The sequence below is a fragment of the Chenopodium quinoa genome, unplaced genomic scaffold (assembly GCF_001683475.1).
Source record: "Chenopodium quinoa cultivar QQ74 unplaced genomic scaffold, ASM168347v1, whole genome shotgun sequence".
NCBI classification, from domain to species: Eukaryota; Viridiplantae; Streptophyta; class Magnoliopsida; order Caryophyllales; family Amaranthaceae; genus Chenopodium; species Chenopodium quinoa.
Genome location: NW_018744301.1, coordinates 452,884 through 524,972, shown reverse-complemented (window position 1 = coordinate 524,972; position 72,089 = coordinate 452,884). Strand labels below are relative to the sequence as shown.

At 38.7% G+C, this 72,089-nt stretch overlaps 2 protein-coding genes and 1 long non-coding RNA gene across 3 annotated transcripts; 1 reads left to right on the top strand and 2 right to left on the bottom strand.

The window, feature by feature from the left end:
* Window positions 1-1,348: 1,348 nt before the first annotated feature.
* LOC110695491 lies at window positions 1,349-2,407 on the bottom strand. Its single transcript, XM_021872717.1, has one exon. The coding sequence runs from the start codon at window positions 2,083-2,085 to the stop codon at window positions 1,534-1,536; it is 552 nt and encodes a 183-aa protein (XP_021728409.1). The 5' UTR covers window positions 2,086-2,407; the 3' UTR covers window positions 1,349-1,533.
* A 32,216-nt stretch (window positions 2,408-34,623) lies between these two features.
* On the bottom strand, window positions 34,624-35,119 carry LOC110695569. The gene is made up of 2 exons (XM_021872784.1): window positions 35,071-35,119; window positions 34,624-34,967 (listed from the first exon to the last, which is right to left on the bottom strand). Exons 1-2 carry the CDS (start codon window positions 35,117-35,119, stop codon window positions 34,624-34,626), a joined length of 393 nt encoding a protein of 130 aa, XP_021728476.1.
* An 18,689-nt stretch (window positions 35,120-53,808) lies between these two features.
* LOC110695490 lies at window positions 53,809-57,089 on the top strand. The gene is made up of 2 exons (XR_002506073.1): window positions 53,809-54,050; window positions 55,209-57,089. It is a non-coding gene; the product is annotated as an uncharacterized LOC110695490 (long non-coding RNA).
* The last annotated feature ends 15,000 nt before the right edge of the window (window positions 57,090-72,089 follow it).

Below are 72,089 nucleotides of genomic sequence, written 5' to 3'. Positions count from 1 at the left end.
CATTATATTAAAAATTTCATTAAAAAAAAACTTCTTATAGCTTTTCTAATGTGACACTAACTTTTATTTCAACATAATAACCTTTTATTTTAATATAGTAATTTTTTTTTTATTAATAAAACAATCATATTGAGTCTAATATTGATGGTCCATAATAAATGAATGTTGAACCAGGTCCATTTAAGAATTTGTAGTTACTAAAAAAGTAATTTTTATTTTTATTTATTAACGCTACTATAAGGTAATAACTTATATTGATGTTATAAAAAAAACTAGAAATCATTTCTAACTCTTGTCGCAATAAAATATAGGAAATTTTGACTTTTGCTACCTGTCAAACAGGTCGAATCCACTTTTGCTACCCATCAAAACTTTTATTTTATTTTACTACCTAACATATGCCCTTTTTTTAAATTTTGCTACCATTGAACGGAATCCGTTTATAATTTCGTTACCACCTTCATTACCACTTTCCGACCACCACTCCCTCCTTTGCCACCGTACAAGCCTCCCTGTCAGCCACCAAAATTAAATCAACCACCCAAGAAACCAACCTTGCCCCCTCCCGTTAGCCACCCAGCTCCCTCCCCCGACCGGCGACCGGAAAACCCATCCCACCCCTTTCCCCCCACAAACGCAACCCAACCCCCTCCCTTTTCCCCTGCTGCCCCGACCCTAGCCACCACACCGAAACCACAATCAAAGATCCGAATCGCCGCAACCACCACCACTACCACCACTCTTCTGCAACACTTTGCTCCAAACCCTAACGAATCGACCCGCCTTAACCTTTTCGGCCACCCTAACCCCTAAACCACCACACCGCAACTTTTTCGGCAAACCTAAATTGATTTCTAGACGAGGTTCGATGGATCTGCGATTTGCTCTGATTTCGGGAATTGATATGGGTGGCAGCGATTGGTGGTTTGAGTATCGGTGGTTGGGAATTGATTTTGTGCGGGTTGAGTGAGGAGGTGGCTGCAGGGGTTGCGGTTGTGGGCTGGTATTTGGAGAGGAGCTGCGCGTGGTGGCTGATTTTGTTGCGAGAACGGGGAAAGGGAAGGGGGGTGGGTTCGGTTGGCAGCGTAGGGGTGGGGGAAAAGGAGGGGGGTGGGTTCGCGCCGGCGCCGGCCGAATCTCTAGGCACCGGCCACCGGCAGGGGGGAGGGAAGGGGTGGTAGTTGAGGGGAGGGGTGGGTGGTTTATTTTTTATTTTTAATTTATAATTATTTAAAAAAAAAAACTTAACGGAATTATTAACGGATTCGTTAAGTGGTAGCAAAATTTTTAAAAAGAGCATATGTTAGGTAGTAAAATAAAATAAAAGTTTTGATGGGTAGCAAAAGTAGATTCGACCTGTTTGACAGGTAGCAAAAGTCAAAATTTCCTAAAATATAAAACACTCTTCAGATCATAACATTAAGCTATTTACAGAGAAACAGGACCACATTTTCCATGATCCGAAAAAATATTAATTCTTAAAAACAAAGCTAAATAAAACAAAAACTTCAAGAAAATTACACATTAATCTTCTCAAAACACAGCAGAAGACCCCGTCGTAGAACCAACAGCGTAACTCCTACTCCTAGGAAAAATTCCAAATTTGTTATTTTTCTTATTACCACCTTTATTTACACCAACATTATTACCACCATCAAATCTATCATCAAATTCAATAGGCTTATCTTCTTCGATTTTCGCCATACCAACGCTTGCACTCCTTGGAACACCCTTCAAATTGTTGAAATTATCTCTAGCCTTAAATCTATTATTGTCCGTGTTTGTAGCGTGATTAGACGACGAAAGTGTACGTGTTGATGTAGTGTTTAGATTAATCCTATTCCCTAGCCTACTTGTTGATGCGGCACGTACAAGCTCTATGAAGTCATCGTTATCTCGTGATCGAGTCGAGTTCGAGCTAAAACTTCTCGGTAATGGATCGGCAAATGTTGAAGCTCCACCATAGCATGCTCTATCCGCGTAGTTGTTCATGCTTCGGACGTAAAAGTCTCTAGCTTTTGCTAGAGCTCTAATAGGGATTGTTATAATTTTCATGAACTTATTTTGAGGAGTTTTGCTCTTCATTATTGAATTTGTTAAACTTTGATTTTGTTTGGATCTTTGTTTTTGGTGATTTAATTTAAATTTTTGAGTGGGTTTTAAAGGAGAAGAAAACAAAAATAAAAAGTGGGTTTAGTTGAAGAAATAAAAACAAGAGTTGGTTTAAAGTTGGATGCTAAGAAATAAAAAGGCGGTATGATTTAGGTGTTGGATGAAGATGTATGAACAAATTTAAGGAAATGAGGTAATATAAAAGGAAGGTTAGTGTGTAAAAGTAAAGACTTTTTCCTGTATTAGCATAAAATTATAAGAAAATGCAAAAGTAAAGACTTTTTCAAAGCACACCGGATTAGAATTAAATTGGATAAGAAAAACAAGTGGTGGGCTTGCCAGGGAAATGATGATGATTATTATAAATTATAATCGGAATGTAGGATAAGAATAAAGAATTTGAGAGATTAAAGTGTGGCGGGCACAGTCATTATTACGTGGTCAAATATTGATCACAATGGGCTTTTATTAATTTTTATAACATAATGATGATCACAAAAATGGTGTCATATATAGATAATTTTTTAGGTGTGAAAGAAGGTAATCAAAATCCTACTTACTCCCAAGTCCCAAGTATAAGTGTCAACTAGCTGAGCATCCTCGTGAACCGTTCGAGACTCAACTCGATCAAAGCTTGGTACAGGCTCGACTTGAGTGAACTCGACTCAAACTCGAATTCGCTTTGAGATCTTAACGAGCCAAGCTTGAGCTTTCCTTGGCTCGGCTAGAAAACTCGTGAACAAGCTCGATTTATTTTATTTTGGATTATTAATAATATTATTTATGGTAATAAATTTATTATTAGCATAAACTTTTCTTCATATTTAAAGCTAATGGACTAAATTAAAATTAATTAGCATGAGTCTAGTGCCCTCGCTAAGTTTGGAGCTTTGTTGATAATTTTAGTTGTTGTTTATAAAGAATAGCTAAAAAGAAATTTTAGAAAATAACATCACAAAAAAGAAAAACCCAAATTTTGATTATAACACCACATAAATAAAGTTTTTATTATAACACCATAAAAAAACTTAAAAATTTGATTTCACTACTACTTAACTTTTCCATCCAAAAAACCGTTAAGTGGGGCCCATAATTGACACGTGTCAATAATCAACTAGTTTAAAAAATTAAATAAAAAAAAAGAAAAAAAAATTAAAACACAATCTATCCCCTAATCCAGCCAGCCCCACTGCTTGAGCCACCTGCTCCATCGCCGGATTCACCTGCCCCATCCGTCGACACTCTAGCCTAGGTCGTCAGCCGTTGGCACCCCCAGCCCCCAACCAAAACCGAAAAAAACCAACCCCACCACCCATTCTTGCCTTCCCACTCCCCGAAAACCACCCCTCGGCGCAACACAAGGAGTCAGAACTCTCCTACCACCGCAACATCACGCCACCATCACCTACCTCACAACATCGTCGAAGTCCCCTCCTTTACCCAAATCCATCGCCAACACTCCACCCACATCCAAATACCGCTTTACATCTCTCACCCTCCCTCACTGTCACCGTGATAGGAACCCTAACCCATACCCAAACAAAATCGAATCAGGACTGAGGCTGAGGCTGGTTGTTCAGGTGATCGACTAGGAGCCTAGCTTCGTTGGTCAACTAAGAGGAGCGGGCAGGATGGGTTGGGTTGACGACGCTGGGCCAAGGCGAATCGGCACCGGTGGTGAAGGTGGTGGCCGAGTTAAGATTTAAGGCTTTTCTTTTTTATTTTTCATTTTTTTCTTTTTTAATCCAGTAAATAACTGATATGAGTACAATGTGGGACCTAGTAATGATTTTTTGGATGGCGCTGATGTAGAGAATATTTCAAGCATTACCCCTAGCTTGAACCCCACTGTGATCATACAATAAAGTACGGTGGCGTCCAAAGGGAAAGAAGATAGAGAAAAAGAGTCGCCAACAAGTTTTAGGAACTTGTAAACCGTTCACGAGGCGAAGGTTACACCCCTTAACGATCCTGAAGATCGTCAACTCCAATAGGGGTGGAACCATGACTGGTAGTTCGGGGATGAAGGTACAAATCCAACCTAAAAGAGATTGAACCTGCCCTAATAATAGGCCTCTACTTTATTCTGATCGTATTCATTTGCGCTTTCTGACTAACATGCAATCAATAGGATTAACGACCCTAAACCTGTTTATCTATGTTGGTTGAATATTAATGCACAAACAAACCTATTATTGGCGATCACTTGAATTATAATCAAATTAACCCTAAACAAGATTATTAATTATCTTATTAAGCGTGATTACAAGTACAAATTCCCTTTAAACATTCATAAAAGGTGTGATCAAGCAATAAAAATAAAAATCAAGCAACATAATAATAATCATCATAACTAATAATCATAATCATAATCATAATTAAAATAATCTTGTTAAAGCTTAATAATAGCAAGATCCTAGGCATGATACTAATAAGATTAATAACAAACCCTAGCATGTCACTAAACATCAAAAATCAAAGCTTTAGCCCTAACATGATACTAACATGAATATTAGGAAAGAATATAGAAGGCATCATACTTTTAATCATACTTGATATTAAAGTTACCCTAGACATGATACTAGGAAGATCAAAACGCCCTAACATAACAGGTCACTGCTACTTGGCTAGAGACCACTGAACTTAGGAATCATAATAACAACCTAAGCATGATTTCTAACATCAATAAAAACCACTAAAATACTTACTTGGATGCCTCGTACCTCTTTCTAATAACAAAATACACGCGTTAGTAACTTCAAGGAAAATACTAATCAAAGAATTAAATTAAATAATTGAAAAAGGGATTTGGGACCAAACCCTCAGAAATTAAAACCTTTCACGTCTAGGGCGAAGGCAATTTCGAATAAGGCTAGGTGTGTCTAGGTCCTGGGAACGCGGAATTTTGTATTTTGAGAAAAGGTTAGTTTAGAAAAGAGAGAGAGAATAATCAAGAATTTCTTGATGAGAGTTGGTTAATGAAAATGGAGTATTTAGAAGGCTATTTATAGAGAAAATAAGCCAAAAAGATCGAAAATCGAAACAGAGTTCTGACGCGCAAAAACGAGGTTAGCGCTAGACGCTGACATTAGCGCTAGGCGCCAAGCTTAGCGTCAGTCGCTAATGCTGGTGTTTGGCGCTGATTAAATAATTGACGCGCTTTCTAAAATCAGATAGAAATTAGCTGTACAGGAGGATAAAAGCGTATTTTCCTCAAAAACATTCTTTTAATCTGATTAAAACTCTAAAAAGTCAACAAAAGTCAATTTATCAATGCTAATCAAATTAGGAATGAAAAGAACCTTCTAGAAGAATCTAGAAGACTAAAATCATTCCTAATTGCATTAGGAATGATAAATCCATATTCGGCCCTCCTCTAGATCATTGGGCCGCAAATAAGGCTCAAACCAGGCTCAGTTTAGTAATTTGGCCATAACTTCCTCAATATTCATCGGAGTTGGGCTTATAATATATCGTTGGAAAGCTCTTTTCAAGCCCTATCCAACTAAACTACTATTGGACCCATATCATGGACCAACCAAACTGGATTGACTGTTTTCTTAAAATAGGTTTTCAAAAACAGAGAGAGGAGAAAAGAAATTAAAATTATCCACAACACTAGACTCTCCACACTTTCACTTTATTCGATTACAATTCGACGCGAAAGGTACACATTACCGGGTTTGATTTTGGGGAGACACAAATGGGTGTCTACAGAAGCTCCCACTTTGACTGAGTTTGGAGAAACGCAAGTTTCGAAAACAAAAGTCAAAGTATTGATAGGGACGGAGAATGACTCAGAACGTTTTGCGATCCTAAATCATTCTTGTAACGCCGATACCTGCAAACTAGCGTTAGTTAAACAGATAAAAGAGTTAAGAAACGCGTATCTTGCACCGTCAAACACACGTCTCTGAAGGTAACCGATTTGTTGCTGCTTTTTTATATCTTTGTACTCTTGTATTTTTGATGACCTTCCACAAGCTATAGAACGCCATCCCGCTTGAAGACTGCTACACTTGTAACTGCCTCCAATTTCCGCCTTAATAATCTTCCGCAAGCCTGCTACAGATTGCTTCGCTTGAAACGATCCTCTTCCGCTTTGTGACCATCTTCCACATCTTAGGGAACACGATCGAAGAAAACTTTGCTTGAAATCACCTCTGGTTGTTTGTGACAACTCTCCGCAAGCTAGGGAACACTGCCGAAGATATCCTCGCTTGAAGCTACCTTCATTTATTGTGATAATATTCCAAAGAAAATTACCAACGACCCATACTTGTTGATCTTTAAAAGCTCGCTTGAACTTTGCTTTCGTTATGCCTGTATGTTGGTGCTTCTGCTGCTTTTGAACCTGTATGTCGGTGCCTTTTGCTGAATGAACCAGTATGTTGTTTTCTTTCTGAATGAACCAGTATGTCGGTGCCTTTTGCGATGAGCCAATGCTTAGGCACTTTAAGCTAAGTGAGATAATCTTTCATCAGGTCGATCACTTTATGTAATTGTAATCAAGCCGATTACTAAAACCGTGTCAAATGTCTTAGAGGGGCTAACTGGCGTACCAAGGAGCCTAAAATATATTGCAAAAGGTTGGAATAACCGTACTGAGTGGCTGAACAGTCTGGCGCCGCTAAAATAACATTAGCGCCGCTTATCTGGCTGTAGCGCCAGACGCTGGAACTAGCGCCAGGCGCTAAGCCTTATCGATTGACGCCAAGGTTTGACTCTTGGCGCTAGAGTCGGGTTTTCCTTAAATACCCTTCTCTTCTTCATTTCTACTGCTGTTGTTCGCGTTTCTTGCTCGAGAATTCTCAGAACTTCAATTCACTCGTTCTTGCTCGTTTCTCAACCAAATTAACTCAAATTTGTGCAAATCAAAGCTTATTCCTTCTATTTTCCCGATCTATGTAAGTTTTCTCCAAACTCACGTCGGTTTTAATGAATTTCGCATGCATTTGTTCACGAATTTCTTGAAAATTCAAAATTAGAATTGCTTAATTCTCTTTGTTTATCAAATTTTATGCCATGAAATTGCTTGATTATGTTTATATATTGCCTTAGGAGTAATTTGAGACTTGTTTGACTCAATTTGGTGAAGAAACAAACAAATCACCATTGTTGAACCTCTTAAGGTCGGGAAAACAATGTGGCTTACTCTTGATGTTTTTGATAGCAATTCTTGTCCAATTTGTCAAAATAATTACTATAGTATTGCAAGAAATTTTTTGATCGCTTGAAAATGCCGTGTATGCTCAATTTGAATGTGTGCTCTGTTTTAGTACTACATACTCTGTTTTTTGCGAACATAGTATCATACGGCTAGGCCAACCTTAGATACTAAAGAACCTTAATTTATAATGATTCTGCACAATGTAGCATGGCCGACAGCGAGGCTCTGGTTCACGGTCCCGAGACGTTCGACGGGAGCATGAGCCTGTAGAGGACGACGCTGATCCGTCCACTTCGCTCGGCCGACTCCCCGAGTGGGATGAGCGGACCTTGTACTTCTCTCCCGTCCACCATATCTCTGAGAGGGTGAGATGGGGCGTCACATTTGGGAGGACACGTTGTCACGGTTCCGGTTGCGAAGGTTTGGGCGACCTGTACAAGATGTACATCGCCAATGACGACGAGAAGAGACTTCTATGGGAGTCTTGCGAACTGACAGCGCTATTCGAGACCTCAAAGGCCATGATTGCCTCTAGCGGGGGTCACCATGTAGTCCGTGCTCTGGTGGAGTTCTTTTGGGACACCACCAACACTTTCCACTTCCCTTGGGGTGAGATGATGAACACACCGACCGACTTCAGTCTCATTACGGGACTGGAGTTTAGCTCTGTGGCGCTGCCGTTCGACAGCGAGATTACCGTCTTTTCTCCCGAGGTCGAGGAGTTGTTGGGTTCGATTGCTATTTGGGCTCGAGCTGAGGTAGATTCGACTCAGTTCAGTGCTAGGGGAACTCCCCACTCGACTCTAGCAGTGGCTTTTGACGATGGTGCGACTACCTGAGAGCAGCGGGTGCGCATCTTTGCACTTATCTTTATGTCAAAGACGTTCTCCCCTGACAAGGGTAGTAGGGCGTTGCTTTACTACCTTCCCGCTGTCCGTGATCTACACCGGATCAGGACTTACGACTGGGCCAGCTTGGCCTATGCTAATTTCATTCGAGCGTTGCGGGACTCGTGTCGACATCGGTCCTTCGCGGGGAACGTTGCTTTATCCGACTTTTGGAGGGTCGTAGAGGTATACTTTATTCCCTATAAAGTTTAGCTCTACATTTTAGTTAGCACTTGCTGATAAATTTTGCTCCTTGTAGATCTGGTTCTACGAGTACTTCCCCTCAGCTGCGCCGGCGAGACTGTCGCCGCGCAGGTTTCCATTTAGTGCTTCCTGGGGCAGCCGCCGTGTGGGGATGTCCACTGTCTATGTCCGAGATTGGATCATCTCGGTATGATTCTTATTTGAACATTTCGTGATGCCTTAGATAGATTCTTCTCTGATAGGCGCTCTTTGCAGGAGTCCGATGTGCTGTACCGACTGTGGGTTGACTTGGCAGTCCTTGGGCTAGCCGCGTAGTATTCTGCTGAGCATCACTTTTTCTTAGGGATCTATGGAGCGGCTGCGTATCTTGGAGAGAGGGTTGCTATTCAGCATTCCTCAGATAGCTTTGTCGTTCCTGCTCCTCCACCACGTCACATGTTTAACGCCGCGAGGTTGGTGAGCATGTCAGAGGGAGCTGGTACCCCTTGGCGATCTTATACGATCCCTGGGCGATGCTATGAGGAGGAGCTACTGCCGTTGTTAGCTCCAGTTCCTGTACATGCTGAGGATGTGGCGGTATGATTTTCAACTTTTACCTTTCGTTAATTAAGTAGCCCCCAAGTGATGCTTCACTGATTTTCTTTTGCTTTGTCCGGGAGATCCTACTAAGTTCGTGCCACCTCGTGTGTCCATCCACTATCAGGGGACATATGGGCCGATTGAGGAGATGATTCCTCCGGTCCTGAGGGCGAGCGCTTTGTGGAGCGGTCGAATCCTCGTCACCAGACTCGGGTACGCTTATTCATTTGCAACTTTTGTCCATATATGTTATGTATGTTTACTGACTTATTTCTTTGACAGTTCTCACGCGAGGTGGTTTCGGCGATGGCACGATGCGTAGATGCCTTTCGTAGCCAGCTCGTCCGGATGAGGAACGTGGCTATATGTCGTCGAGACGACGTCGTTCAGGAGGTAGCTTCCCTTCTTATGTTTTTGCATTACCACTTCTACTTTGCATGTTTCTAATCTTAGTTTCTTTTGCAGGGTTAGCCCATTCCTTCTCGTACCCGCACGAGACCTGAGGTGCGGAGGGATCCGGCGAGGTCTAGCTCGAGAAGTTGTCGCAATGGTTCGGGAGGCTGGGGTGGTCGTTCTGAGGCTGCCCGTACCGAGGCGGTAGAGGGCTCAGGCTCTTCATCTGACGGTGCACAGGCTGCGCCGGTAAGCCAGGAAGAGGCTACCTCGGCTCTTAGAGGTGGTGGGATGCATGAGGTCGGTTCTTCATCGCAGCAGCCTCTGCAGCCTCAGCCTCAGGTTGATCTTGGGTGGACGGGTGCTGTTCTGAGTTTTGCTCCTCCCGAGGAGACCGAAGCTGGCGCTGGAGCTGGTGGAGAGGTTGCTCCTCGTACGACGCAATTTTATGAGATGATGGGTGTACGTCCCCCGGTGCCGTAGTTTGTTCCTCTGCTTTTTATTATTTTATTTTGACTTTGTATAGAACTTTGCCTTTAATTAGACTCACTATTTAGATATATTTGTATATACATACCATTATGAGTTTATTAATCATTTATCGTGTTTTTTTATTTTATTATTTTTATGTGCATGTTTGTGTGTGCAAAGAAATTGTGAAAAATAATTTTGCGCAAAAACTCCGTCATTTTTATTATTGATGGAGGGTATCCGACTTTCTCCCCCAAAAAAGAAAAAATGAAAAATAAAAGTAAAAAAATATTGGATTTATAAAGACTTGGAAGTTAGTCTAAATAAAAATCCGAAAATTAATATAATAGTTATATTAATTAAGAGGAAGGAATAAATGAATTTTTAGAAAAAGATATAAAAGAAGAATAAAGAAACCGTAACGTCATTGGCAGACTCAAATCAGGTTAAAAACACGGTTTTTATGGAAAGCTCGTACAATAGGATACATTAGCGCCAGCTGGCGCCACGCGTTTTGGTGTAGCGTCAGGCGCTACACTTAGCGTTTTTCCCAGGCTCCTGGATTAAAACTGCGCCGATTTTGTGTATAAATAGCCCCCTGCCCAGTCGATTCTCTTCATAATTTTAGCAAATAAACTTTTTTCTTAGCATTAAAAAAAAATAACAACATGTCTCTAGTCTCCAAAAGTTTTACCAACTATACTCATGAATGGTGTCGATCTCTTAATGCCAAGGAGAGAAAAAAGTTAGATGTGTTTCACTTGGGGGGTATTTATGGTGTCAAAGGGGTAGATCTTGATTTAGATTTTATTCATACCGCTCTAGAATGTTGGGATGTAGATACTCATTGCTTTAGAATAGGGTATAATGAAATTAGCCCTTTGCCGGAAGAATTCGGTGCTATTTTAGGCTTCCCTGCACTAGATCTTGTAGTAATCCCTAGAATAAATGTATATTATTATAAGGATTTTGAACGCTTCTTCAATTTAAAAGACAGAGATCTATCAAAAATAGTAGATGGTAGCATAGTTAATTTGAAAGAATTTGCTCGTCATTATTTTGATAGACCTTATTCTGAATCTTTCCATGTTTATAGAAGAAGGGCTTTCCTCTTTTGCATGCTTAATCAATTTTTTTTCACTAGTGGTAAAAATAATGAGAGTCAATCAACTATAACCACTGTTTTAGAATAGATTGAATCTAGGAGAAATCCAATGCCCTTAATAGTTAGAGAGACTATGCTTAGTCTTGATGAATTAAAGAAGAATCCAAAAGTACCTTTTCGGGGCTCTCCAATTTTATTACAGGTAGAAAAATAATATTTTTAATTACAGAAATCAAAAATATATTTTGTATAGTAATAATAATTTATTTGCATTGCAATTTTTACAGATGTGGCTAATGGAAAGACTGGAATTAATTAGCCCTCCAGAAAATGTTGGGAAGTATACTCCAAATTGCTTCGTGAGAAGGAAGAAACGTTTCTATAAGATGAGGCGCCACGAATGGAAGAAGGTCTTCGAGTCTTGTAATTTTGCCATCAAGTGGGTCATCCCGTGGTGGAAAATAGAAAATATGGTTGGTGTCAACGAGCAGCCTTTCTGCCGTCTTCCAAGCTTGTCCCGCATGACTTTTTATTATCCCTGCAGGGTAAAAAGACAGTACGACCTACTTCAGAATATTCCTTCCGGTGATCTTGGTCGTCCTTATGAGTTCCCTGTCTCTCAGAAAGTAGACAAATTTGATGCTTATTGGAGCGCTACACCTTTATGAGGAAGTAATTACCCAAAAGGTTCCCCCCCTCTTTGCCCAATGATGTGAAAAAGTGGCTTCTGAAGAAACCCTCAAAGGACATGATGAAAAATCAGAGTAAAACTAATGTGAAGAGTAGTCTAGGTGACAAGTTGATTCATGTTAAGGAACGCTTGGGTTACATAATTGAATTCAGAACACCTATAATGCCTAAGAAGAAGAGTACTGCGAAAGATAAAGGAAAAAGGAAAGCTGACACCACAGAAAAGAAAGCTTGGGTAGAAAAGAAGCATGGGGTCCTAGCTAAGGGGGAAACTATTTACTCCAAGATTGAATATAAGTCCTCTAAAGGATGCCTACTAGCTAAGGTTATGGATGAGGAAGAAGATGTAGACAAGAATTAGAAAAGGGCTAAGAAAGAGAAAAAAGATTAAGAGCATTGCTTAACTTTCAATTATTATACTTATTTTTTAAATTCAAAGTTAATTTATTTAAGCTTTATTTAAATTTCATCAATAATGTAATTTATTTTATTAATGAAATTTCATCTTTTTAATTAAATTATGTACTTTAAATTTATTTTATTAAAGCAATGAAAACCAAACAATTGATTTTCCAGAAATTTTTTCGAGTACGGAAGTAAAAAATTTTCCGAAAAACACCGAAATCTTCCTTGATATTTTTCAGTAAATTGGCGCCACAATTCTACGACTGGCGCCAGCTACGGCAGTCTGGCGTCAGGCGACGGAAGCTATCGTCTAGCGCTAATGTTCATCGGCTAGCGCCAGAATCTTTTCCGTGACACCGATATTTCGCCGATCTTCTATTGAATTTATTATTAAGTCTGGGATGCGAGATTTGAAAAGAATAAAGTGGCCGCACCCGTAAAGGGTTGCCTATGTATCCTTTCTTAAGGAATCAGGCCAAGCGTAGCGCTCTTGAGTATCCTACTCAAGTAATTATGGGTATTATTTCTTAAGTTGGTCAAGATTTGTCATGTTTGAGAACTCATTGCCATCTATGTCAGTTAATTTTGCTGCACCTCTAGACAGGATTGTTTTGACAATTTAGGGTCCAAACCAATTAGGTCTGAATTTTCCCCTAGGATCTAAAACATTTTTCCTTAATGCTTTTAACACCAATTCTCCTACTTTGATGTTTCGTGTCTTGACCTTCTTATTAAAATGCCTAGCCATACGAGTTTGGTAACAATGAGTGTGATGTAGAGCTTCTAGTCGTTTTTCATCGAGTAGAATTAGCTCTTCATATCTTTCCCTAGTCCATTCAACTTCATCAAGTTTGCTTTCTAATGCGATGCGTAGAGATGGAATTTCTAGTTTGACAGGTTGTGCGGCATCCATTCCATAAACCAAGGAGAATGGCGTATTTCCTGTTGATGTGCGAATTGACGTGCGATAACCCCACAATGCGAAGTGAAGTTTGTCAGGCCAATCCTTGTAATTTTCTGTCATTTTCTCGATGATAGTCTTTAGATTTTTATTAGCTGCTTCGACTGCTCTGTTTGCCCGAGGTCTATAAGGGGAAGAATGATGATGTTGAATGCCATATATTTGTAGCAATTCTTCACATTTGGCTTGAAAGTGAGTTCCATTATCACTTATCATTTCATGTGGGACTCCGTATCGACAAATAATATTTCTTTCGATAAAGATTGCTACATGTTTTGTGGTGAGTTTAGCGTATGATTGTGCTTTGACCCACTTTGTGAAGTAATCGATTGCCACTAGGATATATTCGTGGCGTCCTGTTCCTCGGGGAGTGATTTTGCCGATGATGTCAATTCTCCATGTAGAGAATGACCATGGCAACGTGTAGGTGTAGAGTAAGGATGGAGGAACGTGTTGTAATTTAGCATAGATTTGGCACTTAGGGAATCTTTTTACGTAATGATGGCAATCCCTATTCATTGTAGTCAAATAGTATCCTTCTCGCATTATCTTTTGGACTAACATTTTGCCATTTACGTGAGTTCCACAAATTCCTTCGTGGCCTATCCTCATTGCTCTTTGGGCATCCTATTTTCCTACACATAAGAGAGCTCGACCCTTAGGTACCCTTTTATGTAGCTCGTTTTCTATAAGTATGTATTGGGAAGCCAAGAGTCTTAATGCTCGTTTTGCTCTTTTGTCAACATGGGGAGGGTATTCTCCTTTGGTGACATAATTGAGTATATCCGTATACCACGGTTCTTCTTCTTCTTCTTCTTCTTCTTCTTCTTCTTCTTCTTCTTCTTCTTCTTCTTCTTCTTCTTCTTCTTCTTCTTCTTCTTCTTCTTCTTCTTCTTCTTCTTCTTCGTCCTCGATTACTTCATCATCTTCTATAGCTTGGATATATGCTGGTTTGTGCCTTTTTTCTATAGTTAAAGGCATTTGCTCGATTTCCATAGGAATCCTTACCATTGAGGCTAGTCTTGCCAAGGCATCAGCAAATTGATTTTCTTCTTTGGGTAGATACGTGTATTTTACCTTCTCTAACTGATTAGTAAGGGTTTCCAGATAGGTTTGGTAAGGGGCCAGACTTTCGCTCCTTACTTTCCACCTTTTGGAGATTTGATTGATAATCAATGAAGAGTCTCCGAATATCCGTAACTTTTTTACTCCTAATACCAAAGCTGTTTTAAGGCCTACCACGCATGCTTCGTATTCAGCAGCGTCGTTTGTAATGTCGAAATCAAGCTTTATGGATATTGGAACATGCTCTTCTTTAGGTGCTACTAGTAATACTCCCACGCCACATCCCTTTTGGTTTGAGGCTCCGTCGAAGTACAAGGTCCAAGTATCATCTTCAGTGACCATTAAGTCTTCATCTGGAAACTCATTATCGTGTATTGGCGTCGAGTCTTCTATTGGAAAGTCCGCTAGAAAATCTGACACCACAGATCCTTTGATAGCTTTTTTTGACATCAAACTAGGCTAAATTGACTATCCATCTTGATATGCGCCCGTTGGGTGTAGATTTCTCGAATAGATACTTGAGTGGATCTAATCGGGAGATTACAAAGACTGTATGCACGAGCATGTAATGTCTTAACTTGGTTGTGGCCTACACCAAGGCGAGGCACAATTTCTCCAGTGGTGTATAGCGTGCTTCATATTCGAGCATCTTTTTCACATTGCATACGGCTCTACAATGGAATTTACTTTTTTTTATTTTCTGTTGAAAAAGGAGAAAATATCGAATCGATCTTGCTTAGATAGTAGATCGCATTTTCTTTGACTTCTACTTCTTGTGCTAGCATAGCTCCCATCGTCTCTTTGGTAACTGTTAAATACAGCCTAAGAGGTATTCCCGGAAGTGCTGGTGCTAATACAAAAGGATTTACGAGATAGGCTTTGATCTTTTCAAAGGCTTTTTGACACTTGTCATCCCATATTACTGGTACATTTTTCTTAAGCTTTTAAAAGATTGGTTCACATATTGTCGTCAATTTTGATATGAACCTGCTTATGTATTGCAACCGACCGATAAACCCTCGAATCTGCTTCTTGATTTTGGGCGGTGGCATTAACATGATTGCCTTGATATTGGTTGGGTCTATCTCTATTCCTCTAAAGCTTATGACATAACCCAAAAGCTTTCTTGAGGTGACTCAAAAAGCACATTTAGATGGGTTCAACCTCATATTGTATTTTCTTAGCCTTTCGAAAAAATTTCTTAATGCTACTTGATGACCTGGGAGATCTTTTGACTTTACAATCATTTCGTCCACATATACTTCAACTTCTTTATGCATCATGTCATGTAGTAAAGTATTCGCTGCACGTTGGTAAGTAACACCCGCGTTTTTCAACCCGAATGGCATTACCGTGTAGCAGTAAGTACCCCATGGTGTTAGGAAGGTTGTTTTCTCCATGTCTTCTTCTGCCATGAGAATCTGATTGTAGCCGGCGTATCCATCCATGAACGAGAGAAGTGCGTGATTTGTTGTGTTATCCACCAGAATATCGATGTGTGGTAAAGGGAAGTTGTCCTTTGGACTTGCCTTATTTAGATCTCGATAGTCGACACACATTCTTACCCTTCCATCTTTTTTCGAAACTGGGACGACATTGGCGACCCATTCGGGGTATTTGGATACCTTGATGAAATCTGTAGTTATTTGTTTTTGAACTTTCACTTTTATTTTAAGAGCTACGTCGAGTTTCATTCGACATAAGTTTTGTTTTACAGGTTTCATTCCCGGAATTAGTGGTATAGTGTGTTGAGCTATTTCTCTATTAATGCCTGGCATATCTTCGTATGACTAAGCAAATACATCGATGAATTCTTTAAGCAAGTTAATTAAATCGGTTCTTTCTTGTTCATTAAGTGTTAGTCCGATTTTAACTTCTCTTTTATTAGTTGAATCATTTGAGATATCAACCGTCTCAGTTTCTTCGATTATCGGTGTCTTCTTTTCAAGTGATTCCATTTCTTTAATAAGTTCTTTGTCTTTTTCATTGTTAATTAACCAATGCTCGTCATCTTGGGTTAAAGCAGAACACAAGGAGTAAGGAGAAGAAGTCATATTATTATACTCTGAGATCATTACATTAAAGAGTGATATGTCCTTAGGGACTTGATCACTAACTATTCTAGGAGAAAGGATAGAAGGAAGAGGTGCTACAACTAAAGACCTAGATGACTTTATAGGAAGAGACTCTGACTCTAACTCTGACTTTGACTCAGACGACTCTTCGAACATCGGTCCTTGCCCTGTCGTGATGGAGATCTTCCTTCCACTTGGAGTAGTCACCTTGACGGTCTTGCGCCACCCTTGTAGTGATCCTTCCGCTGGAGTGATTAGCTTCGAGGGATCGAAGCTTTCGCTTTGTAGGACTGTCTGAATGAGCGAGGAATTATCCCCTTTGTATGTCGACTCATCCTTTTCTCGCCCAAATAATAATCCCATGACGTTAAAGTCAAACCATGGAGGTGCTTTCTCCTTATGGACAGGAGTTGGGATTTCTTTTGTGAAACAACAATCTAAGAAAATTTCGAATCCCGGTTGCCTTATGCCATTTACGACAAACGGTTCGGGAAATTCGTAGTATGGATAGTCCTCTCCTTCTTTTATAAATTGCCCATTAAGGGTAAGAGGGTACTGATCCATTGGGATTGCTTTCTTATGAATGCGAGTGTCCCAACGTGCCTTCGATTTTTCCTAGGCTCGCTTGAGATCTTTCCGATTCGGTTCGAAACCAAGTCTGAAAGTGTCTAATTTAGGGAGGCCAGGTGATTCCAGCGGTTTTGCTATTCCTTTCTTCTTTCCTAGGGTCATCCCAGGGAAATGTCCTTGCTTCAATAGAATAACATTCACGATCATGTTGGAATGGGGGTCGTGGCAGAGAGGGGTCCTTTCATCCTCCTGGATTAAGGAGACCTCTTCATTAAAGCCCCACAAATCTTCATTGTCTTCATCGTGCTCCACATTGATTATTGGATTCTCTATAGATTTGATTCTCATAGGCGAAGCATCGATGGTAATAGGAATTCCTCCAACTATAGCTTTTACTTGTTGGTGGAGAGATGAGGGGACGGCCTTTAGGTCATGAAGCTAAGGGAGTCCCAACAATATATTGAATGAAGCTTTAATATCTACTACTTGGAAAGTATTAGCGTGTTCTATTGCTCCCGCCGTTACATTCATGGTAATTTTACCGAGAGCTTGACGACGAGTGTTGTCATAAGCTCTTATTCCTTGCGTTAACGGGGTTAAGTCTTCATCCCTTATGCCTAACATCCTTGAAATTCTAAGTGGACAAACATTAATGGCTGACCCATTGTCTACAAGAGTCATAGGGACGTTCATTCTCTTGCAAACCACTATGAGGTTCAATGCCTTATAGTGTTTGTCACCTTCTAGGGGCAAATCCTTGTCGGAAAAGGTGATCAAATTGATGGGACTAGGGAGATAACTCGTGAGGAAGTTAGCTAACCCCTTAGGAGTGGTGTTAGAATCTATCCCTATTTTGTCCAAGGCATGCATTACAGCCAACCTATGTTCTCGAGACGTTGCCACAAGCTTCCATACGTTCATTTAAACTTTTGTTTTCTTAAACTGTTTGACGATGTCATTATCTTCTATGATAGGTATGGGAACTTGCTATGTGGTTAGCATAGGTTGTGTTGAAATGGGAGGTTGCATTCTCCCGGATCTTGTGAGGACGTCTATTGATGAATCTTTTTCAACCCAAAAGTGATCCATGGCATATGACACCGAGGGTGGAGGTCCTACCATCTCTTTTAAATAAATGTCTTCTTCGTCGCTGTCCCAAACTCCATTAATATTTACATCTTCTTCTCGTGGAACTTGGACTAGCTTCTTATCATCAATCATTTTCTGAATTAAATCCTTGAATTTAAAACAGTTTTCGATAGTATGACCCCCTGATTGATGATATTGACAATAATATCTATCTGTCCTTTTCAATGATTTAAATGGTCTCGGTTCGAGAGGTTTGATCTCGCCACTCTCGGAGAGCATTTCGAACATTTTTACGTATGGGATCCAATTGGAGTGTAAAGTCTATTACTCCTCTTGGATTTTTCGGTGACTTGTAAAGGAAAGCGTTTCGCCTCATAAGTTGTTCCCATGGCTGTAAACTCTTTCTTGGGTTTACTTTTCATAGGTGGAACCTCGTCATATTTCTTATGAAGTTCTTTTACAACTTTCAGGGCTTCACGTAGCAAGTGTGATCCTTCCATCATAGTCAATGTAAGCAATTGTAAGTCCTCTTTACTTGCTAATTCTGTAAGGTTATCCATGGCGTCGAAAAAGATCTCCTCTTCTTCTTTGATAGCATGGATTTCTTTGACAGGTTTGATGAGAGATGAAGGATCAACCTCGTTTTCCTCATTAGAGATGGCCAAGGAGTGAGCAAGAGGCACATTATCAATACTTGGCTTCTTACTAGAAGGGGCACTGGTAGCTTGTTGTTATCGATTAAGTCTTGGATAGCTTCTTTAAGCTTCCAACAGTTCTGGGTAAGATGGCCCCTATCTTGGTGATACTTGCAATGTGCATTGGGGTTCTTCGTATGATATTTTCCTTAATTTTAATTCTCCATATTTTTAATATCCAATCATCATATTTTCTTGCCATTCATTCTTCTTAATTATTCCCTAAGTAATTCCAATTTCCTTAATATTTTTCATGACATACATACCTTCCATATTCAATTATACACAATCTCTTTTATATCAAAACTTTCCTTAAATCTTTACTCACTTATCCAAATAATCCCTTAAACCCTACTTACCATAATTCTTCCTACATTTTCCTACCATAATTCATACACATGCTAGAGAATAAATACCCCTTTAATTCATGATCAAACCTCACACAAAATTCTCATAATTCTCTCTCAAAACCTCTAATTAATTCCTTGTTCTTTTTCCTCTTTTCTTGCGCCAACCACCACCACCGAACACCATCTCCCACCACCGGCGCCACCTGCTGCCACTGAACACCACCGGAAGCAGCCACCTGCCGTCGCGCTACTGCCCTTGCCGCACCTCCTCCTTCCTCTCCTCAGTTTCTTATCTTTCTTCTCCTTTTTCTCTTATTCAATTATTATTGTTATTATTATGGTAGGTTTATATAAAAATTATTATGAGTAGTTTTAAAATCAAATTTTAATAATGTTTATGTTGAATTAATTTAAAAGGTTTATGCACATATAGTTGGGAGGGTTTAATTTAATTATTTGTGATTATTTGTTAACCTTATATTAATTAAGGTTATATTTATTTGTAGGGTGTTTTAGATCAAGCTACTTGAGAGTTCTTTTGAAGTGTTTTTGGCTAAGCGAGGATCAAGGTACGTTAGGTGGCTAGATACCTTGAAAGTGATCGATTTGAATGAACATGCTTGAATGATTTTTGTTGCTTGAATTTTATTGACATAAAAGATGGTTTATAAAATAAAAGTATGTTTAAAAGATTGGTTTTAATAATTAAATTGGAGTATTGATTTTTATAACATGTTTTGATTAATTAATTTATTATTCATTTTTAAAAAGGATTGATTATAAAAACATGTTGGATTTATATATAAAAAAAAGGGTTTGGATTATTATTATTAAAGGTTGAATTATTGGATTTAAAAGAGAATTTATTGAATCCTTGATTTATTATTATTTAAGCTTTATAAGCATGTTGGTAATGCCATTATGCGGATTTGGTATATTGATAAGGCCTTGGACTTTGCATGACCGGGTCTTTCCTCAATAATTGCCTTGTAACATTAGGAGACTAGCTTGGGGGTGTGCACACTTGGGAGAGGAATTGGTTTTAATTGAGAATTTGGTTTTAAAATAATTGGAATTGGTTTTAATTATTATTGAGATTGGAATATTGAGAATTGGTTTTGAATCATGAGTTTGGAATTATTGGATTAATTATTGGAATTGGATTTAAAGCATGTTTGCGAATAAATTGAGTTACTTATCTTGCACTTATCGTACTTAGCATATTTTGCTACCCTGTACTTCTTATTTTGTTTTGGTTCGCCCTGTTTACCATGATGTAAGCAGTGTTGCTAATTTTCAGGTTGAAGTCAATAATTGATGCATTGAAGTTCCGGGATTGGTTTCACTAAATTAGGAATGTTGTTCTTTGTATCTGTTTTTGAGTACTCATAACATTGGTTACTATACATGGTTATTATTAATGAAGAAGAGTATTGAAGTTTCCGCTGCAAAGTATTGTTTTTCTAGTAAGTTGAGTAGAATTGCGTAATCACGCGGCGGTAATACGCCTAAGTCTATCTCTACGGTATAATTATACGTATTATACTAGTATTTCCGTAGAGGGAGATTTGGGCGTGTTACATAAACATGCCAATTAAAGGTTGTGAAGACTAATGATAAGAGCAATCAATTGGAATCAAAGAGCTATCTCCTAATCGTTAAGCTAGATGTCTCTACGAATAACAAATTAAGGCCCTGTTTGATTCACCTTAATTTTGCTGAACTGAAATTATTTTTACTGAACTGAACTTATTTTTACTGAACTGAACTTAATTTTACTGAACTGAAATTATTTTTACTGACCTTAAATTTTTTTACTAAACTGAAATTATTTTTACTGATTTTCTATTATAATTCTTCTTTAAGATAACTGAATTTTACTGAAATGAACTTATTTTTACTGAACTGAAATTATTTTCACTGAACTGAAATTAATTTTACTGAATGGAACTTATTTTTACTGAACTGAAATTATTTTTACTTAATATTATTTTTTTAAGGTGAAAAGAACAAGGCCTAAAGGAATCACAATCCAAACCAATCAATCATTGCAATTCCTTAATCAATTGTTCGTGTCATTAGCAATTACAATGCAATCTAGCATATTTCTCAAGGCCTATCGAATTACACACATGAATAATTCCATTAGTCACTTTAATATCAACAATCAATTAACGCAACTCCCAAATTAATCACAATCAACAATCATACAAGTTTCACCCAATTCCTAGCCAAACAACTACTCTAGAATCATCATAACACTAACTAAGAATCACACATCAAAATCAAGCCAGACAAACATAAAATCAAACAAAGAAACAAGATGAGATAAAGATAGAAATGCTCATTGATAATGGAGAAGAGGGCTTCAACACACTTGTCACCGTTGAATCTTCAATCTCTCAATCACCATTGAAATTACTCACTTTCTCTCTCTAAAATCTACTCCTAAACTAGCCCTAAAACTAGAGAGATAAGATCTCAACTAATCTAAGAATATGATCAAAATTATGTCTAAAACGTCTTACAAAAACCGGTTAAAGGAAGGTATTTATAGAGGTGCAAAAAAGGAAATCAGTCGAAGCCGGAAACAGAGTGGAGCGCCCGCGCTGCAGGGCTGCGCGCCCACACGGCTAGGCTGCATGCCTTTTTCCAATCTGGGTTTCTTCTGGCTTTCTTTTTTGCTTGTGCGCTCGATAATGAACCCGCGAACTCCGGATGATGCATGATGGTATAGGTAATAAGTTTAAGCACTTTTGGTGGGTTCGACACTACATCTTCATGGGAGCACAACTCGAGAGCGCAAGAGCTAGAGCTTAGAGCACCCACTTCCTAGCATCTTGAGCTTTCTCAAAGCTATCACATTACTCCAAAAGCATCTTCCAACTTATAAAATCATTATTATAGAGACCCGAACCTCGTACAATACCTACAACCATGAAAAGAGAACAAATAAAGGAGAAAACATAAGAAAAACCGTATAAACACAAAACAAGAGAGAAAAGGGAAATAAAAGGAAAAAGCATAAAACTAAGCATTTATTAAGAAAGAAATATATGAAAAGAAGGTAAAACAAATGAGTTCCATAAATTACACTCATCAAATTCCCCCCAAGATTATCTTTTTCTCATCTTCGAGCAAAACAAAACCAAGGGAAAAATGATGATCTTATTAAAAAAAACAAAAGAAGAAGATAAGAGACAAGAATATACACTAACTCACTTTCGTAGGAATCACAATAAATTTTAGCAACAATCGACAAGCCATTTAAACCTCTAGATTTCCCTAGAGGAAGAGTAATGCTCTCGTAAGGGTTTCCTAAGAGATTGACCCATAAATCTCACAAACCAAACAAACAAGGCAAAAAATGAAAAAGAAACAAAAAAGAAAAGTAAAGAAAACAAATGTTCATGAGTGTACTGTTTGCAAATGTACAAGCATAAATAAATGCAAGTCTTACTAAACAAATAAGGGAGTGCACGTTCTAAGATATCTAAGGTTGATTGAAACATAAGATATGCTAAGTATAGAGTACTATCAAGACTCTATTCACTTTCATCTAAAACATGTTTAGCATATTCTCCCAATTGACTTCAAATACTTTTAGCAAGCATCTATATAGTTCTCGAAAGAACCGGAAAAACAAATAAATTTGAGGTTTCTTGACATCTTGACTTTCATCCCCTCTCCTTAAGCTTTAACTCATAATGCCCCCCCCCCCCCCCAATATGTGACTCAACCTCTAGGTCAAAAGGGCTTTCTTAAAGGTTGTAACGTAAGGGAAAAAGGGTGAGGGTAGGCTTAAAATTTAAAATTTGGTGGTATTCCTAATTAGTGAAGAAAAAAGGTGATCAAACCTTCTCCTCATAACCAAGTAATCACCAAACAAAAACAAACTAACACCCCATGCTTTTTCAAAGCTATAACCACAATCATATATACAAAAAGCGTAAGAATGCTTCCCCCCAAGCTTGAACAAAGCATTGTCCTCAATGCTTAAACTAGGGAGAAAAATTTACATCAAAATGTTTTTGAACTTTTTCTATTTTCAATATTTTTTTCAATTTTTGCCAAAGTTGTTTGAATTTGCTTTGCCTTTTCTCATTTTTCAATTTTTTCATTTTTCACTTTATTCATTGTCCTCGCCTCTTTTAACTATGGACGACTTTTTCAACTTTGCATTAGAATGTCCTTGCCTCTTTTAACTTTGGACGGCTTTTTCATTTATTCACTTGCCATTATTCGCATGATATACAAACACACAAGCTTGCTTATAAATAAGAACCACTATCAAAACTCATATACCACAATCTTCAATAGCATGATCATTTGCTTCACAAAAACAAAAAATGGAACAAAAAGAAACAAAAGGCTCAAAGTGCTAAAGATGTGGCTTGAAAAGAAGGGAAAAGGTTCAAATGGTTAGCAAGAAGGCAAATGTAACCCAAGAACTAAAAAGAAAGAAGATTATTCTAAAAAAAGAAAAATTACCACCCCGAAAAAAGGCCTTTGTCCTCCCTAGATGGTTCGGTCTCGTGTTTGAGAATTATGAGTTAAGATTCAAGATTAGGTCCGCAATAGTCAAGGATTCATTGCGCTCATGCAAGTAATTGTAGAAGGCTTGAAAACTATGAAACCTCACATGGTTATAGCAAAAACTCACTAAAAGCTTCAAATTTACCAAAAGGGAGCAATTGCAAATTTTAAAAAACAATAGAATCCGCCATCAAGGTCCCAAAAGTTCTAAGCGACTACCTTAGCATACTTTATCCTAAATTCAACCACATACTCTCAAACCGTGCACACCGTTACCATTTAAGAAGAAAAGAATTCAATTATACAATTCCAAAAGTATTATGTCCAAAGAAAGAACAAAACAAAACACAATGCAAATTTGCCTTAATAGAAACAAAAATCTCTTTCACTAGTAGAAAAATACAAAAAGGCAACCCCCTAAAGGCACCGGTTCAGGCCAAACTGGCCTAAAATTGGGCGGGTTTTTATACAAAGAGAAAAGGCACCGATTTAGCTTAAAGTGGTGCCAAAAATAAAAAGGGCACCGGTTTGAACCAGTGCCATTAAAACGGTGTATTAAAAAAAAACGCGCCCTGTTTATGTCTTTCTTTCTTCTTCCTTGCCTCTTTCATTTTCATTCACTTCACTGTTGCATTCGAGAGCCGAAACCCTCACTGCACTCTCTCCATTTTCCCACCACTAGAGCCGCCACCGACGCCGGCCACCAGCCCCGCCACCAACTTATCTTTCTCCCCTGCCCCACAAACACAAGCCGGCCAATTGCCCTTCCATTCTCTTTATCCCCTGCCCCTGCACTCACTGTGAAGGTCTTGAAGCCTCGCCGCGCCACAGCCCTAAGCTCGCCGCGCCACCGTGCTTCTGCTAGACCTGGCAAATGGGTCATTCGGGTCGGGTATGGGTCGGGTCATTTCGGGTCGGGTCATGTTCGGGTCAAAAGATTATCGGGTCAAGTTCGGGTCGGGTCGGGTCATTTCGGGTTTCGGGTTGATTTCGGGTGGACTGATAATCGGGTCGGGTCGGGTATCGGGTCAACACTTCGGGTCGAGTTCGGGTCGGGTCAAGTTTGGGTCTGGTCAGTTTGGGTCGGGTCAATTTTCGGGTCGGGTCAGGTCAACTTTTGGGACCAATTTCCGGGTCAATTTCGGGTCGGGTCAACTTCTAGTCGAGTCATATTCGGGTGATTCATTGGGTTAAATTCAACTCTGTATAATTATTTATTTATTTACTTTTTGACGAAAAACTTAGTATATTTATTAAGGCTACTTTTTTCATGGATTATAGTTTTTGTTTGACTTTTATTAACCGGTTTTTTTTTTTGTGTGTTTAAAACTTTAGACTGAGAATCACTTTAAGGATCTCCTGAAACTAAGAGGGATGCTCTAACTAATTGAGTTGTACGTCACTCTCTTATTGATCTTAGTTTTAATACGTACTCTCATTATCATTGTCATTGTTGTAATACTTTATTTGAATTATTCTTATACTCCCTCCGTTCCAAATTATTCTTATACTTTATTGCAAATTATTTTTATACTCACTTTGACCATCTTTTTTAGCTATTATAGGAAAGTCAATGTAGTCATGTAACATGTTGTTGGGTCTATTTTAATGTATAGTTTCCTAATATAAACTTTTAATAACTTATATAATTATTTACTAAAAGAAGTTAAAGGTTGGGTCATTTTCGGGTTTGGTCAACTTCGGATCTCGGGTCAACTTCAGGTCGGGTCGTTTCGGGTCTCGGGTCAACTTTGGGTCGGGTCATCTCGGATCGGGTTGTTTTGGGTTGGGTCATTTCGGGTTTTGGGTCAAGGTCGGGTTAGTTCCACTTCGGGTCGGGTATGGGTCGGGTTGGGTTAATTCGGGTTTTGGGTCAATTTCGGGTCACTGGTTTCGGGTCGATTTCAGGTCATGGGTCGGGTCATTTGGGTCGGGTCATCAGGTCTGGGTCAGGATTTCCTGGTCTAGCTTCTGCTGCCCTAAGGTCGCCGCGCCACCTGCTGCTGCTGCCCTCCTCCACCACCGAGCTAATGCTGCCCTCCATCTTCCCTCAAGGTTTTTCCTTTTTTTTTTATTTCACAATTATTTTCCAATTATGTACTTATATTAATGTCTTTTTCATGTTGAATCATTGTTTGCAAATTAAAATTTAGGTTTGAATATAATTATGCTCCAATTTTTCTCAATTTTAGGTTGTATATTTGGAATTTGTGAAAATATTAGTGATTTTTCTCAATTAGTAGGATTTTATTATGTTTTAATGGTTAATTTAATTTGTTTTGGTGGATAATTTTAAATTAATTATAGAATATATATTAACCTTGGTACTTATAGAGTTGAAATTTGGTATTTTACTTTTAATGGTTAATTTGAAGTTATTTTGATGGGTTATTTTGAATAAATTAGAGATTAAAACCTTATTATTAAATTAGTTGAATTTTGGAATGTTTAAATGGTTAATATTAAGTTGTTTTGATGGGTATATTTGAATAAATTAGAGATTAGTAACCTTGTTACTAAAGTAGATGAATTTTGGAATGTTTTAATGGTTACTTTTAAGTTGTTTTGATGGGTAATTTAGAAAAAAATTAGAGATTAGTAACCTTGTTAGTTTAGCAATTTTGAATAAATTAGATGAATTAAAGTAGTGAATACATAGTTTAGCAATTGTAAGTTCGATGAATGATGTGTTTTAGCTTATAAATAAATGAGTGAATTGACATGTTATGAGAAAGAAATAGTACATACATAATATTTAACCTAATTTTTGTTTATTGTTTTTTTTTTTAATAGATTTGTGAATTGAAGCACGAGTTTAGCTTGAGGACTACATATTGAGCTCAAGTGGGTAGTTGCTATATTGGTATTACTTATAAACTTTACTAAGCTATATTTTTTTTCTATTTATCCATTTAATAAAATTTTATTCATGAAATTGCAACTTGTGTATTGTTTTATTGCAAATAAATACAACAATATATAAAATAATTGCATCATCATATGCCTACATACCCGTTGAAGGCTTTCTCATTAGGAGAAAGTCTTGAATAGTCCCCGGCTGGGACTGTTCTTGAATGTGTACTCTCACTTAGGTGGTGAATGTATATTTTCTTTTCGATTTTAAGGAACATCTTTGCTTACCATTTTCTCACTATGTTCTCTGGGTACATATGTGGTTAATTAATTATCTACATCATGTACTTAGAGAACTAGGGGAAATGTTGCCGGATTTTCCTTAAAATTGGAAAGTTGATATACATTCACTAGTGAGAGTACACATTTAAGGATGGGTTAGGTTGGAGTGATTAGGACCCTTTGGAAACATGCATTTTTTCACTACATGAATGGTATATTCACGTTTTGTACTTGAATTTGATTTACATAAAATCTGTAGCAATTACACATTATTCATTATATGTTGCTATATATGTTTAGAGACAATTTACTAAATGGAGAAGGATCGTGGTTGGATGTGTGGTAGACGTGATACATTGGAATTTTGGAATGAGGTTCAAGAGTTTTGCGAGAGGGATTTAGCTTATCAACGGAAACTGGGTGGCAAAGACCTTTATTGTACTTGTGTTGATTGTAATAATGTGAATTTGGTCGATAGTGTTGAAATCATTAGAGATCATGTATTATGTCGTGGGTTTAGGCATTTATACCATGTATGGATTTGGCACGGAGAAAGTGGAGAGTATAGTGGGGATCATGATCGGAAAGATGTGCGTGTTAGAAGCAATGAGATTCATGTGAACGAGGAATACGAGAATGATGACTATATTGTTGATAATGGTGAGGATAGAGGAAATGATGATCAGGCAGATGAGGTCGAGGATGAATAAGTGGATGAGATGTTACATGTTGTTGAAGGTGGAGTGTTTGAGTTATTATCGGAGGCTTCCAAAATGCCTTTGTATCCTTGATGCAAAAAATACTCCAAACTATTGGCCGTGCTAACACTTTTTAACATTAAGTCGAAGCATGGGTGGACGGACATTAGTTTTACTTCTTTATTGACCGCATTAAGTGATATGTTGCCCAATGGGAATGAAATTCCTAAGTCTTACTATAACGCAAAGAAGCTCATGTGTCCCTGACAAGGGTTAGAACTAGGTCGTTGAAACTAACCCTACCCTAGGCCAAACAAAATTTGTAATCTCCCAACACACCCTGATACAAGTATAATGATAAGTCGAGGGTCGAACCACTAAGGAATGGAGGGAGATCTTATATTGTCAAGTTAAGCTATTCCAGAAGGGTAAGGTAAGGGTGTTAATGCTAAACAACTAAACAAGCTAGGTTGGGACAAATGTAATAAACACTAAACACTAGGGCTCGGGATCCACATATACTTGTAACGGATTCCGCTAATTCGGAAAGAGTTGAATAAGTCGAGTGATGCGAGGGAAAACCAATCATGCAACCAAAAGAGCATATCAAGCTATTTTCCTAGAGGTCTAACTAGCGTCAACTACGATAAACTCTAGCTAGGAACGTCACAAGACACCTCAATCGTTAAATGCAAGCCACAAATCAATGGTCCGTATCAATGTGAACCTACAATGCAATCTAGTGTGATTAACTAGGGTGATCAAGCCTAAATCAAACACACACATGCACATAATCAATTAACAATTTTAATCACATCATCAACTCCATCAATTTCCCCAAATTAACATCAATCCATTACTCATATATGCTTCACCATTACCCTAGCAATAAAACTACTCACAATCCATAGAAATCAAGATAAAAACAAAGCTAAACAAAAAATTCATCATGATCAAATTAAACAAACTAAAATCACATCACAAATCAATCAAACTTCAATCAAACTTGAACATTCAACAAAACAATTGAAATCAAAGTAAAGATCAAACTAAAGATTGAATTAAAGAAAAGGAGTCCTTACAAACTTGATCAAAGATCAAAGGAAATGGAGAAAACTTCAATCATCAACAATCCATCATGAAATTCTCTCACTAAATCCTAGAGTTTCTCTCTCTAAAAATCTCTCTAATTTTGATCTAAAACTAATTCTAATTCTATTCTAATCATTCTCTCTCTAAAAATATAAGGAAAACTATGTATGGTAAAACTAACAAGAGAAAAGTTAGTTAGATCGTCCAAAAGAAACCCCGGAATGTGCGGTCGCAACAAGGGAGAGGTGCGGCCGCAAAAAAATGGGTACGGAACAGGGACCCTGGCAGGCACGCCCGCACCTGGCAGCAGGGGAGCCCCCCTCTTCTTCGTCCTAGCTCATCCTCGTGCACTCGTCATGGTGATGATGATGAACACTAAGGTAGGTAGTCTTGAAATGGCTAATTTGGTGGGTTCATGCCAAAGATGATTCCCCCACCGCATGCATGAACCGATCTCATGAACTTGCTCATTGCATTCCTTCAAACTTGATCTCCAAATGACACGAGAGAGGCACCCAAAATGATGAGAAATATGAGAGGAAGGCTTGGGAATCCTTGCAACACGATCATAACCTGAAAATACATGAAAACAAGCAAATAAAAGGGAAAAATACCAAATAAACAAAGAAATGCACAAAGAAAGAAAACTAACTAAGGAAAGCACAAACTAAAGAAATAAAGAACAAAACTATGGAAAACTAAAGAAAAGAGCTATAAAAGAGCATGAAAATCATCCTAAAGAAGCCAAATGAGTGCCATAAATGAGACTCATTAAATTCCCCCAAGCTAAACTTTTGCTCGTCCTCGAGCAAAACAAGGCAAGAAGGAATAAGGATGAAATATTTATTAAAAAAGAAAAAGAAAGACTCAAGATGAGAATATACACTAACACTCACTGTCGTAGGAATCACGGTTGTTTTTAGCTACAATAAGCCCTTCAAACCCCAAAGTCGCCTATAAGGACGAGTGAGGTCTCGTTAAGGTTTCCTAAGAGCTTGAACTATAACTCTCATAAAGAGAACACGAGGCAAAAAAAAAAAAAGCAAAATCAAATCAACAGAAAAGAGAAAGATAGAAAACTCTACGAGTTGGACTTTTTCATCATGACTACAATTCAAATGAATGAAGAACTTTCTCAAATAAATAGAGGTGTGCACATTTAAAGATATCCAAGGTTGATAAAAGAATAAAACATGCTAAGAATAGAGAACTAAGTATCACACTCCACTTTGATCCCGTTCAATCTTACCGCGTTCTCCCTACTAGCTTCAAATCAACCTCTAGTGAGCATCCCAATGATTCCTCGAAGGAACTGGAAAAAGCAAAATTTAGGCTACTCGACATCTTGACTTTGCATCCCCTCTCCTTAGGCTAAAACTCACATTCCTCTCCTCCAATGAATGACTCAACCACTTAGGTCAAAAGGGCTTTCCCAAAGGTTGTAATGCAAGGGCGAGAAATGGTGTAGGTAGGCTAAAAATTTGAAATTGGTGGTTTTCCTAATCAATGAAGCAAAAGAATGGAGAATTCTTAGGATCACAATCAAGTAGTCACCAAACCAAACAAAAATACATACACATTATACCCCCAAGCTTATTAAAAACTACATTCATAAACATATACACAAAAGGCGTAAACGCTCCTCCCCCAAGCTAAAATGAAGCATTGTCCTCAATGCTTAGATGGAAAAAAAGAATATATCAAAGTATATTTGGATTTTCATTTTTCACTTTTTTTTCTTTTTATAATGCATTGTCCTTGCCTCTTTTAACTTTGGACGGCTTTTGAACATTGCACTTTCTTTATCCTTGCCTTTTTATATTGGACGGCTCTTTCATTTATTCACTTGCCATTATTCATAAAATATACACAAAATACGAACTTGCTTTCATTTTCAACCAATAACCAAACTTATACACCAAAATCTCCAAAATATGACCAATTGCTTCACAAAAACCAAAAATGGAACAAAAAGCAACAAAAGGCCCAAGAATCTAAAGATGTGGCTTGAAAAGAAGGGAAAAGGCTCAAATGGTTAGCAAGAAGGCAAATGTAAACCCAAAAGGAACAAAAATTGAAAATAACTATCCTAGAAAAACAAAATATACCACTCCGAAAAGATGCCTTTGTCCTCCCTAAATGGTTCGGTCTCGGATTCAAGAACTATGAGTCAAGTTTCAAGATTAGGTTTGCAAAAGTCAAGGATCCATGCCGCTCATGCAAATATATGTAGAAGGCTTTAAAAACAATGAACGTCACATGGATGTAGCAAAAACTCACTATTAGCATCAAATCAACCATAGGGAGCAACTACCAACATGCCACAATCAAGTAGAATCCGGCTTCATAATCCTCTTAGTTCTATCCAACTGCCTTAGCATAAATTATTTCTTAACTTAACCGAACATAATCTCAAAATGTGAAAACCTCTATTAATTAGGAAGTGAATCATTCAAAGACAAACGTTAAGTGATATGGAGTCCAAATCATAAAAGAGAATAAAAGAAAAAGCCTCAAAACTATAAACAAAGCAAGAGGAAGATAAAGAAAAGAAAAATAAAGGAAAAGGGAAGAACAAAGAAATAGGAGAATTGAGAAATGAAGAAATGAACAAGAATGCACATGAACACATAAATCCCAATCGTAATACAAGTGATCTAATGGCAACAACACTAAAAGATCCCAAACATGCAAGGTGTTAAACACATACATCCTCAAACCATTCATCTCCCCTATACTAATCCTAATCTAAGCAACCAAGAAAATAAAAGAAAGAAAAAGGAAAAGTCTCACCGGATAATCCATGCTTAACCAAGAATAAAGAGTGAATATAAGAGTCACCGAATAAAACTCCAAAATAGAAGCAGGACAATAATAGCCGAAAGAGAGCAAAAGAAATAAAGAAAACTATATACAAAGAAAATTGCTAGTAACTTCCAAACAAAACCAAAAGTTAAGAAAAGAAAAGAAAACATAGAAAATAAAGGCGAAGAACAGAGATAGAAAAATCATCATCAGAAATAATCATCAATAAGACAGACAGATATCACACATCATCGACAGAATGACAGCAGAAATCATCAGAAAATCATTAGTAGAAAAACATCATCATCAACAGATAGCAGCAGAAAGGAAATCCGAACACAAAGCCAAAAAACCGTCAAAGCAAGGGGGAATCATGTAAAGCACAAACAAATATAATAAAGCACCCCCAAGCTTACCATGAGCTACCCCCCCCCCCCCCAAGCTAAACCTAACAATAAGGCATGAAAAAGCAAGACAAGAGAAAATCAAGCAAGAAGGGAGGGTAGCCGAGTCGATCTCACTCGGCACTATGGTAAGGGGTAGACTGAGAGCTCCCCTCACCATTATCAGAAACAACACGGCGAACCACGTCATCCGCAACTAAAGCACTTTTTCCATTGGTCCTAAACTTATTCCTAAGCAAATCTAAAGCATAGAAATGCGACCAATCATCCAAAACAGGTGGACCCGAGAGTCCCCACCTCCCATCGGTCTCAGCCAAGGGAAAAGGGTTAGGGTTACCCGGATCGTAAGCAAAATCACATCCCCGGCCTCTTATAATCATAGTCCCCTCGGGTAGTCCCCCGGATAGCACTAGGTGTCACATGGGGCCCCTCCTAATAGGGGTAACAAAGGCGGGGTGCTATGGTCTTATCATAAGGTTCCTATTGAGGAATTGGTCCCTCTTGGACCGGTAGGTAGGGGTAGTTCAAATATGGTTCAATCTTTCCTCTAGAAACATGCAAATCATAAATTCTTCTAGCATGGTAATCATAACCCCCGTAAAAATCATTACCCAAAGAAGGGGAAGATAAGGCAAGGGAAATAGCATCAATCTTATCATGCAAGATAGACAAATCAATAGAAGGAGAAGAAGAAGAAGAAGGAGAGTTAGAAGTACCTCCCCGAGAACTCGGGGGAACACGACGCTTGGGACGAAGGTTAGGCAAAGAAACCCTACGAATAGAACGATAAATAGCCATCTTACTTGGCCACCAAGGCAATTTCGAATTCAAATCACGGACCATAGCTTTGGGGTGAGGAATGAGACACCAATCCGTAGTCAAACAAACTTTCCAAACAAACATATCCTTCTTGGTAGTGCGCTCCAAAAAACTTTGATTGATCAAAGCATAGATTCTTAGAAGATGGGAAGGGGTCTTCTCCCTCTTATCATGTATAGGCTCAAGGGACTCAAGCATAGGCCCATATTTCTTGTCAAGTGAAAGCACTAAGATGGTGACCATGCCACCTATTTGAATACTACCCGAGAGGAAAATCCCATCACGAATATCGGTAAACCGATCAAGTAAATGAGAGGAAAAATCTATGACTTCCCACTCTTCTTCCCATGTCTTGTCCGCTAGCCAAAGCCAACTTAACTCTTCTCGGGATATGGCACCAAGGGATTTCTTAGAGAAGAAAGCATAGGTGAGGGTACGACTAAAATACCTCATAGCCGCTGAATAATTGAGGCCGACTTGGAGTATTGCGGCCAATAAGCCTCTTCATCAGCTATGTGATTCCACCATTTATCCTCATAGTACTTATGATCCTTTTGCAAAGTTTCGAAGGCCGGATAGATATACAGTATCCCATTAAATGGCTTCGGAAAATGAAAATGCCTCATTGAGAAAAGAAAGTGTAATTGAGTGATCATTATTAAAGACTTGGAAGGTTAGAGTTGGAGGCGAATCACCATGCTCATCCTCGTGAACCTCTAGAGAAGCGAGGAACTCGAATGTAATGCGGGAAAATGTTGGTGCATTAAGATCAATGAAAGCCTCAAGCCCTAAGTTCCGAGCCAACATCCTAACGTCCTCATCAATTCCAAGCAAAGTTTTTGTCGCCCTTTCATAGAATCTTGTGGAAAAGAGTTGTTGAGGTGACAAGTTATAGAAGTTGTCCCAATGTTCTCGCTTGGTGAACTCGATGCCATATGTCTCCTTGATGTAGGATGGAGGAGAAACTACCTTGCTATGAATAGATCATCTCGACCTTTTTGCATGACGAAGGGACGCCATCTACACACCATAAGCAAGATAAAGGTTCAATAACAATGGAAAATGATGTGCAAAGTTGATGCATGATAATGGCAAATCCCACAAGGACCAAACTAATCAAGGGAATAATCAAGTATTCACAATCAAGTGAAAAATACACTTAGAAAACCACAATTATAAACCATAATCATGCATAGTGAGCAACAACATTTCATATGACCATCCAAACCCTTATGGACATCATCATCGCTAAATCAACAACACCAAATAACAAATCCAACAATGGTAGTGCCTAAACTTTTCAATAAACGCAAAAAAAAAAAAAACAACACCACCAAGTCATATATTTATCAACAATTCATCATCAACATAATCAAATGAAGCAAGTAGTAAGCAACATGGGTATACTAATAAGGATAGTACCAAACCAAATCAAATCTCCATGAACAATAAAGGTAGAAAATTTATCATAATAATAAAGAAATCATACCTTTAATTGATGAAAAATCGCAAAGAAATGGAACAAGAGCACTATTACACACTAACAATCCCAAATTGCAAACCTCAAAACTTCAATCAAAGAGTACCAAAAAAAATCTCAATTTAGGAGAAGAGAAAATCACCATGGAAGTGTAAAAATTGAGACTAAGAGCAATAATAAACTAGTTAATTATGAATTTTGATGAAATTTCAATGACTAAATGATGATGGAGGTGAAGATAATGCTTGATAAAAAACCAAAGAAAACATGAGTAAGAAAATAAGGTAAGAGAGAGAGAAGGAAAGATAATCGGTGGGGTTTAAGAGGGGAGACGAGCAGGGGCGCGCCCGCGCCATAGGGCGGCGCGCCCGCACCATTGGGCGGCGCGCCTGCACCTGGGGGGTGCGCGGCCGCACCTACCTCATGCGCGCCCGCACCTCTCTGGGTATGAACTTCTCCTCTCTTTTTTCTTTATTTAGTGCGCACAACGGCGGGCACACAATTTATGATGATGATAAACACCAACATAGGCAGTAGGAAAACCCCATTTTAGTGGGTTCAAAACTAGAATTTCATGAACCCATCATAAGAACCCACCAATCTCCATACTTACACATTTTTCCAACTCATGAATTTGGACATTTCTACCTCAAAATTGGCACCAAAATTGTTGGATATCAAATAAAAACCACCTACAACACAAAAGAAAACAAGATTAAAAGAGAATAAAGGCATCAAAGGAAAATCAAAGAAAAATGAGAAAAGGGTTAGAAACTCAGGTTTCCTCCCGGTAAGCGCTTGTTTAACGTTATTAGCTTGACGTTGTCCACCCTTCAAGGTGGATCATAGAGAGTCATATCATGAATGACCCCAACAAAAACTCCATCATAGTAACGCTTAAGCCTATGATCGTTGACCTTGAAAGTCCTTGAGAGGTCCAAAGGAGAAATTTCAATAGCACCATTTGGGAAGACCTCTTGAACAACGAATGGACCGGTCCAACGGGACATCAACTTTCTGGGAAAAAGTCTTATTCTTGAATTGTAAAGGAGCACCTTATCTCCGGGATTGAACTCCTTCTTCTCAATGAGCTTATCATGCACCTCTTTGGCTCTAGCTTTGTACAAATTAGCAGAATCATAAGCATCCAAACAAAGCTCTTCTGATTCATGGAGATCTAACCAACGTTGCTCACCCGCACTTGCCCAATCAAAATTGATCTTTTTTTATTGCCCAATGAGTACGATGCTCAAGCTCAACCGGGAGATGGCAAGATTTACCATAAACCAAGCGGTAAGGAGTGGTACCAATAGGAGTTTTAAAGGCCATTCTATATGCCTACAAGGCATCATCAAGCTTATTTGACCAATCCTTCCTATTTCTTGTAACCGTCTTCTCAAGTATCAACTTGATTTGACGATTGGACACCTTAACTTGCCCACTAGTTTGAGGATGGTAAGGGAGCCCAAAATGTTGGTTTACCCCATGTTTCTTTAACATCTTCTGGAAAGCACTATGCACAAAATGAGACCCATTGTCACTTATAACCGCCTTGGGTATGCCAAACCTTGGGAATATTATCTTTTTAAACAACTTCATTACCACCTTATGGTCATTTGTTGGAGAAGCAATAGCTTCAACCCATTTTAACACATAATCAACGGCAACAAGAATGTATTGATTCCCATATGAAGAAGGGAAAGGACCCATGAAATCTATTCCCCAAACATTGAAAATTTTCAACTTAAGGATGGGTTGTTGGGGCATCTCATTCCTCCTTGAAATGTTCCCGGTCCTTTGGCATCGGTCACTACTTTTGACAAATTCCCAAGTGTTTTTAAAGAGGTTTGGCCACCATAATACGCATTGAAGCACCGTAGAAGTTGTTCTAGAAACACCCATATGTCCACCACTAGGATCAGAGTGGCACATCTTCAACATATTTGGTATTTCCTCATTTGGCACACATCCACGTAACAAACCATCAACACCTCTCTTATACAAAATCGGCTCATCCCAAACATAGTGCCTAGTTTCTCTCTTAAACTTCTTTCTACGATTCTTGGAAAAAGAAGGAGGAAACTCCCCATAAGCAAGGTAATTAACCAAATCGGCAAACCATGGGAGTTCCTTCACATTTATTGAATACAAGAAGTCGTCCAACATTCGATCTTTAATAGGGGACCCATCATCTTGGACATGAAAATCCTCAAGTCTAGATAAATGGTCCGCAACCATATTTTCCGCTCCTTTCTTGTCTCGAATCTCAAGATCAAAAGATTGGATCTCAAGAACCCAACGAATTAACCTTGGCTTAGATTCCTTTTTCCCAAAGAGGTATTTCAAAGCCGCATGACCGGTGAACACAATAGTCTTGGACCCCAACAAGTAACAACAAAACTTTTCAAAGGAATGAGCAATTGCTAAGAACTCTTTTTCCGTTGTTGTGTAATTACTTTGAGCACCATTGAGGGTCTTCGACATGTAATGGATGACATGGATCTTCTTATCAACCCTTTGACCCAACACACCCCCAATAGCCGTATCACTAGCATCACACATAAGCTTGAAAGGCAAATCCCACCTAGGGGCTTGGACAATGGGAGTAGAAGTCAAAGCTTTCTTCAATTTGTTGAATGCCTCCAAACAATTGTCATCAAACACAAAATCAACATCTTTTAGGAGAAGGTCATTGAGGGGCTTGGCAATGAGTGAGAAATCCTTGATGAATCTTCTATAGAAGCCCGCATGCCCCAAAAATGATCTCACTCCCTTTACATTCACCAGGGGTGGAAGTTTCTCAATAACCTCAATCTTGGCCTTATCCACTTCTATTCCTTTATGAGAGATTTACTGTCCAAGCACTATTTCTTCATCCACCATGAAATGGCATTTTTCCCAATTCAACACTAAGTTCACTTTCTCACACCTTGCTAAGCATTTTACAAGATTCTCAAGGCAATCCTCAAACGAAACCCCCCCTACGAAAAAATCGTCCATAAAAACCTCCATTTCTTCCTCCAACATACCTCCAAAAATGCTCATCATGCATCCTATAGGCAAAGGTCCCATAAGGGCATGTGAACATTGTCTTATCTTGATCGACGGGGTCAATTGGGATTTGGAAAAATCCCGAGTAACCATCACGGAAGCAATAAAACTTGTGCCTTGTTAGTCTCTCAAGAATTTGATCAATGAATGGAAGTGGAAAGTGATCCTTCTTGGTAGATATGTTTAGACGTCTATAGTCTATACATATATTCTAAGACCGTCCTAGTCGTAATAAGCTCTCCTTTCTCATTCTTGACTACGGTCATACCCCCCTTCTTTGGAACGACATGAACGGGAGAGACCCACCTAGAGCTTGAGATGGGGAATATGATTCCCGCATCCAAAAGCTTGGTGATCTCTTTCTTCACTACCTCCTCCATTTGGGGATCTAGCTTACGTTGTCGTTCAATAGAGGGAAGGGTGCCTTCCTCAAGCGGTATATGATGCGTACACAAAGCGGGGCTTATACCCTTGAGATCATCAATGGTATAGCCCAAAGCACCTTGGTGCTTTCTCAAAACATCACATAGCGCTTGAGCTTGGCTCTCACTCAAGGATGCACTAACAATTACGGGATAAGTAGAATTTGGGCCTAAGAATTCATACCTAAGGTGTGATGGTAGAGGTTTAAGCTCTACCATAGGCACACCTTTACCTTCTTTGGTCGAGGCCACTTGCAAAGCATCTTGACTTGATATCCCCATGCAAATTTGTTCATCACTTCCTTCAATGCTTCCATCAAGAAAATCTTCATACAATTTCACTTCCTTGCTAGGAGCACCTATCTTTTATTTGTTAAAAAAGATACACTCAAGAGGATCATTAGATGTGAGAAAGTGCTCATGCATGGATTGCACAATATTATCAAGAACTTCAACACTCATGCAATATTCAAAAGAAGAAGAGGGATATTTCATACCTTCATTCAAATAAAACTCAACTACCTCATCTCCTATCTTAAGAGATATCTTAGCACTCTTTACGTCAATCATAGCCCCCGATGTAGCAAGGAATGGTCTTCCTATGATGATAGGGATAGTAGCATCTTCATCCATATCCAACACTACAAAATCTATCGGAATGACAAATTTTCCCACCCTCAAGGGAACAACTTCTACCTTACCCTTTGGGATCTTTATCAACCTATCGGCTAATTGCAATGTAATCTTGGAAGGTAAAAATTCCCCTAGTTCTAGTCTTTGATAGACCGAATATGGCATAAGGCTAACACTAGCTCCTAAGTCACATAAGGCATTATCAATTTGAATCTTATTAATAGCACAAGGGATAGAGAAATTTCCGGGATCCTGAAACTTAGGTGGCATCTTATTCATTATGATCGCACTACAATTCTCGGTTAGGCTAATAGTTTCCGCCATATCAAATGTCCTCTTTCCACTCAAAATTTCTTTAAGGAACTTAGCATAGTTTGGCATTTGTTCTACCACATCGGTGAATGAAAGAGTTAGATGAAGTTGCTTAAGCATCTCTATGAATTTCCCAATTTGTTCATCCAATTTGTGCCTATTATACTTTTGGGGATAAGGGAGCTTGGGCTTGTAAAGTTCTTTCTGTTTCTCTTTCACTCTTTCTACTTGTTCCTCATCAATTTTCTCAATTATGGGACTCTGATCTCCCTCAATCTTTATCGGGCTCATGCTAGTACTCTCTCTAGCATCACTCTTCTTAGGTACTCCACTCTTAAGGACTCTACCACTCCTAGTAACAATTGCATCCATAGGGTTCTTAGAATCTAAGCTCAATGAAGTCAAAGAAGAAGAAGAATTCATAAATTCCTTAAAATCACTAGCCAATTGAGAAAGTCGGTTTCCTAACTCCTTATTTTGAGTCAACATGTCATTAAACTTCTCATCATTCACGGCTATGTAAGATTCTAGCAAATTGTCTTGTTTCTCAAAAACCTCTTACAAGAAACTCCTAGAAGAAAATGGTTGATCATAGAAATTATCACTTGGGCCTTGAGTATTTGGAATGGTTCCAAGTGGGGTACCTCTTTGAACATTAGGTTGAAAATTTCCCCTAATTTGATTATTCCAATTACCCCTATCTTGATTTTGGCCATGATGTTGACTATGGTTACCATAACTTCGATTATGATCCCCATGCCCTCGGCCATGACTTTGACCATTATAACCATGATTGTTACAGCTACCACGAATCTCTTGGACTCCATGATTTCTACAACCACCACTTTGATTATAATTATCATAGTTCGCTTGGTTGTGATAATTCCTATTTCCAACATTTCTTTGATCCTCAAATCTAGGTTCAAAATTATGATTATCAACATAATTCACATGCTCATTTTCGATTCCATCACATTCATCACAAGGAACATTGGGGCACATAGAGGCATCATGATCATTCATTTCACATAAATCACAAGGCCAACATTCTCTAATCATGCAACAAGAAGAAGGAAAAGTTTTAGGGTAAGAAGGTGTACCTTTCCCCTTATTTTGGGAGGGAAGAATCAGAGCTTGCGAAGAGGACTCTCAAGATTGACGTTGAGGGATACAACCTCTTTCCCTAAATCCGAAATTAGAGTGGTAAAATCGTTGATGGCATTGAGTTGTTCGATCAAGTACCCCTTGCTAGTTGGCTCTTTCTCCACCTCTTGCCAATTCATATAATGTTTCACCACTTCATCTATTGCATACACCACTTCTTCTTCCGTTTTGTTCATTATCGGGCCTCCAGCTTCGGCATCTAAGCTTGCTCTTCCTTGAGAACTCAACCCACCATAGAAGATTTGTGTAGGAATCCCATGATGTGGACACTCTTGTTGATACTCCTTATACCTCTCCCATGCTTCATAGAGACTGTCACTAGGCCCTTGCTTGAAACTTTAGAGCAAAGCCCTAGATTCCGCCGTTTTCTTTTTTGGGAAAAAGCGAGATAAAAAAGCCTTGGTAACTTAATCCCATGTCCTTAGGGACCTTGGTTTGACCTCCTTGTCCAACCACTATAAAGCTCTTCCAATGAGAGAGAAGGGAAACAAATTGAGCCTTATATACTCTTGAGAAACTTCGGCTACCATAATTTTATTACAATACTTCTCAAAATCTTTGAGATGATTGAGAGGATTTTCACTTTTTGTACCACCGAATTGTTTCCTCTCGATCAAAGTAATCATAGTTGGTTTGATTTCAAATCATTATCCGGAACCAACAATGGAACAATCCCTCTCTCATACTTGTAAGCACCCAAAGTGCCCAACTCCTTCAATGTCACTCTTTGAGCTTCTCCCATGTTCACTTGCACACACAATCTCAAACCAAATTATTAGTAACACGAATACAAATGTAGCCTAAAGGAAAGTCTTTTTGTAATTTTTGAAAAAGATGGAATAGACTCAACAACAATACAAAATCATAACACCATTTCCCGGCAACGGCGCCATTTTGACAAGGGTCGGAACTAGGTCGTTTAAAATAACCCTACCCTAGGCCAAACAAAATTTGTAATCTCCCAACACACCCTTATACAAGTATAATGATAAGTCGAGGGTCGAACCACTAAGGAATGGAGGGCGATCTTATATTGTCAAGTCAAGCTATTCCTGAAGGGTGAGTTAAGGGTGTTAATGCTAAACAACTAAACAAGCTAGGTTGGGACAAATGTAATAAACACTAGGGCTCGGGATCCACATATACTTGTAACGGATTCCGCTAATTGGGAAAGATTTGACTAAGTCGAGTGATACGAGAGAAAACCAATCATGCAACCAAAAGAGCATATCAAGCTATTTTCCTAGAGGTCTAACTAGCGTCAACTACGATAAACTCTAGCTAGGCACGTCACAAGACACCTCAATCATTAAATGCTAGCCACAAATCAATGGTCCGTATCAATGTGAACCTACAATGCAATCTAGTGTGAATAACTAAGGTGATCAAGCCTAAATAAAACATACACATGCACATAATCAATTACCCAATTTAATCACATCATCAACTCCATCAATTTCCCCAAATTAACATCAATCCATTACTCATATATGATTCACCATTACCCTAGCAATCAAACTACTCACAATCCATAGAAATCAAGATGAAAACAAAGCTAAACAACAAATTCATCATGATCAAATTAAACAAACTAAAATCAAATCACAAATCAATCAAACTTCAATCAAACTTGAACATTAAAAAAACCATTGAAATCAAACTAAAGATTGAATTAAAGAAAAGGAATCCTTAAAAACTTGATCAAAGATCAAAGGAAATGGAGAAATCTTCAATCATCAACAATCCACCATGAAATTCTTTCACTAAAACCTAGAGTTTCTCTCTCTAAATATCTCTCTAATTTTGATCTAAAACTAATTCTAATTCTATTCTAATCATTCTCTCTCTAAAAATACAAAGTAAACTATGTATAGTAAACTTAACAAGAGAAAAGTTAGTTAGATCGTCCAAAAGAAACCCCGGAATGTGCGGTCGCAACAAGGGAGAGGCGCGGCCGCAAAAAAATGGGTACGGAACAGGGGCCCTGGCATGCACGCCCGCGACAGGCCACCCAGGTGCGCGGCCGTACCACCCTCGTGCGTGCCCGCACCTGGCAGCAGGGGAGCCCCCTTCTTCTTCGTCCTAGCTCATCCTCGTGCGCTTGTCTTGGTGATGATGATGAACTCTAAGGTAGTCAGTCTTGAAATGGTTCATTAAAAAAACAATTGAAATCAAACTTCAATCAAACTTGAACTTGCTCCTTGAATTCCTTCAAACTTGAGTTCCAAATGACAAGCGAGAGGCAACCAAAATGATGAGAAATATGAGAGGAAGGCTCGGGAATCCTTGGAACACGATCATAACCTGAAAATACATGAAAACAAGCAAATAAAAGGGATAAAGACCAAATAAACAAAGAAATGCACAAAGAAAGAAAACTAACTAAGGAAAGCACAAACTAAATAAAATAAAGAACAAAACTAGGGAAAAATCAAGAAAAGAGCTATAAAAGAGCATGAATATCATCCTAAAAGAAGCCAAATGAGTGCCATAAATGACACTCATCAATCCATTTGGTTTGGAGTATAAGAAGATACACGCATGTCCTAATGACTGTATTCTGTATCGAAATGAGTATGAACAATTGCAGGAGTGTCCACGATGCAAGCGGTTGCGCTTCAAGCGCATGAGTTGTAATCCTGGTATGTAGGCACCACCAACTAAGGTGTTGTGGTATCTTCCCATAATTCCAAGCTTTAAGCGTCTGTTCTCAATACCAAAAGATGTTAAAAACTTGAGGTGGCATGCAGAGGGAAGAAAGAAAAACAGAATGCTGAAGCATCCAGCTGACTCTCCATAGTGGAAGAACATTGATTTGAAGTTTGAGAAATTTGGTGATGAAGTCAGAAATTTAAGGCTTGGGTTGTGCATAGACGGGATGAATCCATTTGGCACTCTTAGTACCCAACACAGCACATGGCTGGTACTTTTAGTAATTTATAATTTGCCTCCTTAGTTGTGCATGAAACGTAAGTATGTAATGCTTTCATTGCTAATAACGGGGCCTAGGAAACCTGGAAACGACATAGATGTTTACCTTGCGCCGCTTATTGACGACTTGAGAAAGATGTGGGATGAAGGGGTTTTCGTTTTCGATGCTCATCAAAACGAGATGTTCACATTGCGTGCAGCCCTTTTGTGGACCATGAATAACTTCCTTGCATATGGCAACTTGTGTGGGTATAAGGTCAAAGGAAAAAAGCATGCCCCATAAGTATTGATGACACATCAAGCATATACCTTACTCATTCTCACAAAGATGTCTACCTACGGACTCGAAGGTTCCTTAGGCGTGATCACCCGTACCATAGGCAGAAAAAGGCTTTCGATGGAACAGTGGAAGAGGATATTGCGCCTAGACCATTGACTGGTGCTAAGATTTGTGCTCGGGTGAAAGGGATACAAACGGTGTTTGGAAAATCAGAAAAAATTGTAGTCTCAGCTGCTCTATTTAAAAAAGAATCAATCTTTTGGAAGCTTCCGTACTGGAGAGAACATGACGTTAGGCATTGTCTTGATGTGATTCATATAGAGAAGAATGTGTGTGATGCTCTTTTTGGAACGCTTATGAATATCCAAGGCAAAACAAAGGACAGAAAGGGTGCACAGTTAGATTTGAAAGAGATGGGAATTCGTCCAGAATTGTAGCCTCAAGAAAAGGTTAGAAAGGGGAAGGAACCGAGAAAAGAAGATGAAAATGTTTCGAAAAAAGGGAAGGAGAAGAGCAAGGGAAAGGGAAAGGCCAAAGATGCGTCAAAGAAGAAAGTTGAGGGTAAAGGGAAGGATAAAAATAATTATTTACCCCCGGCTTGCTATACATTGTCAAGGGTAGAGAAACGTATGTTTTATAAAAAGAATTATTTATCCCCGGCTTGCTATCTATTGTCAAGGGTAGAAAAACGTATGTTTTGTGCATGTCTGAAAGACATTAAGGTTCCATTAGGGTACTCATATAACATGAAAAGATTTGTAACTTTAAATGGAGAATTGAAGCTGATAAGTATGAAATCCCATGATTGTCACATTATGATGTAAATATTCCTACCGATTGCAATCCGTGTTATTCTACCAAAGCAAGTGAGGGAAGCAATTACTAGCCTTTGTTCGTTTTTTCAATACGATTTGTAGCAAAGTGCTTGATCCTTGTACACTAGATACTTTGCAAGCAGATGTGGTTGTGACTTTGTGCAAATTTGAGATGTATTTCCCACCCTCATTTTTTGACATAATGGTTCATGTGGTTCTTCATTTGGTGCGTGAGATTAAGTTGTGCGGTCCAGGGTTCATGAGGTGGTGCTATCCTTTTGAAAGAAAAATGGGTACATTATAAGATAAAGTATGGAACTGGGCTCACCCTGAAGGAAGTATGATGCAAGGGACCGTGGGTGAGGAGATAGGTAACTTTGTGGTGGACTACATAGCCCTTGCTCAACCTATTGGTCTTCCTACTTCTGAACATGAAGGTAGACTTGATGGTCATGACACAATTGGGTCGAAACGAATGTCACTTGACCGAGATCAGTTCTTACAAGCACACCTTTATGTATTGCACCATGTTTCAGACGTGCACCCATATTTAGATGAGCACATGGCTAGTTTGCGTGACGAATTTCCATCGAAAGGTGAAAGGGCACTTATGCAGTTGCATTATAAGAGGTTTGTAAATTGGTTTTGTGATCGAGTAATGAGTAGATTGGATGATGGAGTAAAAGAGATCTGAGTGGATCGATAAGGGTTTATACCCTAAATCGCTTCTAGTGGCATCGAAGGAATTCTCTAGTTCCACGATCACTACTTTGGTGAGTCGTGCTGGTGATTTCTTTTGTTCTCTCCATACGTTTGATAAGGAAACTGGAAAATGGGTCATCAAGGGTCCGGAAACAAAAAAAAAATGGCACATAAGCTTGTAAGTTACCTATGAACTATTGAATTTTAAGTCACTTTTGCATCAAAACCACTATACAAACCATTAACTATCTTACTGACATCCTTTTTCCTTTTGCTACAGCTTGAGCACACTCAAGAGCTAGTGGAGGACAAATTTAAACCAAGTGTGGAGAATGACCCTTTCACCATGGCTTTGGGAAGGCTATACCATCCAAGACGAGTAGTAGGTTCGGGAGGATCATTGTCTTGGATGGCAGCGGCTGCAGTGGCTAGAGCAGCCCAGGCAGCGGCTGCCTGGGGTGCAACAGCCCCGACAGCGGTTGCCTGGGGTGCAGCAAGCCAGGCAGCAGGCTGTCGGGGCTGCTGCAGCCTCGGCAACCCCTGTCTGGGCTGCTGCAGCCTCGTCAGGCGGCTGCCGGAGCTGTTATGGCTTCGGCGGGGGCTGCTTTCGCTGTTTTGGCAGCAGGGGCGGCTCCCTCAGGTGTTCCGGTCTCGACGGAATTTGAAATATTTTTAAAAAAAAAAAATTTGAGCCAAATTTTTTTTTTTTCTAAACTCACTCGGCGAAACGACTTTTCAAATGCCTATTTTCTTCATTTCTCAACTTATGAACTTATTCTTTATCAAACCATATCATAATTACATATTTATAAGTTAATGTGACTTAAAATGACTTAAAAGAAGCTAATTTCTAAGTTTTTTTCTCCATTTCATCAAAATAAAGAAATTTCTTTCCAAAACGGCTTCTCACTTGCGTATTTTCTTGAATTCTCAACTTATGAACTTATTCTTTCTCAAACCATCTCATAATTACATATTTATAAGTGATTGTGACTTAAAATGACATAAAAGAAGCAAATTCCTAAGTTTTTGGGTCCATTTCATCAAAATAAACCCATTTAGAGCCGAAATGGTTTCTCACATGCCTATTTTCTTCATTTCTCAACTTATGAACTTATTCTTTCTCAAAACATCTCATAATTACATATTTATAAGTTAATGTGATTTGAAATGACGTAAAATAAGCTAATTTATAAGTTTTTAGGTCCATTTCATCAAACTAAAACCATTTTGAGCCGAAATGGCTTCTCACTTGCGTATTTTTTTATTTCTCAACTTATAAACTTATTCATTCTCAAACCATCTCATAATTACATATTTATAAGTTATTGTGAGTTGAAATTACATAAAAGAACAAAGTTCTAAGTTTTTGGGCCCATTTCATCAAAATAAAGCCATTTTGAGCCGAAATGGCTTCTCACTTGCTTAATTTCTTCGTTTCTCAACTTATAAACTTATTCATTCTCCAACCATCTTATAATTACATATTTATAAGTTATTTTGAGTTGAAATTACATAAAAGAAGTAAAGTCCTATGTTTTTTGGCCTATTTCATCAATATAAAGCCATTTTGACCCAAATTGGCTTCTTACATGTCTCTTTTCTTCATTTCTTAACTTATAAAATTATTATTTATAAAACCATATCTTAATTACAAATTTATAAGTGATTGTGACTTGAAATGACATAAAAGAAGCTAAGTTCGAAGTTTTTGGGTCCATTTCATCAAAATAAAGCCATTTTGAGCCGAAATGGCTTCTCACTTGCCTATTTTCTTCATTAGTCAACTTATAAACTTATTATTTCTCAAACTATCACATAATTACGTATTTATAAGTGATTGTGAGTTGAAATTACATAAAAGAAGCTAATTTCTAGTTAATGGGTCCATTTCATCAAAATAAAACCATTTTAAGCCAAAATAACTTATAATATGCCTATTTTCTTCATTTCTCAACTTATAAACTTATTCTTTCTCAAACCATTTCAGATTTCACATGGAAGAAAAACTTCAAAGAGAAAGAGGGGGGAGAAGCCTAAAAGCATTGATTAATCTAAGAAGTAGCTAAGTGAACAAAGGTCCAAGAGTGAAAAAGCGTCAAAGTTTCACACTTCGAAAGGTTCACCCATGCAACCTACTCCACTAGTTGAAGACATTGTTCTTCAATCGCTCTCTGCTGACATGACCTTTCTTCACAGCCGTTCTTGTCATTTGGTCGATCCCATGGAAGTTGCACTTCCTAAGGCAATGTTCCACTATGATGAGGATGCAGTTGCATGGATCAGCAAAGAAGATGTGATGGAATTTCTACGTGGTGCAAAGCTTAACATTTCCCTCATTTAGACATTCATGAGCTACTTCAATGCCCACATAATCTACACCGTTTTCAAGCTATTCATATTTATGGTGATTATCCTACATGCATGTGATTAATTATTCAATGTTCATGCACGTAGAGCACTACAGGAGCACTTAACTGAAACTGATTCTCCTTTTAATGTTGCGTGGCTATGCCCCGAGCAGTTATCCACTACTAAAATCATAGGCAACACCCAGCGTGTGCGGGAGACAAGTTCATATTCGCCCCATGTTATAAAGAGTAAGTCTAACCATGTCAAATTCAATCGATTTGGCCTCATTATATGTTGACTCCTAAATATTAATTTGCTTGTCTATTATGAACTTATTTAGGGAGCATTGGCGCCTCATGGTGATTTGTAATTCCAATAACACAATTTATCACCTTGATTCAGCTTGATCATCGGAGAAGTGGCTTGTGAAGTCTATATTGCAAAAGTAAATATATATAGCTACCTAGTGATGATTATTGCTAATAATAACTAATTTAGTAGTCAAACGACTAATCAAATTTGAATGTACTTTATTTACTACAGTGTGATGAAGAAGCTACATTGTCGTGCTCAATAGGGTCCAACATGGAAGTCACTGTTGGTAATTTACATGATATTGTGATTATCTTAAAAATCTATGTTAGTAAATATTTGCTAATTTCCTTTGCATGTTTCACTGATGTGATTTGTTGTCATATGCTATTGCGCACAACAAGAAAATGGACTTGATTGTGCTTTGTATGTGATGAGATTCATGCTTGACATAGTGACTCATTGTACGGGCAGTTAATAGCTTGATGAGGTAAGTCCTAAAAATTAATGAAATGCTATATTGATGTGATTTCTAGCCTTAAACATCTAATATTACCCAACAATGATATGTTATGAGAAATAAAAAGGTCATTTGACAAGAAAGGTAGAAAATGGGCTGAATAGAAGTCATATAGGCCATATTTGGGCCATTTTGTGTAAATATACTCTTTTGATGTGATTTCATTCTTTATACACCTATAACTAGATAATATTGACATGTTATGAGATAAATAAAGTTCATTTGATAAGAATTGTAGGAAATGGCCAAAGTAAAGTCATATAGGCGACATTCGGGCCATTTTGAGGAGTAAAAGGCGTCTTAAACCTTAATAAAATGCTCTTTTGATTAAATTTTAGGGCTTAGACACATAAAACTAGGTGACAATGACATGTTATGAGAAAGAAATAGTTCATTTGATAAGTAATGTAGGAAATGGGCTACATAGAAGTCATATAGGCCATATTTAGGCCATTTTGAGTAAAATGCGTTGTTAAACTTAATGAAATGCTATATTGATGTGATTTCTAGCTTTAGACACCAAATATTACCCAACATTGACATGTTATGAGAAATAAAAAGGTTATTTGACAAGAAAGGTAGAAAATGGGCTAAATAGAAGTCATATGGGCCATATTTGGGCCATTTTGTGTAAATATGCTCTTTTGATGTGATTTTATTCCTTATAAACCTATAACTAGATAGTATTGATATGTTATGAGATAAATAATGTTCATTTGATAATAATTGTAGGAAATGGGCAAAGTAAAGTCATATAGGCCATATTCGAGCCATTTTGAGTAAAAAGCGTCTTAAACCTTAATAAAATGCTCTTTTGATTCAATTTTAGGGCTTAGACACATAAACCAAGTGATATTGACATTTTATGAGAAATAAATAGTTCATTTGATAAGTAATGTAGGAAATGGGCTACATAAAAGTCATATAGGCAATATTTGGGCCATTTTCAGTAAAATGCATTGTTAAACTTAATGAAATGCTATATTGATGTTATTTCTAGCCTTATACACCTACTATTACCCAACATTGACATGTTATGAGAAATAAAAAGGTCATTTGACAAGAAAGGTAGAAAATGAGCTGAATAGAAGTCATATGGGCTATATTTGGGCCATTTTTTGTTAATATACTCTTTTGATGTGATTTCTTTCCTAATACACCTATAACTAGATAATATTGACATTTTATGAGATAAATAAAGTTCATTTAATAAGAAATGTAGGAAATGGGCAAAGTAAAGTCATATAGGCCATATTTAGGCCATTTTGAGTAAAAAGCGTCTTAAACCTTAATAAAATGTTTTTTGATTCAATTTTATGGCTAAGACCATAAAACTAGGTGACATAGACATGTTATGAGAAAGAAATAGTTCATTTTATAAGAAATGTAGAAAATAGGCTAAATAGAAGTCATATAGGTCATATTTGATAAGATACATATTATTTTGCCTAATTAATTAATTCTAACATATTTTTTTTTTGTATTTCAAGTTTTGTAAGGTCCAAAAGGATGGTCCGTTGAAAATCAAGGAACTTTATGAAGTTCGTGACACGTTGGCGTCTTTTATCACCTTCAACATGTAACTTACATTTTAATTGTAAATTTATGTTAACTTTTGAACTATATTATTATTCATTATTTTTTACTATCATTTGTATATATATATATATAACACTTTTTTTTATTATTGTATTGCATTTGGGAATATTTATTTATATATATATATATGAATTCTTGTTTTTAATATTATTTGTATCTTATTCAAATATTTAATAATAATATTATTATTAGTAATTATAATAAAAATATTATTAATTATTTTATATAATATTATTGCTGGAATTACAGGTTATTATTATTGCTAGAAATAGGGTGTTTTTTTTTTAATATTATGGCACGAACAATGGAAAAAAAATATATATAGTGAAAAGGCACAGGTAACCGGTGCCAAAACAAGTTGCCACGCGGGAGTTTATTTTAGGCACCAGTTAACCGGTGGCCAAAATAGTTAAAGGCACCGGTTAACCGGTGCCAAAACCAGTTTAGGGCACCAGTTTTGAATCGGTACCAAAAAGGGGGGTAATTGGCACCTCCCACATAGAAACCAGTTCAAACCCGTTTCTTAGACCGGGTTTGAACCGCTGCCTATTTCTATTTTTCTACTAGTGTTTGGAGTTTTTCAATATAAAGAACAAGGAAATGCATATACAAATGTGCATAGAATATATGAATCAACATCCCACCAAACATGATAGAATACCCTCCCCTAAGCTTGAATGAGATCATACACTCAAATCATAAATCAAATAATCCATGGGAAGGGAAAAGAAAGAAATCAAACCAACAATACCAACAAATGACCAACAAGTTATCATCCATTAGAGAAAGAGTAAAGAAATATATTCCCGGATGTTGGTGGGTGTTGTATAGGATAGCTCCCACTGAACTATCGCCCAGCCCTTAGGGTGTCCACTCACTGCCGAGAAAGTAGCTAAGAAGGGCTCTCTAGTCTGATGGAGTCAACTCGGAGGGCTGACCAGGCTGGACCCTCCATAAAGGAGATAGTACGCCTATAAATAGAGGGTAAGGTACAGCGGAAAAGTGGTTAGAAACTCAAGTTATTATACTTTCTATATCTCTCTAAGTACACTTTCTCTCTCTAAACACTTTCTAACTTAAGCTTCGGAGGGGGGTTCCTCAAGCCACCCCCGAGGGCAGTTTACGTGCGTTGTCGTGTGTAGGTTGTTGACGGGACCCATCTCACCCAGCAGAACCCTTGGATCCATACCTGGAACAATTGACGCTAGAAGGAGGGGAAGGATCATCTAATTTGAGGTTTGCCAGCTAAGTTAGGGACTAGTTGACAAACCACCATGGCCGGGGAGGAAGCTGTGCAAACACCCATATCCAAAGCCAATAAGACCAACCAAACACCACAAAAAACACCCTCAGTAACCCTTGATCCAAAAGGATCCACTGAAAATCCCAAATCGACCATCTCACAGAAATCCCACCCCATCGGATCGACATCAGCTGCAGCTAAAGCGGTGTCGAAACCAGTCAATCCGACAGGATCTAGTTCCATTTTCAAATATGGAATTCCATTATCAGGTACGAACAATGAGCTCGTTGTTTCAGCAATTGTAACCCAGAAACCGCAACCCGTAAACATGCAAGCCATCCTGCAGAACCTCTCTAAGTGTAGGAAAGAACAGTTGGTAGCAATGACGACAGTCCTTACCAATATGGGTAAGGGAGCGAGCCCATCACCGACAGTGGCTGCTGCGGAGCCCGCAGTAAAGACGTCAGCGCCCACAACCCTCACCCCCGAGCAGAAGGAGCTCGTTCACTTGAGGAAAAAGGTATTTGAGTAGGAAGCTCGCAATCAGAACCAATAATGGAGTGTGGAAGAAGTAACCCAGGCTCAGATCAGCCTGGAGAAGCGAGCTCCCCGCAGCATGTCGCCAGCCTCAGAGCGGGGACCCAGCCCGGAGAAAGACAAGCGAGCGCGAATCTAGGTTGTTCTAGATGAGTCCCCATTTTGCCGGAAGATTTTGGAGGAACCAGTGGAGAAAGTAAAAATGTCGAGCTGCAGATACAATGGGACCACAACACCCAAGAGTCACATATCATGTTTTGAGAACCACATGGTACTCTATACCATAACCTACCCTGGAGAGGCTAGCAGTAGAGTGGTATGGTACCATTCCCAAATGTTCCGTATACTCGTATAATCAGTTGAAGAGAATGTTCATGGAGCATTTCATAACCTTGGTAGATCGAACTAAGATGACAATTGAGCTGTTGTCGTTAGTTTAGGGGAAGGACGAGCCCCTGAGGGAGTTCATCACCAGATTTATCAAGGAAGCAACAACCATCCCTAATATGAGTCAGGAGGTAGCACTACAGGAAATGCAGAGAGGTTTACTACCAAGCTCACCATTCACATCGTATATGGGGCGTAAGAGCCTCAAAACATTAGCTGAAGCGCTAGGTAAAGTGCATGAGCTCATCAAAGCATACGAAACTGACAGAGAAATGCTGAGTAGGAAGGCACCAGGTGACTCAGTTAAGTGAGCAGAGGTTTTTCCCGGGCTGAGAACGCACCCAGGGCTGACCAGCCGAGCAGGGCCTAGCAAAGCCGTAGAGAAGCAGATAGAGTAGTGGGGGTGAGAAGGTTAGACCCAAAGAGAGGGGCAAGGTTAGAATGTTCGACCAATATACCCCACTAACTCACTCAAGGTCTCATATCTTTAGCGTGAATAAAGCCGATGATAAGTGGCAGAGACCCCCAAGGATGGTCAACAGGAATTGTGATACCAGCAAGTGGTGTGACTTTCATAGAGACCATGGCCATACCACCGATGAATGCACACACCTAAAGGATAACATAGAGGATCTAGTCAGGAGAAGGTACCTGAATAAGTTTAAGCAACGCGATGACCCTCCCTAAAGAAGGGACGAGGATAGAACAGGTCGCGCTGACTTCAGAGGAGGTCATAGAGGTCCCGCGGGGGACAGGGACAGAGATAGTAAGCCAGAAGGCAGAGTATATATGATCAGTGGAGGACCGGTGCATGGAGGAACATTGAACAAAGCACGGGCCGAACTGCGAGCAATAGAAGCGTAGATGGCCACCCCTTCCCCCGAAGCCACGAGCCAAGTTTGACGAGTATGACCAAGAAGGCATAATTTACCCTCATGATGATCCCCTAGTGGTGACAATGAGAATTGCAAACTGGGAGGTGGACAGGATATTGATAAATGGAGGCAGCTCAGCCAACATCATATACATCAGCACGTTCAACGAGCTGACGTTGGACAAAAAGGATCTGAAAAGGGTGAGTTATGAAGTCACCGAGTTTAATGGATCAGGGATGACCCCGGAAGGTATAATTGAGCTCTCAGTTCGAGTGGGGGAAAGATTAAAAAGACGTGATGTTTGAGCAGAGTTCCTCGTGATAAACTCTCCTTCTTCCTATAACGTGATCATGGGAAGGCCGCTCATCCACAAGATAAGCGGAGTGGTATCCACCTACCACCTTGCCATGGCCTACACGACTAATGAGGGACGGTCAGCAAAGCTTAGGGGAAGCCAGAAGACAGCTCAACAATGTAACATAACTGCATTAATGCAGCCTGCAAAGACCAGACAGTGGTCAACCTCAGAACGAAGGTCCACTGAGCAGGCTAAGAGAAAGTCAAGAAAAAGGAAGCGCGAAGAATATCACAGGGATAAGGATAAACAGAAGTTAGCAATGGAAAACTTTGAGCCTGCAAAGGAGGAGATGGCTAGACAACTTCCTAGTGAAGAGCATGTCACAGTTGAGCTCACAGAAGGTGACCCATCGAGAACGGTGAAAATCGGGAAAGACATTGACCCTAGAGTAGAGGTTCGCCTCATAGAGCTGCTGAGAAGGAAAAAGGATATTTTTGCATTTTCCGCAGATGAGATGCCCGGAATTGACCCTGCAGTCATGGTCCACAGGCTGAATGTGAAGGAGGATATTAAGCCGGCAAGGCAGAAAAAACGAAGCTTCTCCACAGAGAAAAATAAAGCAATCTAGGAGGAAGTGGAGAAACTCTTGGAGGTAGGATTCATTGAGCCTTTCGATTACCTAGAGTGGTTAGCCAACTTAGTCATGGTGAAGAAAGCAAATGACCAGTGGAGAATGTGTGTTAATTTCACGGATCTTAACAAAGCATGCCCAAAAGACTGCTACCCGCTGCCGCGGATTGATCAGCTGGTAGACTCAACCAGCGGGCACGCCTTGCTAAGATTCATGGATGCCTTCTAAGGGTACCATCAAATCAGCCTGCATGAATCAGACCGACAAAAAACGCATTCATCACCGAAGGGGGAGTGTACAATTACATAGCTATGCCCTTCGGGCTGAAGAATGCTGGGGAAACCTTTCAGAAGACAATGGATAGAGTGTTCCTACACCCGAAGGGCAGAAATGTTGAAGTGTACGTTGACGACTCAATTGTTAAGAGTGTCACGCAGGCAGGGCATATCATGGATCTGGAAGAAACACTTGCCACCATGAACAAGTACAAAATCAAACTCAACCCGAAGAAATGTGTCTTCGGAGTGAGCTCGGAAAAATTCTTAGGTTTCCTAATCAGCGAGAGAGGAATAGACGCAAATCCGGAAAAGTTCAAAGCAGTCCTAAGCCTGCCTGAGCCTAAGGTCAAAGCGGAATGGCCGCGTTGACTAGGTTCATTAGCAAGTTAGCAGATAAGGCCTTACCGTTCTACCAGTTGTTGAAGGGGAACAGAGAATTTAAGTGGGGTGCTGTAGAAAAAGAAACTTTTAAGGGTATTAAGGAGCATCAGACTAAGCTCCCAACAATGATCAGCCTCACTACTACAAAATGCGTATATTTCGACGCCATTAGCTTAACGCTGTGGTAGGGGCGTCAGCTAGTTATTATAGTGTGCGTGTCTTCTCGATGCTGTTTTAAGTCAAAATTTTATTTCGAGTCTAAAAAGCGTCGAGAAACCCCTCACGTGTGGGACACGTGGTATGCTTTGATTAAATTACATCTTCAATTCATTTTATGGAAAAAAACAACCGCCGCTCCTGAACAAGTAAAACCCTTGATATCATCTCTTTTTCGATTCTAATCCTCCAAAAATGCAAAGAATTTATCAAGCTTGGATTCCGATATACTTTTTCTCTGGGTATTGTGTTGCGGAATTTTCCTTACTCTTTGTCAATTCCAATCAAATACGTCTCTTTGTCCAGATCGATGATTCTGAGGTAAATTATTTTTTCCCTAATTTTCTTTTAGAATTGAGTACTTTAGATCATTTTAAGGGTGATAATTTTGAGAAATGTTTTGATGATATATTGGTTTGGCTCTTGAAGAACAATATAAGGGCTTTGTTTATGCTTCTATATGCTACAAGGCTACAGTTTTAATCCAATTCTAATACGGAGTATTAATTTTGTTTTTAAAAACCAAAATTGCTTAAGATATATGATAAGTCGGTCAATTATTTCTCTCACTTCTCTGCTTCTGTAGTTACAAATCTACTTCATTTATAGTTGAATAAAAATCTATGTTGAAGGATTTGTCTGTCAATATTTATTACAAATAGGAACATGTACACAAATTGTTTGAAATATCAATCTTTCATTTTCCTTTGAATTCTGAATTTCATTTCTATTTATGTTCTAAATATCTAGATTTATGATTTTTATACTAGTTAAATCTTCTCTAAGTTCTGACTATATAGAATTTAACGAAGGTTTTGAGTTGATTGGTTTCTTGATAGTTATTGGAACAATTGAAATTTAAAATAAAAATTGATTGGTTTAGTCGTTAGCCACGCTACCGAAGACTTACATAAAATATCCTCTTGGAGGTAGTAGCAAATATGGAAATCTTAGCTAGAAGGAGTTGCTTAATGGCAAACTGAGGGATTATAAAAGAGATGATCGATATTCATAATCAACACTAGAAATCTTTCTATAATTGCTGCCATCTTGCTGATGTAATCAAGTTTTTGTCAACACAGATTACTATTAAGATCTAAATTTTCCTAGAGTAATCATTATATTTCTAGTCCTCTTTTGATTTAATTGTTTTTTGTTGTTTTGAATCTTTTCTTCTAGTTTTGTTAGTTGTATGGCCTAGGACCTCGCTACTCTATTTACTTTTGAAAATAAATATAGTATAGTATAAAATATTGTATAGGATATTGAATGTATACAAATATAGTGAAATGAACTGAATGTATAATGAACTCATTGCATACATTATTATCTTCTTTCAATTCATAATTATTAATATATAAAGATAATAATATTGTATAATACTTATAGTCTAAATAATTATATAGCAAGGCTAAAAAATTTCTTCTTATTTTGGTTTTCACTTTTTTGTCGTTCCGCACTCTTATTTCATATTGGCAGAAGATTTAAAGTATGTCACTATCTCGGAGGTGGTATACGTTTTTGTAGGCAACTCTCTTCCATTCTACAGTCAAAAGAAGAGTATCCTGGTAACATAATTTTTTCCTTGTCTATAGCTTCACATCAGTGAAAAGAGTTTTAGACAGTTGAATCAATGCTACATTTTTGCTCCACTAATTGATTGAAAATGTTGAGGAATTTATTAATTAAAACAATAGGATCTCTACTTTTAATGTATGGTATTTCATATATATATATTTTTTTTGAGGAACTGGTACTTCATATATGGTTATATATATAGTGTTGGTTAGATGACTTATGACAATTGACTTGTAAGAATTGTTTGTTGTTTACACGTGCAATTCTTTGCTTGTTCTCATTTAATTTGATACTTGTTAAATAAATGCTTTAAGTACCCCCCCAGTAATGCACCCTATTGTTATTATTATTTTCTTATTTTATTTGATGTATATATGGCTGATTTGGAAGAGTATTCTCTTTCAGATTTTGTAATTTGTTTGGGTTTTATTCTTATTTAAGTGTACATAATACTAATTAGTTGAATTAATAAATTCTTTTGTAGTACCACATACAATTTATTTGTTCAGTTGTTGCTCATATTAGTGTTGTTTATGAAAATCATCCATTTTTATGCTGACTGCTAACCAATTCTTGTTTATTGTATTTTCTTTAAAAGGCCTCAAGCATTGTGTTATTGTTGGTATGATTTTCTTATCTTTTCTTATTATTATATAGTATATTATGGGTGCAAGCTCTCTATTTCATGAAGCTGAATCTGTCTTCCTTATCATTTACATGAAGCCTTGACGTGTCTAGTATCATGGTGATCTTAGAATGATTTCCCTTTTGTCTGCATGCGCTTGTGTTGTCTAAGATTTGAGCAAAAATAGCTTCAGCATTGTCATTTATTTCTATTTTAGTTGACCTTGGTCTATTATCCATCTAATGATGTTCCTTTTATCCATAGTCTATCTCACCTGTGTTTCGTATCTTGTCGTGTGCTCGAACCGTGATATTTTGCATATAATTTGTATTCAGATTGTGCTATAACTGTTTTATAGATGTACATGTTATCATTTTGGCTCTCTCTAGCTCTTTATTTCCCATGTATATTTTATCTTATGAAGTTGCTATTTGCTTGTGTACTTATGATTTTATGACTAAATTTGAGCTAAATCAATGGAAAATAGAAACGAATTATGTGGTATATGAATGAAATATCCCATGTATTGTCCTGGTAATGCATCTTTACTGTTCAATACATTTTCTCATTGATAATTCCCAACATCCCTTGTTTCTTCTAAATACCAATACCTTTAAAGTGTAACAAAGTTGTTGGAACACAAATGTTGTTGCTGTAGGATGCTGACCACAACCGTCGCTCCACCTTGCTGTTATTGCTGCTCAACAATGTTGCTGCTGCTGTTGTTGATCCACGATGCTATTGTTGTCTGTCTCCCCAGGCTACACAAAACAACTAGATCCTACCCAAGGATCCAGAAATATTAAAGAGTGTGCTGTGAATTCAATGCTTACAATGAGTTATTGGTCACAATTTGAACTTCGCTCTATGCCCTCCTGCAAGCTTATTAAGGAGCAGCTAAAAGAAAAGATTGATTGAAGATATTTTTTCTCTGAAGAAATGAGCGGAGTTGTCTGATGGGCATCAAAGAACTTATTGATTAAGAAGAAATCCTTGATTTCAAATGTGTTGTTAAAATCCAAAATTACATTAGGTGTAAAAATATTATAACTAATTGCTAAGAAACATTGTTGCTAGTTTTACTTGTAATAAAATATTCTGTGTAACGGAAAATATTAATTTATTTATTTATATACAATAAACAAGATTTTTGTTTATAAATTTATGATTTTGGATTTTTATTTTTATTTTTATTTTTTTGTTTTTGTTTTTGTAGCACAAGGATACTAAGTTGTTTTCAATTACCCTCCCCAATTAATATTATATCAGTGAAAGCATTGATTTCACATAATTAAGAATTCGCGACGCTTTTTAATGTAAAAAATATTTGGAATTGAGGACAATAAAAAGCGTCTGAAAACTTTTTTTAATAGACACTAAAAAGCGTCGTAAAACTTTAAAGATATGCGTGCAATAACCCAAACTTGGACACTTTGTATAGTAAATTAGACATAAAAAAGCGTCGAGATTCTCGACGCTTTTTGATGTCCTTCAAAATTCTCGACTCACTATTTTTTGATGCTTTTTTAAAGCGTCGAGAGAAAAATTCTCGACGCTTTTAGGCGTCTAAAATCAGCCTAAAAAGCGTCGCAAAAACAAGGAAATTCTTGTAGTGGCCCAGAGTTAAGGGAAAAGTTGCAGCTGTATATTTTTGCATCAATTCAGACAATCGCAGCCGTGCTACTGGTAGAAAGACAAAAACAACAAAGGCTAATTCGTGAGCCATGTACTGACCGAGGCAGAGCAAAGGTACCCATTGGTAGAGAAACTGGCCTTCATAGTAGTAACAATAGCAAGGAAGCTGAAACTATATTTTGATGCTCACGTAATACTAATCCTCCCAAATCATCCGCTAGAAAAAGCGTTACAGAAAATGGAGGCATAAGGCAGACTCTTAAAATCGGCCATCGAGCTTTCTGAGTACGAGTTTGAGGTCAAACCTAGGGCAGCCATCAAGGCACAAGCCTTAACGGATTTCATCATGGAAGCCTCTTATGAGGAGAAAGAAGATGACATTGGGATCTGGAAGGTAGATGTAGATGGATCCTCAGCCCAAATAGGGAGTGGAGCAGGAGTCATAATGACATCTCTAAAGAGAAACGTATTTGAGTACGCCATAAAGTTCAAGTTTAAAGCATCAAACAACGAGGAAGAGTACGAGGCAGCACTGGCAGGCCTGCGTATGAGTATTGCAGCCGGAGCCCGAAAAGTCCATCTGCAAACTCACTCTCAGCTTGTCGCCAGCCAACTGCAGGGGGCATATGTGATTAGGGAAGCCACCATATTGAAATATGTAACTAAAGTAAAAAAACTGGCAGCTCATCTAGTTCATTTCCAGATAGACTTGGTTCCCAAAGAAGGAAACTCCTAGGCTGACGCTTTGTCAAAGTAGTCAGTTCTACCCTGTAGAGCCTTACGGTAATGGTAGAAGTCCTGGATGAAAGCAGTATCGCTGAAAAAGAGCAAGTGAACTACATCGGGCATCAACGAGCTTGGTACACGGACATTCTGGCATAAAAGTTCACGGCTCGTTGCCAGGTGATGAGGTGCTAGCCAAGAAGGTTAAGAAGGACGCCAACTGGTACATGGAAATAAATGGGGAGCTTAATAAGAAAGGCTTCTCGAAACCACTACTGTGGTGTATCCTAGAGTGGGAGCAAGAGAGGATCATGGAAGAAGCACACTCAGGGATATGTGCCAACCACATTGGTGGAAAGGCATTAGGAGTAGAAGTCCTCAGAAGAGGTGCGTACAGGCCAACTTTGATGCAGGACGCACTGACATATGTCAAAAAGTGCGACAAGTGTCAAAAATATTCCCCAGTTATAAACCAACCAGCAAATGATCTGACCCCGATCCTCAGCCTGATCCCGTTTGCTCAGTGGGGAATGGACATATTGGGACCTTTCACCACTGGGTGAGCGGGCAGGAAGTATCTCATTGTGGCAATATATTATTTTACCAAGTGGATAGAGACTGAACCCACTAAGTACATAAAGGCAGCCCAAGTAAGGACATTCATATGGAAGAACATCATCACAAGGTTCGGTGTGCCATAGTGCATAGTCTTTGATCTTTGATTTCAGTTCGATTGTGACACTATCAAGGATTACCTGGATGAAATGGGCACCAAGTATGAAAGTGCCTCAGTCTGCCACCCGCAGAGTAATGGCCAGGCAGATGCAGCAAACAAGCTGATCTTAACAGCCATGTAGAGGAAGTTGGAGGAATACAAGGGCCTATGGGCAGACCTAATCCCAAGGATCTTATGGGAAAACAGAACCACTAAGAAGGAGTCCACTGGTAAAATCCCTTTCACCCTAGCCTATGGGGCTGATGCAGTTGTCCCAGTAAAGTGCAACTCCCCAGCCTGAGGATACAGCACTATGAACAACAAGGAAACGAAAAACACATGGTGGAAGAGCTAGACTTCCCGCAAGAATTAAGGCTAAAAGCAGCTCTCAAGCCGGCAGCCCGGAAGAGTAGGATTTCCAAAGATTTCAACAAGAGGGTCAATCACAGGGAGCTCCTGCAGGGAGATTTAGTCCTTAGAAGGACAATAGCAGTGGGAAGAGGAAATCAGCATGGAAAGCTATCAGCAAATTAGGAAGGCCATTTCATCATTCACGAGCAGGTAGGACCTGGTGCATTCCTCCTTGCAGATCAAGAAGGTAAGGTCTTAAGACACAGTTTCAATGCTGATGTGTTAAAGAAATACTTTGTTTAAAAAGCATGGAGTTAAGAAAAAAATGAGATAATTGTTTCAATTTTGCACAAACTCTATTTAGTTAATATTTTGTTAACTAAGGCATTTGAGCCATTTTTATTTAATGAAATACAAGCCTCTGCGTGAGGAGTATGTTACATAAACATGTTTTAATATATCATGCCTTAGCATCATATACTAACATGCAAAAGTAAAAAAAAAATAAAAATTTTTAGAGGCAAGAAGCACCCTGCACAAAGTGGCAAAGTAGTGTTAGACGACAAATTAAAGCATCCCTCCCTAAAACCTCACCTGACCTGCTCAAGGTAAAACAGGGCGCAACCTCGGGGACGCTTAAGGGGAGGCCTGACACGTTCAACTTGAGCAGGAGAGAAAAGGAAAAACGAAGAAGATGAGCTACGTCGGCAACACTAAGGTCACTTAGCTCACCTCTTTGAGGGGGAGAGGGAAGGAGGAGATAGACATACAATAAACCCTTACAAATAGAAGTAAGCGACACAAAACAACAAGTCGCAGCATAAACAAGCTAAACGACATAAAACAAGTCGCAGCATAAACAAGCTAAACGACATAAAATAAGTCGTAGCAAAACAAGTTGAATGACATAAGAAGAGCAGGTAGAAAGCTGATTGACACAAATAAGTCTCAGTAAAGCAAATGGAATAATGCCTTGACAGGCAACAATCGAATAAACTAACCAGCGTGCAAGCAAACCTCTATCAAATTTAAATAGAGCATGTAATGCACAAGCACCCAAAGCAAATAGAACAGGAAGAGTAAAACCCATTGCAGTTCCCGCCAAGCATAGCAGAGAACAAAGAAGCAAGAAAGCACTTAGCACCCAAATCAAGAAGACAGGGAGGCCCAACCTACGAGGCTTCACCGAATACAACAAAGGGGCTTCTACGCTAAGATCTAGATGCTTCTATACCTTGGCCCAGCAGCAGATCTAGGCAGACATGCAAGCTACAAAATAAGCAGCAGGTAAAATAGCAGAAAAGATCAACAAATACATACAACATAAAGCTGAACCCCAGCCCACCAGGACAGAGTAAACATTTAGCGGGTCTATTACAATATGCGTAAAGCTGAGCCCTCGTCCACCAGGACAAGGAAACACTAAGAAGAGATAGTTAGAAAAATATAAGTCAGGTTAAGCGGGGCAGGCCCAGCAGCAAAAGATAAAGTATCCAGCTAAAGCACAAGAAAACATAATCTTTGGCGGCTATACACCCCAAAGATAGCAACAAAAACTACTTGGTCACTACAGACCTGGGTGAGGGAAACTTAGAAAAACCACTGGAGTAGGAAGGTGACAGCCACCATAATCTTTATTGATCACCAGCCAAGGACTTCACTCCAATAGCCGCAGCAACGTCGGGGCAGAGAGGAACTTCCAAGTTCAACACAGATTGGTCAGGAACCTTGCAGCTAACAACACAAGGATGATCAACAAGGAGATCAAACAAACCAGCCTCACCTATAGCCTTAACCTTAGCCTAAAAGGCGTTGAAACGAGCCTGCTGCTCCTCACCCTCACCATATAAGCTGCTGACACACCGAGCTGCACCCTCCCATCCACCATCATGGCGATCAGCCAATAACTTAGCAAAAGCAGGGGAGAGCGCAAAAGCTTTGAGTGCCTCCTTCCTGGCAGCTTCCAGCTCGGTTAGGTGTCCAGCTTGCAGATCTGCAATCTCTGTCTCCAACGTCTGCACCCTAGCCTGAAAGGTCTCTAGTTGCTCTTCGCAACTCTTCAATTTGGTCTTAGTGAGTTGACATTCTCCCAACTGGAGCATCAGGGCGTCCGCCCTCTCCGTCAGAGGAGTCACCTCGCTGGCCATAGCATTCCTCTCAGCCTGAGCCTACTGAACCTCCAAATTCTTCCGAGAAAGAACTATGCCCTGATTCTGATACTCCTTCTCTACTAACAGCAAGGCATTGGATAAATCTCCAACAGACCTAACAAGCTAAAAAAAAGGGCAGAAAAAGAAAGAAGTGAGCCAAGTCAGGAATTGACTAAAAATAAAAATAAAACAAGGCATTAACAATGGAATAAGTAGAGAAGAAAAGAAAAGCCAAAGAAAAAAGGGGGAAACCAAAAGCAGAAACTAACCTTCTGCAGGTCATGGCAAGCTATATTAGTAGGGAGACTAACTGAGTTACGCGTAGAATCAGTTGGGAGACGAACTCCTTGAGTCAAGCGGTACCCTAAAGTACCACCCTTCTGAAGGTCGTCCACAAACAAAGACTCGTCAGCCCTCACATTCATTTTAGGCCGAAATGGAGCATTCTCAGCCCCAGCAGAACACAGTATGGGGCTAAGGTGGGCCTCAATGGGAACCTCAAAAAATTCAATAGCCCCAGTATGGCGAAAAGTACCTCTAGCAGAGATTGAGATAGCAGACAGAGGATTCTCTAAAGCGTCACTCAAGAACTGGTGAACGCAACGGTTAAGTTCACTAGAGTTCTTAGTATCTACTCCCTTGTCAGCATTCCCACCAGGAAGCCCAGTGTTAGCAGAATTGGATGCAAAAGGATCAAGGCTAGAGGAGATACGAGCGTTCTTTGCTTCAGGCTCATCTCCAGCAGGGGTAGAGGACACATGGTCATCCTCTAAGTCAATAATTAGATGATCCTGCTTGTGAGAACCCCCTGCCTAGGAGTGCCCACCTCTGGAGGCACTTCGGAGACGTCCTCTCAGTCCAGAGGGACGCGGAGGAAACCTTGGAAGCTCCATGATAGTTTCATCAGGGAGCTGGAAGTTAGTAGCTGCAACAGAAGGATCAATAGTGTCCTTCGCAACAGTAGCATTATCAACATCGGAAGAAAAGAGCAGAACATGCTCAGTAGAAGAAGTGGGCTTTACACCAACAGTAGTAGTCTCAGCCCCCTAAGGGGGAAATTGGAGAACACTATCAGCAAAATCGTCAACAGTAGTTTTTGGATCATCAGAAGCTTGGTCGCGCTGTCTTTTGGTAGCTGAAGTCTGAGGTGCCATCCGGCCGGAAGCCGTAACAGATTGCTTCTCAGGTGAAGCATCATGCGCCACTAACGCCTTAGGCGCTGAAGCCGCTCTTCGAGGGGTAGGCCGAGTCTCACGCCTGCTCCCAATAGTAGAGGACGAAGGCTCAACTTCAGCACGACTTGACCCTGCGCGATCAGTAGCAGTCACAGTACAAAAAACAGCCCGCAGCTCAGCGGGAGCAAGATGAACTTCATTCTTCAGAGAGCCGGCATACACCTCTAGTGTGTCAAAGAGTTCAGGAGGATTTTCAGGGGTAGTAGTTAAAGGGTCCTTTTAGTTATCAGCCAGCCCAAGGATACGCTTATCCAACTGGTCATAGCCTGAAAAGGGGGAAATGCAAGAAAAGAAAACAACGTAAAAGACTTAGACAAAAGAGAAAAAAAAAAGAAGAAGAAAATGAAAGAAAGCCAAGAAACTTATCAGGCTCATGTGTACGGCACAAGCGCATAGCAGAGAGTTGCTCGTTACCCATAATGTATATGGAGTTGGGCAGCCAGATTTTAGAAAATTTAGAATCACCACTCCCCGCACCCTGAAAAGCCTCAAAAGCCTCAGTCTCATGGGTAGACTCGTAGGGGGAGACGGTAACTCCAGCCATGTTAATACGGATTTCCCTAAAGTTGCGCGGCGCAGCAAAAGTGGAAGGCACCTTCACCCAGAAAAATTTGCTAGTCCAGTCCCTGAAACGGCCAAGTTTTGGGTAGCACAAGACCCTACTCTCCGTAGGGGAAACATAATACCACCTGAACTCGGTCCCAGAAGCAGACCTTTTCAAGCTCATTAAAGACTTGAAGTCATCCTGCTCGTTCACACAACTGGAGAAGGAGAAGGTGATGGAGTATACATATTGCCACCCTGCATTACATAATGGTCAAATCGATTAACATCAGCCATGTCATCAAGCTAAGCAAAACTGTTTAAAGGCTGAACATGGGGAATGGGACTAACAAGAGATACGTAAGGGGGATTAGCCTTAACGGCATCAGCTAACGCCTTATGACGCATTGCGTGCAGCCTTAAACCGGTAAGGTGGGACAAAGGAATCCCATCCTTAATAAGCACTCGCTTGCAGTAGGGATCAAAGAAATCAGGACGAGACTGACGCTGGAAAACGGCGAAAGGCACTACCCTCAGTGGGACGACTACTGCCCGACCCAAACACAGCAGTAGTTGTCGCAGCAGTACCCATCCCGCTCGCAACAAGGGGACAGGAAGAAGGCATAACATTTTGTATAGGAGTGGGGGAAGAAGAAAGAGAAATAGGAGGAGTGTGCACAAGGCGCTCACCTGAAGGAGATGATCGGGAAGTAGAATCCGATTCAGTGGACACTTGAGGCTCACTTATGTTTTTACTATCAGTAGTGTTTGACATTACGAAATCTACAAAGACAAAAAGCCCACAAAGAGAAGAAAAAAACAATGGGGCACCGAAAACCAAAGGTCAGTTAAAGGAGACAAGAACAATGAAGGAATAAAGGGAAAGAATCAAGAACGCAATTACAACAACAAAAAAGGGGGAAAAAATTGGACAATGACAATTAGGGCGAATCAAAAGATACAATCTTGGGAAGAAAAACGCAAAAAGAAGCGAAATTGGAAAAATACATACAACAAAAAGGTACAAAGTAAGTACCTTTAAGAGAAAAAGTTGCAGAAGCAACAGAGTACAACAACAATGGAAAACGCAAGAACTTGAACAAAACAAATTTCAAAGGTGCAGTCAAGAAAGACAGAAGAAGAAACAAATTAGTAAAGAAGTAAGAGCGAGGAAATAAAAGAGAAAAGCGAGTATGGCAGAAAGTTGAAGCAAAAACAAAGACGAATAAAGCGAAAACTTACCACAACAATGGAGGAACACGAGCACCTGAAGAAAAGTAATAAAGAGGGGAAGATGAAAAAATAAGGGAAGTAAAAGAAATGAGTTAGAAGTGGGGGATAGTGAATTTAATGCGAAATAAAGGGGCAGTTAGAAACGAAGCAAAACCAAACCGCCATGGGCTGGATAATCAACACGTGTCCCACTCCTGCAAATACTGTACCCGTAAAAAAAAATCATAGACTTCAGCGGGAGTGATTGTAATTCCTCTCCGCAAGCTCGTCATTCAGATTTCAGCGGGAGTGATCGAAATTCCTCCCCGCAAGCTCGCTATTTCTCAAATTTCAGCAGGAGTGATCGAAATTCCTCTCCGTGAGCTCGTCATTTCTTAGTAAAAGAGCCATCTTAAAAATACAAACGGTACGATAACACAGCCACCAAGATCAGCACATGACCTCCCAAGTCTCCAGGTCGCATCAACACCCTAGAGACTTGAGGGGCTAGGAGTGTACATGTTAATTTGGTTGGACAACCCGTTGAGCCACGGCCTGTAAGGCTATACGCTCAGAATAGTTGGCATGAATAAACCTCATGCCATCTCTTGAGGGGCTAGTTATAGGGGATAGCTCCTACTAAGCTATTCCTTCCAGCTGGGCTCAGTTAAGAAGTTTGTACTTGCATATAAAGAGTCGGCATGAGTGACCTCATACCTCCTCTTGAGTGGAAAAGAGGTTAGACACTGAAGTTATTATACTTTCTATATCTCTCTAAGTACACTTTCTCTCTCTAAACACTCTCTAACTTAAGCTTCGGACGGGGGTTCCTCGAGCCACCTCCGAGGGCAGTTTACGTGCGTTGCCGTGTGTAGGTTGTTGACGGGACCTATCTCACCCAGCAGAACCCTTGGATCCATGCCTGGAACAGGTGTAAATACCCGCAAATGAACCAATTTAACCTTTCAAAGCCAAGTTCATCTAGAATTGAGTCTTGTTTTCCATATGCTAGCAAAATAGGAGTCAATCTTCCTTGATTCTTGATTCAAACCAATGCAACAAAGTATATCAAGTCATGTACCTAGAAAAAGGCATACAAAAATTTCCATGAGAGAAAATCTATTCTAAAAAGAAAAGAAAATGAAAGCAATAAAACACGGGTTACTTCCTGAGAAAGGATTGCTTAAGGTCTAAGCTTGACCATTGTAGAAAATAATAATTTAATGCACGCAAGAGCTTGTCAAATGCATTACTAAACATTTCATAAGAAAGTAAGTATGCACATGACAAAATGAAGGCATGCAACAAGCATAATGCACACCTATTGGGTTGAGCAGAGGTATGCCAAGAAGAAAAAGGAGACAAAGGTAAAAAAAGAATATAAAAAAGGAAGAGAAATAAAAGAAAAAAAAGAAGGCATATTGTAGACACCCATTTGTGTCTCCCCAAAACCAAACCTAGTGATGAATACCTTTCACGTCAAATCATAATCAAATGAAGTGAAAGTATGAAAAGTGTAATGTTGTGGTTAGTTTTTATTAAAAATCTTTCTTTCTGTTTTTGAAAATCTACTCTATTTTATGAATATAGCCAATCTAGTTTAATTTGGTCCATGAAAAGGGTCCAATAATGTGTAGTTTTATTGGGCTCAAAAGGAGCTTTCTAATGATATTATAAGCCCAATTCCGATGAATAGTGAGAAAGTTATGGCCAAATTACTAAACTGGGCCCGGTTTGGTTCTTATATATGGCTCAATGATCTAGAGGAGTGCCTATTATGAATTACCATTCCTAATACAATTAGGATTGATTATAGTCTTCTAGAATCTTCTAGAAGGTTCTTTTGAATCCTAATGAGATTAGGATTGATAATTATGTTTTATGAGCTTTATTTGGAATAAAAGAAGTGTTTTAAATGAAATTATGATTTTACCCTTCGTACGGATTTTACGACTTAATTTTATTGAAAAAGAGATTTTGCGTTGAAAACGGGTGGAAAACCTTCTGCATCGCTAAACGACAGCTTTGTCACCTAGCGACGAGCCTTGTAGCTGGCGACAAAACCGTGTTTTATTCCTTTTTGAACTTTGATTCGTTTTTATCGATTCCGGAATATTTTCTTATAAATAGGGTCCTTGGACCTCCGTTTTTCAATAACCAGAATTCTCTAATTCTTCTTTCTCTCTAAGCTAAAGCTTATTCTCTCTCTCTCCCTCTTTCTAGCCTAGCCTTTTACAAACACAATTCCTCATACATTAGCACTAGACAGACCTAGCCAAGTTGGAAGTTGCCTTCGCCCTAGACGTGAATGGTTTGATATTTCTCAGGGTTTGGTCCCAAATCTTTATTTCAATTATTTAATTTAATTGTTTGATTTAATTATTTTCCTTGAAGTTACTAATGTGTGTATTTTGTTATTAGAAAGAGGTACGAGACATCGAAGTAAGTACTTTAATTGTTTAATTGATATTTTGATATAGAAATCATGTTGAGGTTGTTATTTTGATTCCTAGTATTATGTTAGGATGCTTTTCCTAGTATCATGTTTAGGGTAAAAAATAAGTTTCTAATATCAATTATGATTTCTATGATGCTTCCTATTGTCTTTCCTAATAGCATGTTAGTATCATGTTAGGGATAAAGCTTTAATCTTTATGGTTTAGTTAAATGATATGATTTGTTATTAATCTTGTTAGTATCATGAAAGGACCCTACTATTAATTTTATGCCATAACATGATTATGATTATTATGATTATTATTTTTTTTATGATTAAAGTTATTATTATTATGATTATTATTATGTTGCTTGATATTTATTATTCTTATTGCTTGGTCACACCTTTTATGCATGTTTAAAGGGAATTTGGTACTTGTAATCACGCTTAATAAGATAATTAATAATCTTGTTTAGGGTTAATATGATTATAATTCAAGTGATTGCCTATAATAGTTTATTTGTGCATTAATATTCAACTAACATAGATTAAACAGGTTTAGGGTAAATCTAATGATTACATGTTAGTAAGAAAGCGCACAAGAATACGAGAAGAATAAAGTAGAGGCCTATTATTAGGGCAGGTTCTTTTTCTTTCAGATTGAATTTGTACCTTCATCCCCAAACTTCCAGTCTTGGTTCCAGAACTATTGGAGTTAACGATCTCTTGGATCGTTAAGGGGTGTAACCTTCACCCTGTGCACGGTTTACAAGTTCCTAAAACTTGTTGGCGACTCTTTTGCTCTAGCTTCTTTCCCTTTGGACGCCACCATGATTAAGTGTATGATCACAGTGGGGTTCAAGTTTAGGTTAATGCTTGAAATATTCCCTACAGTTTTTGGCGAATCCGCTGGGAAGGATTTCTATTTTAATTCCCGAAATTTATTTCGGCAATGATTTAGAATGAGTGGATGAGACTCGAAAAGTTCTTAGTATTTCATGTGCGTAATTTTGATTAACATTATTGGCATAAGCATAAAAAAGGTTCTCATTAGAAAGACCATCTGTAATGAGTCAAAAACATAGGATTTTTACATGTAGGAAATTTGAGAAATATATTTCACAACTAAAATCGAAATAATACTTCTAAAACTGGAAAATTCTAAGAACAAAGAAAGTTGTTGAGGCATGTAGGAACTAGCGTCTAGAAAACAGTGATCGTCACCTGAAAAATGGCCTTATTGCCAGGCGACAATTTTTTCGTCTAGCGAAAAAGTTATTTTAAGGCGACGGACTCTGTTGCCTAGCGCTATGTTCTTCCAATACCGAGCCAGAACTCTACCTTCTTGTTTTGATTAGTTCTAATACTATTAGCTCGATTTTACTTCCTGATTATGTTTTTCTCTCTTCTATGAAACTCATATGTGTTCTACATATGGACATAACCCTCTGGGTATTCATGCTCTATCTACCTAATTGAATGCTCTGAGAAACAAAGGGTACATCCGAGAATGTTGAATTCACCAAACCATGGAAGCGAGTTTAACTCGCGGGGTCCAATCCACACACGCCAACCCTTCCAAAGGTAAGGCTTCCGCGTGATGCATCTGGACTCATAACCATGGACCCTCTTTGACTAACCTATATCCTGAACTTTAGAGAACTAGAGCATAGTTAGGTTGCAAACTCATTGCATCATATTGTGCCTACTTGACTACTTGTGCATTAATTGTTGTGCATACTTTATGTGTTTTTCCTAACCGTTCGTTTTACTTGTGATTAAGTCTAAATAAATTAATTAATGACTAAAAGGATTTTTCCTAATTAATAAATTAATTAATTAATTAATTTGAGTAATTAAAAGCTAATAAATTAATGAAACTAACTTAGTACGACTTTAGGCCAGTCCCTGTAGAGTAAATATACTGAAAAAAGTCCCTGATTAATGTCCCAGTAATAACGCAAAAATCTGGGCTGCAGCGCCAAACACTGTTGGGCAACACCGTGCAACAATTTTATCGTCGAGCGCTGCACTGCAGTGTGTGGCGACAGTCATGTTGCTTTTGCGACAGTTCATTTGATTGCTCAAGTCATCACAATAAGTCTAATCAAACAGTTTATTAATAATTTGGTCATTTTGTTAATGCCAGTAGCCTTATTTAGTCCTTAATTGAGTCTAAACACTTAGTCTCATGGTCATACACAAAAGTCAAAGCATGTCACTTGCACTCACAAATAAAGAACAAACTAATATGTATGTACACTTTGACCCTGTCTAGAGAGTCTTGTATGCGCGTATTTTCCGTCATTTTATCAGGGGTGTAAGTCGGATAATAATCCTCCAATTAAACCACATTTATTTGAACCCATATACTTGATTCCCAAAAATATGCACCCTATTTTTGCCTATTTTTGTCTATTTTTGCCTTTTTTCTTAAACCAGTAAAGTCAAAGTCAATTTGAGTCAAGTCATTAAAACATATAAAATGGTTTAATTTAGAGCGCGTGGTCAAGAAAGGAAGGGCGTTTAATCAAGGGCAACCTCTTCATTCAAGTTCAGCTTTTTGATAAACCAGTTAGTCGGAAAAGAAAAGCTAAGAAGATAATGGAGAGTCAAGAAGAAGTCTATGAGCTTAAGAAGCAAATGGCTAGTGTTACTGAGGTGTTAAAGGCTTTAACCCTCCAAATCAATGACCCTATGAAACAACAACAAATGGAGCTCATCCAAGAAAGCTTGAGCAAGATATCCAATGACTACAGGTTCCAGGGCATTAGCTTGCAAAGGGATCTCGGTGGACAAGGAGCTACTTCCGCAGAAGTTCAATGCCAACGACATCCCAAAGTTCAAGGCTACAGATAACGCTTATTTCCACTTAAGAGCTTTCAAAACAATAATGAATATTAAGGGGATTGATAGGAAAGTCTTTCATTCTTTGTTTTCTTTATATCTTGTAACCGTTTGTCAACAATGATTCTTTTCCCTTGACAAAGAGTAAACCTCTACTTGGGAATCTGTTGTAAACGCTTTCATTGATAAGTATAAATGTAATATTCAAGTTGAACCTAATCATAGAGAACTTGAAATACCTAAGTAAAAAGAGAATGAAGGTTTCACTTCTTTCTTTAATAAATAAAGAGAAACTTCTGCTAGGATGATTGAAGTGCCAAGTGAAAAGGAATATCTGAGAATGTTCATTAAGAACCTCCAAGAAAAGTACTCCAAACATCTTAAGTATAAAAACAACTTGCATACCTTTAAGGCCGTCTATGACATTGGAATTAACATTGAAGACGACCTTGCTAAACAAAAAGCTGCTAACAATAATAACTCCAACAGTGGCTGGAAAGGTAAGAAGAACGACAATCCTTCTTCTTCTAAAACCACCTACTCAAACAACGTTAGCACCTTTAATTTGAGAGAAGTTCTTGCCATGAACAATCAAGGACAAAAGAAACCATTTATGAGGAACTTTACTCCTATTGGTATGAGTTATGACACTACATTTGACCGACTACATGCAAAAGGTCTTATAACTCCCATTGAACCATTTGGGGATCCACAGGTCGAAAAAAGAACGGCTAACTAGAATCCAAATGCACATTGCAAGTATCATCAAGGAAGGGTCCATCTCACTGAGAACTGTTGGAAGCTTAAGGAAGCTATCCAAGACTTAATTGATAATAATAAACTCGCATTGCCTCTTGCAAGCAAGAAGCCAAGTATCAATAATGCACCACTTTCTTATTCTTTTGTTATTTTTGATGAGGAAGACCATGGGGATCCCTCATCCCTCATCAAACCAGTTGAAGAGATTCATGCTATCGAAGAAGAGGAGGAAACCCTTTTCGATGCCATGAGTGATTTCCCTCCCGGACAAGAACCTACAACTAGAGAATAAGTATTGATCCTCATACGATCAATGTGGCAAGGAATAGACTTGTTACGTGAGGCTTTTGAGTTCGCAAAGAAACAAGAAAAGGTGGTCCAAAGCAAGCATGTCAACAACAAAATTCCACCCATGGAGAAGAAGCAATTTTCTCTCCAAGTAATGAACACACTCAAAAAGAGTAATAAGCCTTACACTCTAATTGGGACTTCCTATGCTAACATTTTAAAAATGCTCTCCTAGAGTGGTAAGATTAAACCTCTCGAACCGAGACCATTTGAATCGTTAAAGAGGACATATAGGTTCTACTGTCCATATCATCAATTAGGGGGACATACCATCGATCATTGCTTTAAATTTCAATATTTAATCCAAAAGATGATTGATAACAAGAAGCTACTCCAAATTCCAAAAGAACAAGATATTAGCATCAATGGAGTTTAGGATAGATAGAGATGACGAGGACGTCTATCTCAAGGATATGGAAGAACCTTCACTTTCAGTCAAATATCTAGTATGTGACTTTTGGGATGAAGAAGATTCACCCATAGACATTCTCACAAGATCTGGGAGAATGCAACCTCCCATCACCACACAACCTATTCCTACTACTCAATAAGTTCCCATACCAATTATAGAGGATAACGATGTTGTCAAACAATTCAAAAAGATTAAGGTCGAGATGAACGTATGATTCTAGCTACATCCCGAAAACATAGGTTGGCGGTAATGAATGCCTTGGAAAAAATAGGGATAGACTCCGAAACCACTCCTGAGGGGTTGGCTAACTTTCTCACGAGTGATCTTCCTAGTCCCATCAACTTGATCACCTTTTCTGACAAGGAATTACCTCTGGAAGGTGACAAACATTACAAGGATTTAAACCTCACAGTAGTCTGCAAGAGAATGAATGTCCCAATGACTCTTGTAGATAATGGATCGGCAATCAATTTTTGTCCACTTAGAATTGCGAGGATGTTAGGAATAAGAGATGAAGATTTAACCCCGTTAACGCAAGGAATAAGAGCCTATGACAATACTCGTCGCCAAGCTCTTGGAATGATAACCATGAACGTAACGGCGGGAGCAATAGAACATGCCACTACTTTCCAAGTAGTGGATATTAAAGCTTCCTTCAACCTAATGTGGAGCACGATGAGAATGATGAAGATTTGTAGGACTTTAATGAAGAGGTCTCCTTAATCAAAGAAGATGAAAGGACTCCTCTTTGCTACAACCTCCACTCTAATATGACAATAAATGCTATTCT

Coding starts and splice junctions, on each gene's coding strand:
- LOC110695569 (XM_021872784.1), bottom strand. CDS start 35,119: ATGGCCTTTAAAACTCCTATTGGTACCACTCCTTACCGCTTGGTTTAT. Junction 34,968..35,070: donor TCCTTACCGCTTGGTTTATG/GTAAATCTTGCC, acceptor AACGTTGGTTAG/ATCTCCATGAATCAGAAGAG.
- LOC110695491 (XM_021872717.1), bottom strand. CDS start 2,085: ATGAAGAGCAAAACTCCTCAAAATAAGTTCATGAAAATTATAACAATC.